This window comes from Ochotona princeps, chromosome 12, assembly GCF_030435755.1.
Source record: "Ochotona princeps isolate mOchPri1 chromosome 12, mOchPri1.hap1, whole genome shotgun sequence".
In the NCBI taxonomy this organism is placed as follows: domain Eukaryota; kingdom Metazoa; phylum Chordata; class Mammalia; order Lagomorpha; family Ochotonidae; genus Ochotona; species Ochotona princeps.
Genome location: NC_080843.1, coordinates 49623707 through 49695795, shown reverse-complemented (window position 1 = coordinate 49695795; position 72089 = coordinate 49623707). Strand labels below are relative to the sequence as shown.

General features: G+C 41.2%; 1 protein-coding gene across 1 annotated transcript; it reads left to right on the top strand.

Moving 5' to 3' along the window:
* The first annotated feature begins 19406 nt into the window (after positions 1-19406).
* Positions 19407-71870, top strand: LOC131481596 (uncharacterized). The gene is made up of 5 exons (XM_058670974.1): positions 19407-19478; positions 66807-67048; positions 67615-67788; positions 67968-68077; positions 71418-71870. The coding sequence occupies exons 1-5, from the start codon at positions 19407-19409 to the stop codon at positions 71654-71656; spliced, it is 837 nt and encodes a 278-aa protein (XP_058526957.1). The 3' UTR covers positions 71657-71870.
* Positions 71871-72089: the final 219 nt, after the last annotated feature.

Here is a 72089-nt window from a genome sequence, read left to right as displayed (position 1 = left end):
AATGGCACTGGGACTGGAAACCTCAGCATCCCTAGGTACCTGAGCTGGGGAGAGGAAAACTGTCAGCCTGGAGTGCCAAAATAATCCTATTACCCAGCGAAAGAGACAATTAGTTGCACTTCCCCTTTGACAAATTAGCAATAAACAATCTGGAAAGAAAGGAATGAAAGGCCCCTGATACACAGGATTTACATCCTGTGTTCTGCACTTGTTCCTTGTGCCATTCTCTCTGTCTGCTCCTTGATAATAAACAATCCTGAGGTCCTTCAAACAAAGCTACTATTTGCTGAATCAGAGAGACAGGCAGTCCAATTGTGGCTGGGGACAGAAGGAAGGGACAGTCAGTGTTTAACGGGTATAGAGTTTTGTTTTGCAAGATGAAAAAAGTTCACAAGGTGGATGGTGGTGACAGTTGCCTAACAGTGTGAATGCACTTAATTGGACTACAAATCTAAAATGGATTAAGATGATATTTACGATACATGTATTTTAGCACAATAAATAAAATGCAATGATATTTTTCTGATCTTCATGTCAATAAAAAATAGGAAAGGATAACAATATGAATGTGTGATACTCTGCGGCTTATTTTAAGACTAGAAATGTAAAGGGAGGAAGAAGTATTAAGAATTATTAAAAGGAAAGGAAAGCAGGCTTTAGCCCAGGAGTCACTGGAGAAGTAGGTTGAGCATCTGAGCTGGCTGGAGGTTTGGCAGCAGACAGCCCTGTGAGTGACAGGAGGGACAGAGTGAATACATCCCTCCAGTTCCTCCTCAGCACAAGACCACCCCTCACTCCTCACTGCTTTGTCCAAAGATTGCTGTTCCAGCTTCCCTCAGAATCCTGTTCCCTTGTAGCATGGGCTCTACTCCAACTCCACCCCATTTCTGTCCTCTCACCCACCGAGCCTCAAGGCTTTGACTCTGGTTTTCTTGCTGTTGGAATTCTACCAGCTAACTGTACAGAGCCAGTTCATCTTGGTGACTTTGCAGCTCTTATTTCCTCCATTCCCAGTAGTCATCATCTACAGCAACCCCTTCCCAAGGCCACACTCCATGTAGTAACCATAGTCAGGACCTTGTTAAGAGTCTCAGAACTCACCAAATGGCAGGCACAGTGCCAGTCAGTATCTGCATCACTTTCTGCAGCTCTCACAGGTAAAGTCAGGCTGAGGCACCCCTGCATAAATACTGCCCTGCTAACATTGATAATGATTAGACATCAGGGTCTGGGATTCTAAATCTTGCTGGTCAGATTCCCAAGTTCATGTTCCTGTCTCCTTACAGCTTGGACTTAGAAAGTATTTGAAACATAAACCTGAAATCTCGCTCTCTGACATAGACCCCGACCTTCCAGCTCTTCCATCAAATCCTCTCCTCAATCTCATCAAAGGTCTGACTTCTGAGTTCCTGCCTTTACTCCCACTTTATCAGTCCCTCCTGAAGCCCTTCCCTCTATACCTGTGCCCAGAAAATTCCAGAAAAATCCCCCAGGAGGCTGTTTCTTTGGATCAAAGCCCACACAAAGAATTTTCTCCCTTTGATCACCAGAATAATGATTAAATTAGCAAAAATCCTCTAGGCCTCAGATTGCTAAGCAATGTTACAATGGTGATGTAAGGACTGGTTTGAGCTTTTAGTAAGTGTCTTAGATTGGTCAGAACCAAGTACAAAAAACAGCTGTTGACAGGTGGCACCTGATAAGAAGCAAGGTTACTCGCAGTTAGCTTCGTAAAATTAAGGCTCCACGTTTTCTGTTCGTGCTGCCTGACCAGGCAGGAACACACTGCCTGATCATAACATCACTGCTGACATTTACTGAACCACACGCGTCTCCTAGGGTCTTACAGTTGGTGACTCAGCTCCCTAGGGACCCCACAGATGGCTAAGAAAAATGCACTTTCTTTACCTTCTATCAACCTGGGCCCACTGGCTACTGGAGCAGGAGAGCAAAATGCGACCTCCTATGAGGACCTCCTTTCCATCCTTTTCTGCCTCAGAGTTTTCAGAAGAGATGGGCAGTGAAACAAAGTAGATTGCTGTCATTTATCATGAAAGCATACATACATCTGTGCATTCTTTTTCATTAGGTATTAACTAAAAATGCAAAAGATCATGAGATAGACTTGTGTGTGTCAAGTAGAGTCCTTGGTCATCAGTGACACAGAGCTCACGTGGTCAACCACTTCAACAACATTCCTATGCAGCATCTCCATTCCCTTGTCCTTCAGCCCATTCTTCCTCTAAATGCATGACAATTCTGTTTCTCTCAATTATGAATGTTCTGGTACTGCCACGGGAAAAAAAAATCACAAAATCATGTTGATTACCTAAACTATAAATGTAACAGCCCCAAATTCAGTTCTACCCTTAATATTCCTATACTGTACTTCCAAATTCCATGTTCTTAAAATTTCTTATTGCAATTCTATCTCTTTCACCATCACGAAACAACATAACTTCCAAGTACCAAGAAACAAACTGAACTTGCCAGCCATCCTCTACAACTTCTATCCCTTCTACATTATAGATTTTATTACCGTTCATCTTTCCGCATCTTTCTTGTTCAAAAACAAAACAAATAAAAGCCACATTCCTTTCCAGGAACAACTGCTCTGTCTGCATTTGGATTGTAGCCTTTCCTTCTACCACTGGGTTATTTCAACAATTCCTGTCTTCTCCCTCCAAACAACCAACAAAGCAAGCTTCCCCCCATTCTGCATATCCCAGTAACAACCTACTCTAACGCTATCCTTATGTTTGCCAACCGTATTTGTGTTGCTCAGGCCCTCCATTACTCTTCAATTTTGTCATAACTGAGCCTCAGTCCTACTGCTATAATAAAGCTTCCCTGGAAAAGTCAGTGATTTCCAATTGTCAAACACAGCCTTCAGTTCTCATCTAAAGTTTCTTGTCTTTCTTTACAACTGGTGCAAGAGGCTATTAAGCATAGACACTGGTCAGTTGCTTGGATACAATCCAGCTTTTACCAGTTGCTAATTATTTGATCCTAAGACAAACTACTCAACCTAACTGCAGCTCAGTTGCCTTGCCTTTAAATGGAGATGATGTTATTAGTGCTCAAGATTTATGAGCTAGTTTAGTGGAGAAAGAGATACAATATAAAGCAGTGGATGCTAATGTGGAGTAAGAGTAAAGAGGATTTAATCACAACTGTAGAATAATTGTAAGACCTCTGGGTCTCATTGTATAGATTGGTTGCTATGACTTGAATGTCTGTGTCCCTTCAAAACCTCTACTTAAACTTAATCCCAAATGCAATGAACTTAAAAGGGAGGGCCATCAAGGATCTGCCCTTATCCAAGGGTTTGAAGGAATAAGTTGAATCCTTTGCCCCTCCGCCACATGAGAATACAACAAGGCACAAGCTTCTACAAGACACTGTATGCACTAGCACCTTGATCTTAGATTTTCTAGCCTCCAAAACTGAGGGAGATGAATTCGTAGTGTGCATCAATTTTTCAGACTATGATTTTTTTTATCATTTTCTTTTTATTGGAAAATCAGATATAGAGAGAGGAGGAAAGACAGAGGGGAAGATTTTCCATCCACTGATTTACTCCCCAAGTGGCCACAACAGCCGGAGTTGAGTTGATATGAAGCCAGGATCCTGGAGCTTCTTCCAAATGGGTGCAGGGTCCCAAAGCCTTGGGCTGTCCTCAACTGCTTTCCCAGGCCACAGCAGGGAGCTGGATGGGAAGCAGGGCCACCGGGATACCAGGCCAGATTATGATGTTTTTATAACAGCAGGAATGAACTAAGACAATGTGGGATCCACAAAATTCTGTCTTGATTCAAACACTTCTTTGATACATTAAACTATTTGGCAATGATACAGAAACAAACTGTGTAAATGTGCACTAAATGAGCAATGTACAAATCCATAATCAGAGATGAAATCCAAGACTGCAGAGAGCAGGAAGAATTTTGATAGGCACAATCAAAGACAAATGTTTAAGTTTTTGTGTTTTGTTTTGTTTTGTTTTGTTTCGTTTTGTTTTACTTGAAAGGCAGAGTTCCAAAGAGAGCACAGACACAAAGAGATCTTTCACCTACTGGTTCCCTCCCCCAATGACCTCAACGACCAGGGCTAGATCATCCCAAAGCCAGGGGTCAGGAGCTTCCTCCACATCTCTCGTGTAGGTGACAGAGTACCAAGTTCTTGGACCATCCTCCACTGCTTCCCCAGGCACACTAGTGGGGAGCTATATGGGAAGTAGAACAGCTAGAACACAAATCAGCTCCTGTAAGGGATATTGGCTTTATACAATACTGGCCCTGAGAAAGGAATTTCTAAATTTTAGAAGCAAAACAAGGGTGTAAAGTGAATGGAGGTGTACCAGAAAGAACTTTTTGACAAAAACATCCTCCCCCCATTAGTTGTCAATAGGTCACAAAGGTTGATTAATGGCTTCAAAGCTACTGTTGAACCACATATGATGAGCTTTTGCTACTTAACCACTCTCTGGATGTTGAAGTTGCTATTCTTATTCTAAACCACAGATATCCAAAGCATTTTAGAGCAATCAGGATCCAGCCCAAGTTAGGCTCCTTGTTGCCAATAAATGACCAAAATCTGGGTTCTTTCAACATGGAAGGAGTAGGTAACAGAGAATGGGCAAGTTGGCAGCAGAGTCTGGTACACCTTAAATAATATTTCTAGCCCCAACTCACACCACAGACAAAATAGAAAAACTATTTTAAATAAAAGAAAGACTCAGGATTGGTACTTGTGTGCCAGAGCTTGAGATGGAAATGTGAGAAGAGCTCCTATCTGAGACTGTGGAAGGTGCACTCCAGGGAGAGGTCTCCGCTTGCTGGATCCCCATGAACCAGCATGCTTATTGAGCAGTCATTGGAAATTCAGCTTACGGGGTACAGATAATGAGATCTAATGTTAAAGAGGTTTTCCTATCAGGAAAAATTAGGGAGCAATAGGCTCTTATTGCTTAAAAGTCAGACTACCCTCAGTTTACGATAGTTCCACGCACCATTTTTTTTACTACAGTGGTGGGAACATGATAGGCATTCAGTAAAAACTGAATTTTGAAACTCTAAATCTGAGTATTTTCCTGAGCTAGGAATATGTGGTATGATTCTCTCTCATGATGCTGTGCAATAGTAGCTGCACCTTCCCATCAGCTCAGTCATCGCCATGGGTATTAAGCCACACAAGTCACACAACAATTGAAATGCCACAGTGTGCAGTGTAACTAAGCTGTGATGTGCATTTTCCACTCATGATTTTTTTAAACTACTATGGGTTTATGGGGACATAACTTCCCCCTAAGTCAGCAACATCCGTATTTAGGTTGTTCAAAGCTTTTCTTGCTCTGATTTATAAAAATTTAACTATGTGAGAGACAGAGTGAAAAACAGATACTTAAAAAAGAAAAACAGAGCTCCCATCTGTTTTACTCCTCCGAACTATTGGCTGCCTAGGCCAAAGCCAGGAGCCAAGAACTCAAGCAGTGTCTCCAGTGTGGGTGGCAAAGACTCAAGTGTTAAAGCCATTACCTACTATCTCTCAGGGTACATGTTAGTAGGATTTTAGAATCAGACACACAACCAGGACTCAAATCTAGCCACTCCAATTTGGGATGTGAGTATCACAAGTAGTGTCCTTCTAGGTCAAATGCTTGTGCCCTCTCTTTATTTATTTATCTGTTTATTTACTTATTTATTCACTCATTCATTCGAGAGAGACAGAGAGAGAAAGAGAGTCTGGGACTCAGAGCCTTTGGAGGATCTGAGGCCCACTTGTTGTTTCCTTAGTGCTCACTTCAGATATCACTCCTAGCTGGTGAGGGCAGCAAGACTGAGAAGCAAAGTGCAAAGATGGCTCATTCTCTGCTCCTGATGAGCCGCTGGATGAACAAAGCTTAATGTCTTGATGATGGAGCTTGAGCCTTGGGAAAGCAACTGCAAGACTAAACATTTGTGGGCCCTGAGTCACACAGTTCATCAGCAAATGGAGCCTTGCCCTGCTTTAGCCAGGCTTGTGAATGTCATTTGACCTATAATCTATTGTGGAAGTCACACTAGCTCCCAGAAAGAACTAAGTCAGAGATGCCCGGAATGCCAGTGGATCTGAAGATGAAAAAATAACTACTAGAAAGAATCACATACTGAATTAAAAGCTCCATGTTAGCTTTTCTGAGATAAAATGAAAGTTCCTTCATTAAAGAAGTTCAATAAATACAAGTAATATCAAGCCAAACAGATCCAAAATTTATCTATTCTACACTACAAACATTACATCTCTGAATTTATCTTTCCTCCAGTAAAAAACATTCCCATTCTGTGTAGTACAACTTATTTAAAGAATATCTACAAAGAAACATTTAGTTTGTTTTCTGTTTCTCAACCAAAGCTGTCTCCTTGAAACCTTTATTTTTGAAAAAATACAACTGCTGCATCTTTAAACAAGTATTCAGACTTGAAAATGTTTAACTAATTTCATTTTCTTGATAAAGTTTATCTGTGATCAGAACTGAGTCATATCAAAAATACTTCTGTAAGATTTGACCTTTTATTGAAATCCACATTGAGATAACACATTAAATGGCTATCGATTAGACCTTTGTATTTTAAAAAGCACATTTAAAATAAATCACTTATTAAAAGCAGAAAACTGTTTTCAATTAAGTCCCTTACAAGCCATCAGCATGAACGTTACACTTGCTCTTTTATTTTCTCTCTATATAAATTATGCCCCAGAGTGCTGTGATAGCAATGCTATACAAACCATGGCTTGCCTTTGTGTTTACTTTTTGTCAAAATAAGCTTTACAAATGAGTTTGTTTTCCGAGTGCTTTATGACTAATAATGACTGCACTGTATTGATCTCCAGGTCAAAACAATGCAAGCACCAACCATGTTTCATTATTAGTAAGAAAAACCTTGCTCAATTATATGAAGAAAATATATAGTTTTTAATTCCTTCTGGTGAAGGGTTTTCTTGCAATAGAACAATTTCACTTAATTCCAACAAAGTTTTATCACTTACTTTTAAAGAGAAATCTTTTGTTTAAGTTCCTGACCAAAGTGATCCAATGGTTTCTACAGGATTAACTACAAAGCATTATGTTTTAATTGCAGAATCAAATTTTTGTCACAAATTCTGATTTGCTCTTAAGATAGTAAGATCTTGATAGATAGGTGATCTAAAAGTTTATGTTCAACAGCAAGTGTTCCTCTTAATTTCAAAGTTTCTATTTTCCCTTCTTTGATTTGTCCCTCTACACAACATGTTAGGAACTATTTTTACTACTGGTCAGTGTTGTGTTTGCCTTAAGAGATTACTATGAATATCCATGAGGAGCAAAATGCTTAACTGAATGAGAAGTTTGAAAGTAACATAATCTGAGAATTAAACAGATAGCTACATATATACATAAAGACGAGTTATAAAGCCATAACTATGTATGCATACATATGAAATAATTATATATACATACATAATTATATATATTTATGGAAACATCACAAATTACACATAATTGTAAATAATTTTTAAATCTATGTCACTATAAAATGAGCTTGCTGCTTTTCAAGTTAGCAGTGATGACAGAGTTTTTAAAAACTGGACTGAGGTTGGAAAGGGCATTTACCTGAAAGATCTAGAAAGCAGAAGTCAGAGAACGGATTGTGAAAGACTGAAAAATTTCACCAGCTCAAAGCAGTAAGAACAAGCCTAGGGAAAAAAAACATTAATTTTGAGAAGTTGAATGAAAAGGAGCAAAGAACAGTCCAGACTTCGTCTGGAACAACCAGAAAACAGTGCATCGGTCTCTGAAGCATTATCTTAACCATTGTATCAAATCATTGTTCCCATTTATGACAGAAAGTTATTAAATTTGTATACAATATATAAACAAAATATTCATCAGGAAAATTAAGGAAAAGAAGCTCATGAATATACATGACTGTATTTGAAATAAACAGTATGTTAGAAAAACAACACAAAAAACAGTGCATCAGCCACCAACCACGCAGAAGAAAGGGAGTGGATGGACAGTGACCCAGCAGGAATTACCACTTGGAGGCAGAAAGAATGACCACATATTTCAAGTAAAGTCAATCCTTCCCCAAGTCCTTTCAGATCACTCACTTTTACAAAATACTGACACGGGCCAAAGAAAACACCTATATAGCCTGTTTGACTTCCTAGTCAACTGGATCAAGAAATTCTGGAGCTATATATCCACTTTTCTTGTGTAAGTTACCTCCAACAGAAAAAGTCATGTCCAGAATTTGCTTTTCACACAAAAAAGTATATTCCGGTGTTGCAGCCCAAAAACACTCTACTAAGTGGACCCAGCTATAATTTGTTGGTAGCTTTCTCTCAGTCAGACTGTCAGACAAAGAAAGATGATCAAACAAAATCTAAAAGGCATTCCACTGAGGTGAGTCAGCTCTAGCAAGCTCCTCTGAAACAAGCCAAGTCTATTGGCTAGTGCCAATAGACAAGAAAAAAGAAAGCAAGAAAAAGAAACCCACAAGATTTATTTAAGTTATCATTCAAGCAAAAGTTCTGGCCCATTTCTTCCTTTCAAAGTAGGTAGATCTTTTTAGAGATTTTATTGAGTAGATTAACTTCTACAGAGAAAAAAGGACATCACCTTTTCATAGAACAGAAAAAGAGCTGCCACATCATTTTCTAATGCCAAGGACAGCAACATAAAGTGTGTACCCTAGCAGTTAAATGAATCAGAGGCAAGGAGATCAAGAGATGGATGCAAATTCTAGGAACACCACCAAATAAATAATTTTGTTATAATTTTCTCATGCCTTACCTTTCACTGAACTCTAGAAGCATGAACATGTATCTATGAGTAATACCCACACATACACATGAAAAATTAACTGTAACTTACCAGTTCTATGTCAGTTGGCCTTTTGTCAGTATAGAGAATATTTAAGAGAACCTAATGAAGTAAGAAAGTTTATTTCAGCTCTGGATCCTGAGGACTCACAACCCAATACCAGGAAGTTCACTGTCTGGTATCTGTTGTAGGTGATGTTTATATGTCTCTATAAAACCATCATGATTTAATCACACAAGTTCCAGCTTAATAATGCAATCTAATGCCTTTCAGCATGTTCCACTTTCAAACACTGTAACTGGATAACCTTCCACCCTACAAGAACCATCAGTCCACAACTTTGGGACTTTAATGCCTGGATGAATTGGGAAGTCAGATCTTGTTGAAACTATAGCTGGTTCTTACACTCTTTACAGTTGCACTCAACTGGACCATGGGGGATCAGCTATTTGTTCAAATATCATTCTTGATGTGATTATGAGGATGTTTCTGGTTGAGATTAACACTTACATTGGTGCACTGAGTAAAGCAGATGAGCTAGTGCTCCCTAATGTGAATGGGCCTCAGTCTACTAATGGCCTGAAAGGGGGAGGAAAATGGGGGGAAGCAATGGGGCAAGTATTGTGGCACAGCAGATGAAGCTGCCAGTGTGATGCCTGCATATCATACTGGAATGTCTAGGATTGAGTGATGCCTCCAGTTCCAATCCAGCTTCGTGTTAATGTGCCTGGGAGGTATCAGATGATGGCCCAAGTACTTGAATTCCTAACACCCACATGGAATACCCAGCTGGTGTTCCTGGCTTCTGTATGCAGCCTGGCTCAGCCTCAGCTGCTGCTAGAATTTGGAAAATGAACAAGTAGATATCTCTTCCTGACTCTCCTTTGTCTTTGTCACTATTCCTTTCAAACAAAGAACTTTTTTTTTTGCTTTTCTTTATAAGATTTGTATTTATTTATTTGAAAGGCAAAGAAACAGAGAGGAAAAGTAAATGGACAGATCTTCCATCCACTGATTTGTTCTTCAAAGGATCACAATGACCAGGGCTGGATCAAGACAAACCCAGGATCCAGAAACTCCATCCAGGTCTCCCATGAGAGTGGCCAGGGCCTGAATCAGTGCTTATGTGTGATGGTAAAAAGTAACAAGTAAAATATAAAATGACCTTTGGTCTTTCTTTTCTTCTGGCATTAGATCAGCTTTGATCTCACACCACTGAAACTAATTTCTCATCTTGCCTTCTATGGAAAGTCTCAGTAAGATTGGCAGCTTTTTTTTTCCTTAAATGTAAGACAGAAGCCACTAATACAGCCAAGATTGGCCTAGAAAGTTCTCTGTGGGACTACTTCAAATGAAAGCTTCCATTTATTTTACCTCTAACACTATTCATATTTTTTACTTCTTCTTTCATCATTTACTCATTGCTGCTAAATTACATTTTCCCAGGAATTTTCCCAATTACACATCAGCATTCTAAGGTTCTGGCACCAACTTGCAGTTTGTGTGCTCAGAGTCAGACCACCCCTCATACTGTGCTGAAGCTCTCTGCCCTCTCTTTTATTCTTGAATATTCTTTGGCAGTATCTGAGTTTCTCAGATGTCCAGTGACTACCTATCCCCTCCCTCCTTTTCTCTCCCCACTAAATTTCTCCCAGGAGTTTAACTGGAATGGTGCTGTCCTCTGTCAAAAGTGAGTTTCTGCATTCTTGGCTCCTGGCTTCAGCCCAGCCTAGCTCTGGCTGTTGCAGGCATCTGGAGAGTGAACCAGTTGATGGGGCATTAAATTCAAAATTACCCCTGGTAATCCCTAAGGAATGCATGACCTTACATCTCGGTTATTTCCACCATACCCGTTTTCCCCTAAAGTTGTGACAGGTATCTGTGGATTTGGTTGCAACAGAGATTCAGCTTCTGTTTAGAGAAAATCTAGTAACAACAATATTTTGAACCAATGAATATTAAAATCACACTCAACATTGTAAAAAATTCACACAATACAAGGGAACAAAAATAATGAGGAAATTGCTTTCCATCATGTCCTGCACACTCTAAGGCAAACACTCATTGGTTGGAGTGTGAAGCAAAATGAACTATGTGTTTAGTTATTGATGCAATTCTATTTTAAAGAAGAAAAAAAAAAAACATGGGACAGAGGAGTCATCAAAGTAGGGACTTGACCCTAGAACTGAACACCCAGTGTCACTCAACCCACATCTCTTTGGATGCTTAGCTTCATTAACAAATACATCAAAGTACTTCAAAGAATTTCTCAGAGGCAGAATTAAATGATAAATTTGTTGAGATGACCAAAATTTTCAAATTCATGAATAATTTTTTCATGGCACATATTTTCTATGAGCTTTTAAAAGTCCCTTTCATATGTGTGCATATATTTCAAGGGTTTTGTGCACCAAAATAAATATCCCTTTAATTCCATTTCCCATAAACTTTCTAAGTACCCCCCCTATACACTTGGCTGAAAAGTCAAAAAGAGACAATCTTTCTCCTCAGAGTCTCAGAGTTCTCTAGCAGTGGAGAAAGGAGAAGCTGTCTCCGAGGAGATATTGCCCCAGAGGAGGTTAATTTAAGAAAACATCTAAGAAAAGCCACAGTCTATTTTCCACTGACTTAACAGATAGTTGTGGCCATATGAGGGCCAGAAATGACAATAGTAAGAGACACAAACCATGTTTTTAAACAGTTGAGAACTTAGAGAATTTTAGGTCCAGGGCCAAAAGAATACAAATGCATCCACAGTTAACTTTTCACACCTTGGCTTGTCAAGCATTGGAAACCCAACTAAAACACAGAGCAGCCATGTCCTAAAAGAGCCTTGAGCATCTATGCCCTTCATCTCCATCTTAACTCCAGAGCAGTCAGAGGTAGATTTGAGAGTAACTCCGTAGGGATGTGGCTCAGCAGCATCCTCCTGAATCCTTTCCCCATTGTCCAACTGCCATCAACCCAGCATATGCTGTCAGGCCAGGCTTGTTATATCCCAACCAGCCCTTGTCTTCTCACCTGGCTTGAGAAAAGGCAGAGTAAAGGTTGGACAGTGACACTCAGAGGCAACAAGAAACTGAGATGTAAGGAAGTGAACAGAAGTAGAGGCTGCCATCAGGGCTCCTGGGTAGGGACAGCTGACTGCTCCCCTGCGATTCACACGAATTCATTAAACAAACATGGATGTTCTCTAACAGTAGCAAACATTCTGCTGAGCACTTCTCATCTTAGCCTTCTTTTTTATGATTTATTTATTTTTTACTGGAAAGTCAAATTTACAGAGAGAGGAAAAGAGAGAAAAAGATCTTCCATCCACTGATTCACTCCCTAAGTGGTCACAACGGCCAGAGCTGAGCTGATCGGAAGCCAGGAGGCAAGAGCCTCTTCCTGGTCTCCCATACGAGTGCAGAGTTCCAAGGCTTTGGGCTATCCTCAACTGCTTTCCCAGGCCACAACCAAGGAGCTGGATGAGAAGTGCAGCAGCCAGGATGCAAACCGACACCCATATGGGATCCCAGCACAAGCAAAGTGAGAACTTTAGCCACTAGGCTACCACACCAGGCCCTCATATTAGTCTTAACGGAGACTGTTTCTGATACTGTTTGTATTCAAGCCCACTGGTGGAGTAAACATAGGCTTTTCCTTACAGAGGTCACACTTCTTACCACACTGTGCAGCACAGTTACAGGCTCCTGACCCTGGAGGCAATGAAACAGCGAATTCGACCTCAACCATAAGTCAGGAGAATTGCCTCTGGTATGGTGATTTCCAAAATCAAAGCAGGGACTGGGTTCAAGCAGTGTTCAATGGTAAAATAAGGCTTCGTTTTCACTGCAAATCCCCGGAGGGACATTTTTAGAGCAGAAATTTGAGAAGACTTGGGTAGTTCACTAGAGCTTTAAAAATAAACAAATAAAAGGAAGCCAAAGAGGGTCATCTATAGTATTCCCAGAGATTTTTGAGTTCAGAGATGGACCGTCTATAACACGAGCAAACATAAAGCAAGGGTTGTATGTGACGAGGCTAATGGAGGATTTGTTTCATTTTCTAATGGAAGAAACAGGCCTGCAGTCCAGATTCCATTTTTCAAGAAGACTTTACTCTGCCTGTGAATGAGGAAAAGGTTTTTCTAAGCTGTAAAACTCATCTTTCCCTTGATCAAGCAAAAATTGTGCCCATCTTTGCCACTGAAGAGTTAGACTGATAGAATCAGGTTGTAGGAAATCCAGTCACTATTTTCTGAAGTCTATTCTCAAAAAAGACTACGGTCTTGACTTGCCTGGACATTGTTTATCACCTGAACTTTCTCTTCTGTCAAAGTTGTATCTATTTTTTCAGAAAAGTAACAGTGAGCTCCCACACTGTCCTGAGAGACAGGAAATGATCAAACAGCACCTAGAACAGGACTCTAAGCCGGAAGTCCTGCTGAAACCTGCCATAACTCAGTTCTCATCTCAGCCATGCTTTGTTCCCAAAACACCTCACTCCATCTGGTTATTTATCTCATTAAACAAAACAATAAAGCATGGCACAAAATAACTTACTATTATTATCCTGTTACCTTGAATATGAGAAGAAAAATAACTTCCAAGGATACACTGAGAAATAAAGAGGTGCTGACTGCCTGACTTTGTCCCATGATGTGTTCAGTCATCTGCCTACAGCAGAAGGAAAAAAGTGTTGCACAAACTAGTAGACCCTAATGCCTAATGTGCCGAGGTGAAAAAGCAAAGAGGCGTTGGGATAAAGATTATCAGTTTTCTGTTAGATGCGGATTTCCAAGGAGACAACAAATGGAGTAAAAATAGGGAAAAGCCTGCCTCAGTCCTAGAAACTAAGAAGGGTGCATCCTCTTTCCCATCTCCCACCTCCACCACCATCTACCCTCTCACCTCTGCACCATTACATACACAAGGTAGGTAGAGACCCTGAGAGAATGCACCACACATGGAAGGCAAGGGCAAGCCAAGGGGTAGGCAACCACCTAAAGCACACCACCCTGATGCAGGGGAAGCTGCAGCCCTGCATGGGGCATACTATGGCCACACAGGCAGAGCAGTGGAGTTTCTGGCAGCAATGCTCCACTTGCTCAGAGAGAAAGTCAGCCACTGTGACAGTCTCAGGCCCTCCATCACTTTCTCAGACCACCTTCCCACAGGTGCTGGCTCTCTGAAACCACAAGGCACCATTATACCAAACATGAATGTTTCCTGGTGCTGTTATTTGAAAGATCTGGGCAATTCTATACACCAACTTCAGATGAGTCCCACCTTAAATCCTACTTCATTATGATATAGCAAGCAAGACCACAATGTTGCCTGTGAGGAAAAACAAATACATCACAATCCTGTCTAACCAGCCTGCAATATGTATTTATTTAATTAGAGTTCCCTTGGGACTCAGGAAAACACACTGACTGATACCTCAGCATTCTCGGGGTTTATAGCTGGTGGCCTTCTGCCTCATGGCACTGTAGGCCTCTGGAACCTACCTGCTAGTTGTATGGCAGGCTTAACAAGAGTCAATCAGTAGTAAACCTCTTCCACTAGCATTTATTGTACTAATACTATAATTTAATCAAACTATATGAGATCTAAATAAATGTGACAAAAGTTACAGTCCTTCAAAACATGTATATCTAGAACTGGCACTGTGGTACTGCGGGGTAGGCCACTGCCTATGACACCACATCTCATATTAGAGTGCTGGTTTAAATCCCAACTGCACTGCCTAGGATCCAGTTTCCTGCTGAAGCACTTAGGAAACCATCAGATGGTAGCCCCAGAACCTGGACCCCTGCTGCTGGGGTGGGAAAGCTGGATGGAGTTCCTGTCTACTGGCTTCAACCTGTCCCAGCCCTGACTGTTATAACCATTGGGGGACTGAGTCAGCAGATGAGGTTTGCTCCCTGTCTCTTCCTCCTTCTGTATCATTCTGACTTTCAGACAAATAAGTATTTTTTAAATATAACCAAATTATTTTAAAAGATAAAGATTAATTGCTAAGAAAATATACCATCAATTGGGTATGATAATTGTTAATGAAGGGAAAATAATAACACAAAGATTCTGTATTCATTGTATCACAAGTATTTTTAAGATCTTGTTTCTGTCTATAGAAATTAAAACTGCAAATTACAGATGATTCATGATTAGTATGGTGTATAAAAGAAACATGACATGAATAATCAGCAGTCTCGTTTAAGAAGATACCTAATCCTGCATTATGTTATTTTACTTCAATTTTTTTTATTTACTTACTTAAGAAGCAAAGAAATGGAGAAAGCACCAACCCAGTGGCTCACAAATGCCTGCAACAAGTAAGGCTGGGGCCAAGAACCAGAAACTCTGACCTGATCTCCCACAAACAAGGAAGGGACCCAAATGTTGGCTCCATCACCACTGCCTCTAAAGGAAGACAGGAAGATGAAATCAAGAATGGAGCCAGCATCCAAGCCGGACATTCTGATACAGGAATGCAGGGATTCCATCTTGCATCCCAACCACCAGACCAAATGCCCATCTCTTGTGTATTTCATTTTAAACAATATGTCTGTATCACTAGCTAAGATTTCCTACCTTGACCACTTATTTTGATTAATACAGTAATTCTTAGTTTTGATCACAAGATTGAAAAGGAAGGTTATGGCTAAAAGCAAACAGAATTATTAAACACTATTATGGGCTTTTCTTCCTGTTGCATAAAGGTCAATCGCACCATAAATGACACAATAACTATCAGGAAGTTCATGATCAACAAACTACTTTAGGAGAAACCAATGGCCATTATGGTACTCCACCATGGAAAGCAGCAGTGCCTAAGAAATCTGGGAAAACAAGCCAAAATGTACAAGAACAGAAGGTTTGGAATTGGATTCAGAGCTCATTTTGGTGATGACAAGACAATAGGCTTTGCATAATTCCTCAGATTATGCAAAGGAAAATGAAACCAAACATATACTTGTAAGACGTGGTTTCTATGACAGGAAAAGGACTGAAAGCTAACAGTAAAAGGAGCATTGAACAGGACGAAAAAAGTTAGAGAGGAAGGCCAACAAGGGTGTTAGCCAGTGCAGCAGGAGTCAAGTTTCTGCAGCGACTTTATCTAAGGTGACTGTACAAACATTTCATGGGGACTAATATACTAAAAACTTCATAAAAACAGAAGATATTATGATTCAAACAGAGTCAACAGATCTGAAAAATTAGAAGGAAATGCTTCCGTTTCATTTACTATGTGAGAAAAGACATTTTCTAAATTTTGGGAAATTAGCTTGATAAACGGTCATCTCCTTAATGAACATAACTCAATGATCAATAAGCTGGGCAACTGTCTGACAAACACCTTACACAGGATCTAGAGCAATATCTCACTGCCATGGCAGCGCCATGGACCACAGCAAAAGCAACAGGAATAGGACAGAGTAATGTTGCTTCAAAATAAACAAAAACACTTGAATATTCATAGGAGATATTGAACATTCTAGGAACTCCGGGCTCTGATTGTGAAACATAGAAAGTTTTGTATTAAATAGCACATGACCAATGCACAGCCAGAGGAAGAACTAGTATAACAAAAGAGGCAAAACAAAGGGAAAAAGACGCTTATCAGCAAACTCAGAATTTGATCAAATGATTTTAAGAAATAACTTTGGTAAGCTGGTAACTCCCCAAAATATTTTTTAATATTTATTTGTTTATTTGAAAGACACAGAGAATGAATCTGTTCTGCTGGTTTGCTCCCTAAAGGGATGAAACAGCCAGGGCTACGCCAGGCCAAAGCCAGGAGCCTCATGTGGATCTTCAATGCGGATGGCAAGGACCAACTATTTGGACTATCACCAAATGTCTCCCAAGGTGTATTATTAGGAATGTGAAGCAGGAATGAACCAGCTGGGACTTGAACCAGCACTGACACTCCTACAAAGGATGCCAATGATACATACTGCAGCTTAGCCCACTGTGGCACCAACCTAGTCATCACCAACTGGTTTTTGACATATTAATGCTAGGTGAAGAAGCCATCTCTCAAGCTGAGAGGGAGCGCATCGCCTTGAACAAAGAAATCATTTAACTCTAAAGCCGGTTCCATGAAGTAAGAGATCATATCTATTGAGTGCACTGCCTTATCTTTAGTAGTTAACTCAGAGCCCAAAATATATTAGGTACTCTAAAAATATTTGCTTCACAGTAAATATTGCAAGTTACTAATAGACTATATGAAATTGTCAAATATATCTTGACAATACAATGCTGGACTCTACCATTGTTCATGCCTACAATATCATGATTCACTTAAACAGCAGAATGACAGACTTATGACTGTTTGTGAAGGGTTATACTACTGTAATAATATTGGGGAATCAGTGTGGGAGAGGATATTTTTGGAGTGGAGAAGGAAAATCCCAGAGCCTGTGGAACGGAACCATAAAATAATAATAATAATAATAATAATAATAATAATAATAATAATAATGACTATGAAAATTTTGGACAAAGGTTAGAGCCCAGATAGGTGAGAGCCTTGGGTTTTAGCTATGGATGCTGAAGCTGAGCCTGTGTGTAAAGGACTCATCAAAGACTTCCAAGCAGCAAAGTTACATAAAAAAAGATGTAGGAAGATTCATGTGCTTGCAACTGTTAGGGCATTTCAAAACAGGACATAGAAGAAACAACAACACAAATGTCTCTTAATGTGTGAATGTAAAAATGTAACATACCCTACACATACACAAGGAATATTAGGAAATGCTGACTCATATTACAACATGGAAAAAACCTTTAAGATATTACGCTCAATAAAACAAGCCAGAGGCCCCAACGGCTAAAGTCCTCGCCTTGCATGTGCCAGGATCACATATGAGCACCGGTTCTAATCCCTGCAGCCCCAGTTCACATCCAGCTCCCTGCTTGTGGCCTGGGAGGGCAATAAAGGATGACCCAAAGCCTTAGAACCTTGCACTGGCATGGAGACCCGGAAGAAGTCTTCAGATCAGCTTCAGATCAGCTCAGCTCTGACCTATACGGCCACTTAGGGAGTGAATCAGTGGGCGGAGGATCTTCCTCTCTGTCTCTTCTTTCTGTATATTTGACTCTCTAATAAAAAAATAATAATAGATCTTTAAAAAACAAAAAAAACAAGCCAGACACAAAATACATATTGGGCCTGGTGCAGTGGCCTAGCAGCTAAAGTCCTTGTCTTGAACACACCAGGTGCCGCTTCCCATCCAACTCCCAGCAGCTGAGAATGGCCCAAGGCCTTGGGATCCTGCACCCACATGGGAGACCTAGAGGAAGTTCCTGGCTCCTGGTTTCAGATCGGCGCAGCACTGGCTGTTGCGGTCACTTGGAGAGTGAATCATCGGATGGAAGATCTTTCTCTCTGTCTTTCCTGCTCTCTGTACATCTGATGTTCCAATAAAAATAAATAAACCTTAAAAAAAAGACACGTATGATTCCACTTGTATGAGGTTCCTGGAGTAGCCATGGAAAATGGAAGTTGACAGGAGATGGGAAAATGAAGAATATATACTAGTGTTTAATGGATAGATTTTTAGTTTGTAAAGATAAAAATATCTCAGAAATAGATAGAGGTGTTCGTTACAAAGCAACAATGATGAATTTCTCACTGGTTACAAAGGTAAATTGTATCTTACGTGTATTTTACCAGTTTTTTTTTTAAAGATTTATTTTTAATACAAAGTCAGATATACAGAGAGGAGGAGAGACAGAGAGGAAGATCCTCCGTCTGATGATTCACTCCCCAAGTGAGCCGCAACGGCCGGTGCCGAAGCCGGGAACCAGGAACCTCTTCCGGGTTTTCCCACGTGGGTGCAGGGTCCCAATGCATTGGGCCGTCCCCGACCGCTTTTCCAGGCCACAAGCAGGGAGCTGGATGGGAAGTGGAGCTGCCGGGATTAGAACCAGCGCCCATATGGGATCCCGTGGCGCGTCCAAGGCGAGGACTTTAGCCGCTAGGCCACGCCGCTGGGCCCGTATTTTACCAGTTTTAAAAACCTAGAAATCAAAGAAAGCATGGCTATATTTGGAAATTGTGTTTTTCCATATAACTGGAGCAAATGGCTTGAAGCATACAAGAAATGAACTACAGTGATGATCAGATAGTGTGCCATTAAGGGCCAAAGCAACTTCAATGAGGAGTTTGGACTTGTTTTTAATATCTGAATGATTCTAACTAAAACAGTTATACTCATTAACGGGGGAGCTGTTGACAGAGAAAAGAGACTAGTAGCATGATGACTCAGGTAGCTTTTTCATCCATGCCTGGTCTAGCCCATGGTCTTGGGTATGGGAATGAAAATGAAGGCAAGAATTTTGATCACGAACATCACAAAAAAGATACAGATGGCCTTTTGTGGGTTAGGAAAAGGATTAAGAAAAATAAAACATCATAATTTTTAGCCTGGTGGACAAAAAAATGGTGATTCCAAAAAGAGAAAAGAAATACCCACAAGAAGGAGGTGGTTTACAGCAAAAATCATGACTTCCCCTTTTGACATGTTAAGTTGGAGGGGATGATAGAAAATCAAAACAACATGTCCAGTAAGCAACTGGAGATGTATGAGAGTTACGAACAACAGGTAGCCACTCCAATCACTGATGGGAGAGTAAGGATATAACGTCATCGTGCAACAGCTGGAAAATTCATTACAATCTTCAAATAAGAAATCAGTATGAGTGCAGTAAACTGTCTTCACTGAAAGAGACTGATTGTTGACAGAAAAAACTTGTTGAGAGGGTAGAAAAATAAAGAACGTTATATACAAGCTTTCTGCACAAAATGAAGCACTATTCTATTCAGATGAAGTATAATGTCTTTTAGATATGGTGGACAATATTCTAGAATCACATAGCTTGCTAAAATAATGTTTGAGATTTCCTTCCATGGACAAGTAGAATCAAAAGATAAAACTTCAGAATCAATATTAACAACTTTTAAAGCTGGTTCTCCAAACTATTCAGCCTGAGGTTGCTTAGTCTGATAACAACACATATTATGTTTTAACAACATAACATAGGAAGGACTGCAACGGCCCATCCTTATCATTTATTTAGTCACTCAACAAACACATACTTAGAGCTCACTGAAGATCCGGATCCGGAATTATAGTATCAGGAATGAAACGAGGAATGCCACCTGTTCCATGCCTTGGAAAACCTCAGGATCTAGAGGGGGCGGATAGTATGGGAAGCATTTCCTCTGATCCAGCACACTAACTCTCACAGGTTCCTGATGCAAATCTCCTAGCACAAATGCCAACTTGTCATGACCACTTGATACATCTATACCAGGGTAGACCAAGGGCCATGTGGGTATTTAAAATATCTGTGGACCATAAAAATGATTAAGTAAGCATTAGCCTGCTTCAGATTTATAAAATTTCAACTTCTGCCTGCAGTAGCCTTGACAGCAGCAAGCTAAATAATTCATGGTGCTTGTACAGCCTGAAGGCCAGGTATTCCCCACCCCTGGTCTATACCTTTTAATATCATATTAGTTGATCACACCAAAGTACCATATCTAATTGTTAGATCCTTGCCTATATATGTAACATGTGATTGCTATAATTATTACTTTGGGATGTATGGAGAGAGATATGTGATGGCAGTTAACAGAAAAAAATTAGCTGTCAAGTTATCAAATAATCCTGAAGCTCCTCTTTCCCTGGCTAAGCAAAAATTATTCTTTAACTAATAATGTACTGTTTTACTAAGCCCCTTCCATCTGGAATTTCTGCAACATTCACTGTGGATGCTTTTTCATTTCATGTATTACAAAGATTGGTTTATCTCATGAGCTGATTATCGTATCAGCTCCTCAAGGTTAAGAGGCAGGACTTGCTTTTCAAATGTGACTCTCCAGGAGCCTACAACGGTCTTAGTAAATATTTGCTTAATTTAATTCAGATAAATTTAACATGTGCCTTGAAATTCTGTCAGTCACATCATATTGTATCACCTTGCCAAATTAGTAATTTAAAAATGCCATCCTTGCTTAGCATAAAGTAATTTCCTCACTAACAGTTTTTTAATACCCAAAGTGTAACTTCTCTTTCTCATAGCCAGTTCTTACAACTTTGGATTTTACAGTATTTTCATATTTCCATAATGACACCTGCTGGTAGGAAAAGAATGGATGAAACTGCAGGAATTTTGTTCAACTAGCTACAGCCAGATATGGCCCAGGCTAAAGCAAGTAATGTTCCTGAATATACAAAGAGTAAATCTCAATGATTCCAAATACTATTTCAATACTATTTTCTAACCAGAATTAAAACTCCTTCCAATCTCTAGCCAAAACAAAATTGCTAGAGGTAAGGTTAACTATTATTAAGGGCCTCAAAATTATCAACTCACTTCTTTTGAATATTTTTATTCCACTTGCAAGTTGGCATTTGAAACATGGTTATTTAAGAGATTATCATTCCCTTAACCTTTTTTCTGTGCTTTGATATAATTGGCTACTCGATTAAAACTTAAGTGTCGGGCCCGGCAGGACAGCCTAGCAGCTAAAATTCTTGCCTTGCATGCTCTGGGATCCCATATGGGCAGTGGTTTGTCTCGAGGCTGCTCTGCTTTCCATCCATCTCCCTGCTTGTGGCCTGGGAAAGCAGTAAAGGATATCCCAAAGCCTTGGGACCCTGCACCCACATGAGAGACCAGGAAGAAGCTCCTGGTTTTGGGTTGGCTCAGCTCTGGCCATTGTGGCCACTTGGGGAGTGAACCAGCACACGAAAGAACTGTCTCTCCTTCTCTCTGTAAAATCTGACTTTATAATAAAATAAATGAATTTTTTTTTAAATGTAAGTGTCCCAAAAGATAACAAATGAAGCATTTCTTTGTCTCCCTGGTAACCTACCCAGGGTCTTGCCCTTGAGAAGCAAATCAAGAGAAACAGCAAGGCCAGCCACCTGGGCAAAACTGCAAGAAACTTACCACAGCTTCGGGAGGACAAGATTATGCCTGCCATACAACTTCAATTATATAGGCACACTACCTGACTCACAGCAAGCACTGATTCACACTTTTAAATAAGTGTGTGTGTGTTCAAATAGACGTGACACTGCATATACCTTGTCCAGACTCTAAAATGTTAACCAAATCAGGTAGATTCACTTTAGCTGTCCAGACTCTAAAATGTTAACTAAATTAGGTAGATTCACTTTAGCCGAATGAGTTTCGATAGTTTCAACAGTTTAGAAAACAGGAAAATTAACCGACCACATCTCATGTATCCAAGCAAAATTAACTATTACATCTGCAGGTTGCTTAAATGGTTAATACTGAAGTATATAACTTATCTTGGCATGTTCTGCATATGTTTAAGCCACAAACCTTCTTCATTATAAATCCCTCATGTGTGCTGATGACAGGGGAACAGAATCAGTCTCAGAACAATTCTTCCCAACTGTCTACAGTTAGAGTCCTCTCAGTTCTTCACCCAACTGACAGTTATGTTAGGTCATAAGCATGCTAACTTCTTTGACTTTCCTGTACTCATTTAAACTTCATTTCTTTCACACACAGAAGGAACTGCTTCTAGGTAAAGTGTGTAAGGTACAATTCCAGGTCAAAAATACGCTCCATCCTCCAAAACAGCGGGGCCAAGGACATAAGTAGCATGCTTATTAATCAAGGACTTCATTTGCTTTCAAAAGAGAAAACCCTGTGGGCACTTTCCAAGCCTTTCTTTTTACTCCTGAGTGTGGATTATGGATCAATTCAACAAATACAAAATAGTATTAGGTACTGGCCCTGATATACACTGAGAAATGGAGTTTTGAGTCTCGGCCTTAAGGAAAGAGATCATAGATCACTATGATAGGCATTGATTCACCTAGTGCACTGTGAGGGCTAAGTCATTCACTGGCAGCTGGTCAGTCGTCAGCTGGCCGAGGGTTCCAGCTGCCTACATCACAGAGGCTGCCTCTGAGTGCATGTGGCGAAGGCCATGCTCATGCAGGGTTCCAGGGCTTGGAACCAATGGCAGATCCTAGCTCTCAGACTCCTGAATTCCATGATCCTAGTTCTCCTGTATTCCATGAGACCTTGGCAGTTGACCTAAGGTTTTGATGATCAACATTTTCAATTAAAAGATAAAGCTTGTGCAGAAAACCTGCCATGATTGAAAATCATATAATTCTAGGCCCAATCATATGAACGTGGGTGAGTGAGCAGATACATGAAACTGGAGTATTTTTAGCCCTCTACTCTACAATGCTGATGAAAGCACTTCATGCTTTACTTAATACCCAGAGAAAATATTTTTGTGATTCACTCTTTCTAGGACTTTCAAAAGATGCAGGGAAAACCTTTACTCTCTTCCTAGTACCTTATATCAAAATTCATTTTGAAAAGACAAAATATTTCCTTACCGGGGTCCCTGACCTTAAAGTTGTGGGCTATCACAAAGAAATCAAGAATAAAAAGGGAAACAACAGTTACTCAGGGCTTATCACATGCCAAGCACTATGCTAGCCAAGCATTTCTTTATATATCACAAGAATCCTGCGAAGGGTTATCATCCAAACCTGACAGGTGAGGAAGCTCAAGTAAGTCATCAAAACCATACAGCTTATACATAGCAGAGGGAAAGTTTCTCCTCCCTTTACAACATGCTACTCTTCACGATACATCACACTGCTACTGAGTTTGGACAGGTGAAAATGCAGGCATGGGATAGACAGGCCAAATCTAGATTTCATGGGGCCAAAAATTTATACCAAGTTTGTATTCTTCTTTGAGGAAAAAATTCAAAATTGGATACCCCAAAAAAATCTATTATAAATGAAAATGAGTATACAAGTTACAAAAAAAAAAAAGTTAGTAAGCACTTTTTTTTCAATATATCCTTTTGGCTTTCAATCAGGATATTGACATAAATTCCTTGTCCTATCTGAATTTTGATATAAACAACAATTAAAGAAAAAATACAAGATTAAGCGGAAATCAAGGTATATGAGAGAGTTATTCAAATGTTCCTACACAGCTCTGGGCTATGTAATTGGAGAACTGTTTTCTGAGACTTTGTGTTACGATATATTGATAAACACGTATGAGAGTTTTGTCACAAACCACTCATTTCTCAGGCATCTCTCTTGCTTGGTGACAGATCTGCACATCCTCTCCACAGAAATCACCAGGCTTTATTAGGACAAGAGGCGACACATACATCAAAACCCAGAAAGAGATGTAGAAAATTCTCACATAGACATTACTGCTGGACTGCCTCAGGTCTGAGTCCTCCAAACACAAGACCTCCAAGAAAATCTGGTCCACACCATTCTCATGAAAAAAGTACATGTGCAATAATAGGCTCAGCATTATCAGTTACAGTCTAGGACGGAGAGACTCTATTTGGCTAAGCATCAGTTCTACTCAAAATCTGACACTTGCTAAAGGTAAGAATTTTCTACAGTTAGCATTTCAAACTTCGTTTCCTGCCATGTTTTTCTCTACTGCCCCAGTATTTCCAGTGACGGGTGACACAGGACTTGCTGATATCCTTAGCACCTCTGGCCCTCACTTCTTTCTACCCCATTCATGCTTCATGAGTCAACCAGCGGCTGGCAGTCTTCCTGGAGGGCACTCATCACCCAGATGATTATGCAAGAGACTGCTAACACCACCACAATATCTCCCTCAATTACATGGGTCTCTGATTCAATTACCTTTAGCCAGATCCAAAACGTTTGTTCCCCCAAATTCCTTCAACAGCCAGAGCTGGGCTGAAACCTGCAGTTTAGAATGCAATCCAGATTCTCCCACGTGGGTGGCAGGGATGCAAATTCTGGAATCAATACCACTGCTAGACAAGGTACTCATGAGCAGGAAGCTGGAACTGAAAGTAGTGTTGGGATTCGAACCCAGGCACTCTGAAATGGGATGAGGGCCTCCCAGGCAGCGTCCTAACTTTGACCCCTCACACCTACCCAGAGTTGTGTTTCTCATGCAGACTCCATTAGATAACCAAAGATTGGCTGCTGCTGGGGAATACGTCTTATTCTGGGGAAACAGAGTTGGAGGAAAAGCAATCTAAGAACATTTGATTATTTGAATGAGATATCTGTGTACACCCATGTATCAGTCGAGACTTGTTTAAAGCAGACACTGTAAGTGCAAGAGTTAAGAGCAGTCATCCAGGTGTCAGTGTTTTAACAGTCAGCCAAGCACTTGGCTGAGGCTCTCCCCCAAAATGCCATCTCCATAAGCCTCTCTAAAGGAACTTCAGTGGCCAATGCAGCACAGCTCAATAATTAACATTTGGGGCCCAGTGGCGTGGCCTAGCGGCTAAAGTCCTCACCTTGAACGCCCCGGGATCCCATATGGGCGCCGGTTCTAATCCCAGCAGCTCCACTTCCCATCCAGCTCCCTGTTTGTGGGACCCTGCACCAGAAGAGGTTCCTGGTTCCTGGCTTCGGATTGGCGAAGCACCAGCCGTTGCGCTCACTTGGGGAGTGAACCATCGGATGGAAGATCTTCCTCTGCTCTGTATATCTGACTTTGTAATGAAAATAAATAAATCTTTAAAAAAAATTAACATTTGCCCACTTTTTCTCCTTAGAACAATAGGTTCATATTTTCACACAATACTTATAACGAGCCATTTTATAGAAAACAAGTAGCAGTAGTTTCACCCCTTACACTATTGTTAACAAACTGATACAGACTCAAAGGTTAGTTTTTCCCCCATCTACTTACCTTCATCAGCTCATCAAAGCTTAAATGTTCAGCTTCAAGGAAGGCAAACTGGTTTTGATCAAGGACTGAAAAAATAAATACGATCCCTCACAAAAAGACAGTGTGAGGTCCCTTTGTTCTACTGGATATTGCCTGTAGAGCTGATCCTTCAAAGGGAAATATCCATTAATTTCAGCTCCAAAGGACACACAAAATTGACCCCACGGGATTTTCAACCTTCATTTATATGCCTTTTATAAACAATTGCCTCTTTTCCCTCCTGTTGCTACCTGAATTGGGTGGGATGAGAGAGGGAGTTTGGGAATACACAGGTACTTTTCAAACAAATTCAAGTCGCATAGCCCCAGAAAGAATCCATCTCTTCCTGCCTAACCCTATATGACAGTTGTGAAGTTGAAAAACAATGAACAATTTAAAAGGCCTTGCCAACTCACATCATAAATTCTCTTGCCCTACTGTTAATTCACAAGAGAAACTGAGAAAAAAAAACTTAGCTCTTGACTATCAAGTATCAAGAATTTGCATTCACACACAACAGTAAATACTATTATCTGCTTTTCATACACAAGGAAAGTAGGCCTCAGAAAATGATGACATTTTCCCTAAAATCTTGAAACCATGAAGCAGCAGGGTTGTTTAGGTACTAAAATAGAAGATAACTCGTGAAGCAGTACCCACAGCAAGATGGGGAGAGACCATGGACTCTGAGGTTAGCCTCTGGCTATGCACATAACAGCAATGTGACCTGAGACAGACAATTGTGCCCCTTTCCTCCTAAAAAGCTGGGTAAACGTTAACAGTATCTACCCCAGCAGTGTTCTGCTCTCCTCCGCCCTCTGGGCCTGAGATGACTCACCTAAGGACTGAGTGAGACAGTGATTGGTTAGCAAACAACAAGGGAACTGGTCCTCAGGTAGGTCAAGTCCACCTCATACCTGAGTTTCCAGATGAATAAAAGCTGCCAGGACAGGCACTGAGGTACTCCTCTCTCTCAAGAAGAGGTTCCTCTCTTTCATCAGGAGAGCTTCCTTCTGGCCTGGACCTTAAAAAACTACTTGCGTCTGTCTGTCTAATTGTGAGTCATCTCCCTCTTCCTCCTGGTCTAAGCTGGGCTGGACACGGCATGGGACCACCTTATAGGACACCCACTTAAACACATGAATACTGAAGTTAGCCCCCATTCTTACATGAAGGCAACACACATGTGAGAATCAGGACTCAGCACATATGCATTTTGGTAAGAATGTGATTCATTTCTCTCCAATTCCATGTCCACCACCTTACTCTAAACCACTATGCTCCCTAGCCTGGAATTCTGCAATAGTTTCTCTAATCAGTATCTTGCTTCTACCCTAGACATCTTTCATTTATTCATTCTCACAGTGTAACCAGGGAGATCTCTTCTTTTAGGTTTATTTATCTGTTTGTTTATTTTCATCTACTTGGAGGAGAGAGTCACTTACTGACTGCAACACCAGCATCCCACACCCACAAGGGGACCAGTTAAAGTCCTAACTCCTCTACTTCCTATCCAGCTTCCTGCTAATGCTCCTTGGAAAAGCAATGAACATGGCCCCAAGTTCTTTGGCCTCTGTTCCCAGGTCTGGGTGAAGTTCCTGTCTCTTCTTGTTTAGCCTGGCCCAGTCCTGGCAAGGTAACCATTTGGGGAGTGAACCTATAGATAGAATACCTGTGTATGTTTAAATACAAATTCTCTATAATTCTGCCTTTCGAACAACTAAATAAACCCCGAGGGGAAAAGCAAAAAGAAAAAAGAAACCAGATCCAATCTACCCTTCTTTCCTATGTATTGCTCACCGGGTTCAGTACAGTATGAGAAACCTAATAAGCATTCAGCAAAATCTCCCTGCTCTCCATGCAACCCAATGCTCTTTATTGGATTGGTGATTTATTTTTATACTATAATTTATCTCTAGTTCCCCTCCAAAAACTCCTCTCCCAAGGATATGAGAATTTATAGGCTGATATTACGAAAGAAGCTGAGAAAGAATCATAGCAATTTCCATAAGTCAGTGCCATCTACTTCCTCATCTGGATAGCTGGTCTGCACACCGAAAACATCCTGACACTCCACGGGAGTGAGGAGTACTAACATGAACTCATCCCAATGCCATGTAAGCACTGAGGAGCTGGCACATCAACTCACTGGAAATACTGATCCAGTTCCAAAAATATCACTTCTTTTTCTCTTCAAGAAGCAATTTTCCAGGATAACACAAGGATGCAAGAAGCAATATTGAAACTCATCAAGGCCATCTGGAATGCTCATGGTCATTAGCTGGATGTTCCAAGGAGTTTCCAAATTTGTGAGGATTGTACTAAAGTGTTACTGCCTTTGCTGTCTGACTAAATCCTCAAAAATGCAGCAGACTCTAAACTTGTAATGACCACTCCTTCTTCTTGGACCCAAGGTAGGAATCACTGAATAAGGGAATTCTTTCCCCTGAGCCTAGACATGGCCTCAAAACTTCTCTTGACCTCCAGCTGCAATCAAAAAGAAAATAAATAAGTATTTTCCCTATACCTGGGTTAACGTATAGGCACCAACAGCCACTGTGAAAGCCAAGCTCCAAACCTAGCTGTGAAGTAGGCAGCATTTGTGACTTTAAACCCCCTTGTTAGGTGTTCCCAACTGCTTCCATCATCCTTGTCCTCCATAAACTCATCCTTCTAGGACATTTATGCTAAGTCAAACTGCCAGAGCTCTATACTGTGTGCCTGCCCCTGACTACCTTCCACAGGTATTAAACATTCACGGGCACTCTCTTCACTCAACTCTAGGATCCTTCTTTCCTAGTGCCAGAGATGACCTGTCAGCCAGTCAAATTGACCTAAGTAAGTGTGTTAATGCTACACAGGAACGTATCTGCATTTTAGGAAGTCCCTTCTAGATGCAGTGGCATGAATGAGACTAGTAGGGTGAAATTTCAGACCACAATGTTAATTGTCTAAGAGAGATTTGGGAGCCTGAGAGATCAAAACTGCTCCCAATCACACTTTTTTGCTTTTCTCTCAGTCACTCCCTCAGTAACTCTTTCCCAACCCCTTTCTAGTCTTTTCTAGATCCATTTAAACAAATAAGCCAACTTAACCACCATGAAACATCTAAAAAATTGCAAGAAAAATTAGGTTAATTAAAAAATTAGATGCCTGAGCATAGGCTGACTGGAAATTTTGCTAGAACACCCCGTAATCCTGGCTCTGCAAGCATCAACCTGGCACCTTCCAAAAGCTGAATTAATTAGCTATCCAATACCACTCACTGTAAGTGGCTTAATGTTTTCCCCAGATCTGAATAGGCCCAGACAACAAGAAGTGGGTGGAGATGAGTGTGTATTTCATTTCTTTCATGATTCCTATCCTCAATGGACTGGTTGTTTCTAAAACTACATACCAAAAAAAGCTTTAACTGCACGGGCAATCTTTATTTTGTGGTACATTATTATTCAGTTTCAATAATGCAGCTAAAAATGACTTACAGGATTACAAGAGTGTAGCATAAAATTTCTAATACAATTCTATAGCCCTTAAGTAAAAACATGAACACAATCAACTCCAGTTATCCTATACAATGGAAGGAAAATGTCAAGCCCAATTATGTGAAAATGCAAGAGAACTGTTTAGACAAGCTCCTCACCATGACTTTCCATTGCTCACACAATAGAAGATGCTTAATACCAAAACCATAATATTAAGTCAGTTTTCTGATTATAAAATACATTTTTATGTTACACATAGCAGTCTCTGTCCTACTTCATATGTGAGGATATGATGACAACAGTTACCAACCAGCACATAAATCACAGAAGTCATCTAATAATCAAAATTTGAATGTTTCAGGTAAAGCCAGAGAAAATTCTTCATAAAAAATAAACTCCAGAGGAGTTATTTGACAATGTAAAGCACTCCAGACACAATGCCCCACTCCCACTTGATGGGTTCTGTTTTACTAAATACAATCCACCTCCTTTGACACTGATTCCACAGAAGGGTTGAAAAATTATTAGATTCAAATTCAGCACAAGATAAATGCATAAAAAATGTTTGAAGGAAAAAAATGAATTCAGTAATCACTATGGGATACTAACATCTCCAACAAATACAGAAAATTCACATATCACTTTCCCCACTTTCTTGGGCCTGGTGCAATGGCCCAGTAGCTAAATCCTTCCCGTGCACGCACCAGGATCCCATAAAGGTGCTGTTTCACATTCTGGCTGCTCCACTTCCCATCAGTTCCCTGCTCGTGGCCTGGGTGAGCAGTGGAGAATTGCCTAAAGTGTTGGAACCCTGCACCCATGTGAGAGACCCCTAAGAAGCTCCTGGCTCCTGGCTTCAGATTGGCTCAGCTCTAGCCACTTTGGCCTTTGGGGAATGAATCAGTGGGCAGAAGATCTTTCTCTCTCTACTTTGCTATGTAAATCTGCCTTTCCAATTAAAAAAAAAACTAAATTAAACAAATCTTTAAAAAATCATCTCTGTGCTGTTTGTCAATTAATTTCCTTAAGATAACTGCTCTTGATACAATGTTTAGAAAGGCATGAATTTCCCCAGTAATGAACTGTTAGTGCTTAACATACCTATTCTATCTACATATGCTATATCTTTTTCTTAGTTCACCCTTTTTATAAAACGCAAAAATTGTACAAGCCTACCAGTGTAAATCACTAGCAAACATTTAAAAATCATAAGCTCTGAGCTCTTGTTTTGGTTTATCTCATAATTCACTTAGAAGATGGACCGAGTTTTGTAATAAAAATTTATCTCAGCTGGTGCTTCCCATCCTTTTAATTTTTCAAACACAACTGGTTTAACCAAGACCACTCTGGTTTGGAAATGCTTCCCTTCCTATTGGTTTTTGCCATTAGCTCTGGATAGCGTTCAATTAAACACTTTCTCACTTTTTCACAAGTAGCCTATTTTTGTAAAAGTTTGAAAAAACTTTGAGAAAGAACTAGAAAACATTTTCACTGTCAATAGCAAAAAAAAAAAGAAAAAGAAAAAGAAAAAAAAGAAAAAGGATTGCCTGAGCAAGCCAGAGCCCCCCGTAGAGCTAACCTTTTCATCCTCCAATCCTTTCATGCACTTAAGTCTTCACCAGAGTCAATGGAAGTGTTGTGTATGCAAGGGCAGCAGGATCAAGTTCAGTCTCTTCTTTAGTACCAGGCAGCCAAGTGGGGTAGCCAGCTGAATCTGGTTTAGTTTAAAAAAAAGAAAAGAAAAGAAAAGAAAGAGAAAACTGATGCTTTGAAGTTTTGGGGAGGTAATGTAATCATATCAGAATTTGTAGGTGGTTATTTTGCATAATCCTTAGTAAGATGGTCTTACTGCTCCAAAACGTTAGTAAGATGAGAGAGACAAGATCCTCCAGTACTTCCTTCCAGGAAGTATTAAAATTCTGTGTAGAAATGGCACAAAACACATCACAGGATAATGTTGAATGCTAAGACTGTCCAACTGTGTATCCAGACAAAAAAGTATCTTAAATGATTCCTGATAGATGTTTATCTACCCTATTTTTAAAAGAAAAAGAGATAATAAAGCATCCCTCAAAAACAATTCCACAGAGAATAGAGTGACAGTTGTCAGGGTCCAGGGGAAGGGAAACTGGGAGCTCCTCTTTAATGGATACAGAGTTTCAGATTTGCATGATGAAAACAGTCCTGGAGATGGAAGGTGGCCATGACTGAATCAACAATTTTAATGTACTTAATGCCGCTGAATTGTACATTTAAAGATGGTTAAGATGGAGGGAAAAAAAGATGGTTAAGATGATAAAGTTTTACATGTGTTTCATCACAATTTTGCAAATAAAAAAAAATTAATTTTTAAGCCTCCAAAGACTTACACTTTTCAGAATTGAGAAAATTAAAATTCTGTTGACAGGAAGATCCACACATTCACTTGTCAATTTTTCTCTTTAAAGAGGACAAAACGCTCTGATGAAAACAAAGGCACTAGCCGAAGAATTCTACTGTGTGTGGATTAAGTATCCCTGTGACTAATCCAACTATTTGAATGGAAACAAGGCACTCTCCTTTAGAATCTCCATCACTGTGACCCCATAGCTTCTGCTGATGAGGACTTTTTTTCCAGGCAAGGCCAAATGGCTGACCAAGGTGATTCTACACCGCCAAGTGGAAAAAGGGCTGGAGAAGGCAGAAGTACAGTGGCGTGACACAGAAGCCACAAAATCTCCACTGGAGGCCAGTTCACATTATTATTACCAAGAAACTGAGGTTCGTTTTCTGGCATTTTTACATGGACATTTAAAACTTATACTAACACCACTAGATACAACCTACTGTTCTTTTTTTTATTATTATTTATTCCAGAATCAGAGAGATAGAGTTCAAATCTGTTGACACAAACCTCCAGTGCTCCCCACCCCCTGAAGGGCCAGGACTGAGCTGAGCTGGGGTCAACAGAGGCTGAAGCAAGCAGACATGAACTGAGTCCTCGCGAGACTAGAGTCAGAAGCAGGGGTGGAAATGCACAAGAGACATTTCATTGAGAGTTCTGAGTGTATTAACTGGCATCTTGACTGCTAGGCCAAATGTTTGCTTCGCTAAATCTGAGGAAAAGATGAAGACCTTCTACCTGTTAATTCACTCCCTAAATTCCTGCAACAGCCAATACTGGGCCACAGCTGAGGTCAGAAACCCATAATTCAATCTGAAATGAAGCAAAAAGAAAAATCTTACAACTTCTGTATGATTCTTAGGCCAAATGACATTATAATAAGAGGTAAAATCATCAAATCTTTGCTATCTCTCATGAATGAGAACTGTGGTTCCCCGTTATTTGAAGGACGTTACAAAGGAGCAGAGACAGAGAAAGACCTTCCATACACTAGTCCATACTCCAAATGGCCACACCTACCAGGGCTGACACAGGTATAAGCCAGGAGCCAGGAGCGTCTTCTAGGCCTCCCACATGGGTATGAAGGCCCAAGCACCTGGGCCATCCTCCGCTTTCCCAGGCACATTCCACAGCCCTCCCAAGTAAACAGCAGGGAGATATATTAAAAGTGGAGCAACTGGGACTCAAAATGGTACCTGTGGGGGATGTGACACTGCAAGCAACAGATTTACCACAGAGTGGGCCACAAGAAATATTTTCAGGAGACATACTTAGCACAATAGCTGAAAGAATGCTTATGATGCGTGTGTCTTACACGGAATATCTGATCCAAGTCCTAATCCAGATTTCAACTCAAAAGTTACTAATGTATACCATGAGAGGCAGAAGATGATGGTGATTCAAGTTCTTGGGTCCCTGCCACTCGTGTGGGAGATCTGAATGAGGTTCCGATTCCTGGCTTCACCCTGTCCTACCTGTTGTGGTCATTTTGGAGAATGAACCAATGTATGGATGGAATATCAATCTCTTTCACAAATAAAATGAAAATAAATACCTTTTTTAAATGACAAAGAATTCATTTGTTCCTTATTTAGAGCATATTTTAGGAAGGTGAAATTAAGTGATTAACATAAAACTGGTTTGGGGTGTTTCAAGAGAAGAGCACTGGACAAAGAACAAATAATGCACAGAAGAAATACATTATGGCAAATTGATACACAAAGAGATACTCAACCTTGCTTATGGTGTTAATAAGGCAAATAAAACCAAAACAGTACATTTCTATTAGAATGAAAAATTCTAAAAGATTTTTAAAAAGATGCAAGAGAGAACATGTGGAAACACAACTCTGTGTGTTGTTGATTGTGACAGTTTTAATATTTGCCACTTCTCCTAAACTCACTTAGGAATTTAGTACCTGAAGTCCTCTGTTAATGGTAGTAAGAGAGTGGAAATTAAATACACCTATGGGTACTTAGAAGTGGAGCACATGGAAAGTGACTCAATTAAATTAGATGACTGGAGGGAAGGCCCCAGGATAGAATTCTGGTAGCTCCGTAAGCACAAACATTATAGGACAGAGACAGGCAGAGAGAGAGAGAGAGACACAGAGAGAGAGCACGCGCAATACAAAGCTCCTAATACAGTATGACCAAGCCAGGGATGGCAGGGGTGGAAGCTCTCCTCAAAGTCTGAGCAATGCTATTTAGACTTTGAATAAGTAAAACAAAGACAAAATAAACCTCTTTTCCAGGTTTTCTAGCAGCATGCCTACAAGATATTATGACAGTAATGGAAAACTAACAAGTGCCTTGTTAGCTAACAGTGTAAATCTGTTCAGCTTATGCATAAAAACCAAGTTCACAACTGAAGCTTCAACTGTGTATAACTTTAGACATAATTTTAAAATTTCCCTTAGGCAAATAAATACACATGTGAGTCAAAAATGCTGGAGAATATTCGTTGCAGTTTGATTATTATTAATCAGTTTCACTAATAAAAGTTTGATTCATTAATTCAACTACCATCACTTAAAAGTTTATTGACTGACAGGCAGTACTTTATATACAATACACACAATGTAGTAATGAAAATATTGAAATACATTGTGTGTTCAACATTGTATTATGACATATATGAAATTTGTTCTTTCTTTAGATTAAAAAAAATTATTGGAAAATAAGATATACAGAGAAGAGACAAAGAGAAAGATCCATCCATCGATTCACTTCCCAAGTGAACACAACAGCTGGAGCTAAGCCAATCCGAAGGCAGGAACTAGGAGTCTGTTCAGGGTCTCCCATATGGGTGCAGGGTCCCAAAGCTTTGGGCCGTCCTCCACTGCTCTCCCAGGTCACAAGCAGGGAGCTGGATGAGAAGCAGGGATGCTGGGATATGAACCAGCGCTCATATGGGTTCCTGGGAAGGTGAGGACTTTAGCCATTAGGCTACCACGTCAGGCCAAGAAATCTGTTCTTTTTATATAAAATGGACATTTATATAATGTGTACTGACAAAAAAGAAAATGGCTTAGACCTATGGTAATCAGTATGGGAAAAATATTATTTCATGTATGTAAATAAGTCTATATTTGCTGATATATATTTATAATAAGTACATAAGCATTGAGAGATACCTATAAGAATATTCCGCAACATACTATCATATTACCAGTGCTTATTTATGAGATTTTATTGTTATTGTTGTTGTTAATCTTTATACTTTCCCATACTTTCAGAATACAGTAAAGCTATATGATTTTTAAATCTAAGACAATAGCAGCATAATTATTTCGAAGGAAAAGCTGAGAACACTTGGTACAATTTAATATTAACATGCAGAAGAAATTATTACACCGCCATGGAATTCCAGAAATCCAGCTGCAGTTTCAAAAACTAAGATGCAAGAGCAGATGTTTGCCCACAAGGATAAGGTAAATCAGGATGAAGCATAACAGCTCCACAGAATGCAAGCACACAGTGCAGCTGAATGTACTCTACCAAACTAGAAATCCAGGCCAGAAGAGTCCCCAAAGACCACAAAAGCTAAAAACTAATAACAATAAACATATCATAGATAGGGCTCTTCTACAACCTGGATGTCATTTGTGTTGAAACATTGGTCCTTTAACAATTTAAAATGTTGCTTTTTAACTCTACATGTCATTTCTTTTTCCTTTAAAATAACTTCATGCACCCTCTCTATTTTCTTAATCCTCCAAGACAGTTCTCAGTCTGGACAGAAAGGGAGCACATACTTTAAGACTAAAATCTACTTGGCTTTACCTGATTTATGATTATCTTAGCCAGAATATCAAAAGCCTATCAATAGCACTGCTGTAATCCACAGATACTTCCTTATTCTGCCATTACAAAGTAGAATGAACAGGATGTGCACCATAAAGACAGAGAAACCATAACACAGAATCATACAACAAAATCCATGTGAGAAATTTTCCCATGAATTTGGGGGATCTTAACACAGGAACAGCTGGCTCAATGTGAACGACTGGATGGAAACACTAAGCTAAGCTACAACAGATCTTTTACTTGCTAGGAATAAACATTCGCAGATTTTACATTTTAAATGCATGAAGAAATTACTTAAAAGAGTTTCCACTGATGTGTGCGGGCTCTGCTACTGGAAGCTGCTCTGATAGAGGAGCTTGGGGAACTCCCCTGTTAAGACACAGACCCAGCTAGTGAGCACAATAACTGAGGCTAGGGGCAGGCCAAGGTAGGCCAGGCTACAACACCCATTGGCACAAATGTGGGTAATGTCTGACAGCAGGCCAGACTGGGCCAATCTGTAACACCTGCTGGCATGTGCGAGAGTCAGGACTGGGTGCGGGCCAGGTTGCGTTGGGACAAAACACTCTACAGTTCACATTAGGGCCAGGACTGGGAGCTGGACGGGCTAGGCTAGGCTGCAGCAACACCCAGCATGAGCTGGCACTGGGAGCAGGTTGGGCCAAAACAGGCTGCATCACACACTGGCAAATGCATATACTGGCACATGCCAAGACCCCAGGCCAGAAGTGAACCTGGTGGGTGGGCTGTAGAGTCTTCCCTGCTGGGCAACTGTTCCCACTGGTGAGCGTGAGAGCTGGAACTGGGGACAGACCAGGCTGGATAGGGATACAATAACCTTCAGTCTGCTGGGTTTTGAAGAAGGCCAAAAGCCACTGCATCCACTAACACATGCACAAGCCAGTATAAGTGCTAACTGGCTGGGTTTTGCCACAGTATCTACTGGCAAGTGCCAGGACAGGAGGCAAGTTGTGTCAAACAGGATAGCAAAACTCCCTGGAAACTGTAAGGTCTAGGACTGGAAGTGGGCCTAGTAGAGAAACTGTGGGCACGTCTCTGCTGATTTGCAGCTGCTGCTGCTGGAGTGCATAACAGCCAGGGCTGGTGGCAGACAAGGCTGTATAAAGCAGCAGCACACGTTGACATATGTGCGCACTGGGTCATAGGCTGGGTGGGATGAGCTAAGCTGCAACACCTGTAGTTGTATATGAGAGCCCAATTGGAATGTGGCATGAACTGGACTAGCGTGCTTTCCATACTGGCATGTGCAAGAACTGGGGCTGGGGTGGGCTTGGTGGGGGATTCTGAGGGTCACCCCAACTAGGCTGCAATTCCCATTGGTGTGCATAAGGACCAGATCTACAACTGGCTGGGCTGTGCTAAACCACAGCACCCATTAGTTTGCACAGGACAGGGGGCTGGGGATGGAACTGATCAAGCAACAATCACCAGTGTGTGTGTAGGCTGATGTGGATGATGGACTGAACCAGATCACGTACTGGCTGGCAGATGCAAGATTTAGGTCTGGAATCACCCCAAGTGAGGTTTCTTGGGGGATTCCCTCACTGGACCACTGGACTCAAGGCTCTGGCCACAGGGAAGATCACAGGATTTGTGGTCCAACCTTGGACCACATGTATTTGTTGGGCCTGGGCCCCCTTGGTTGCTGATGCCTGTGCTGTAGATAGCATGCCCAAGTACATGTGGGGGACAAGAAGGCAAACTCATTTAGGCCTGCAGAGGATGTTGGGGGCTATGTCAGAATATGGAGAACAGAATAGGTTGAACAACTCTCCTGGCTGAGCTTTTGGCAGCAAGTGTCTGTGTGAGTGCATGCACTGGGGTAGACCGTCAGCGAATGGACCCTGGAAGGATTTTCTCCATGGTGGGGCAGCAAGACCAACAGCATTTCAGAACTATTAAGATCTCTCAAGTAACACTCTCAAAACATTATTCTCCACTTTGGAGTTTCTAAGATGAAGTCAAGTGGATGTCCTCCACAGCCTGGTACTGATGTAGTTGGGCAGCTGAGAGCGGTTCCCTCCCTCTTACTCCCTACAGCAGAAAAGAGAAGAAATGGAAAATTGGAAGCAGTTGTCCCACTCGCCTTCCCCCACACGTCAACCTTCCCCTCCCTAATCAGTTATCCTCACAGGCATACTTGTCAATAGGTAAACATCAAAAATAATTTTTTTTAAAAAGTCAAGGTTTCTATTGTGAGAATCCATGCTAAGTTCTCAACCTTGACTTTTAAAGTTTTTATGCTGTTGTTTACTCTCACTGAATTACTTAACAATTTTCTACCTTTTTCTACGAATACATCATAAAACAGCTGCTTTCTGAAACCCAAAAAAACTTGTGCTTCACAGTGGAAGGCATACCAAGATGCACATGGAAAATATGGCAGTCCATTGGAACGTGCAGAGGACACTGTTATCACAGCAGAGGAAGGAGGACAGAACAAATTGTTCAACTACCCCAGCCAAGCATTGACAGCAAATATCTAGGTGAACAGAAGCTCTACGGTGGACTATGTCAGCCAATGGAGATCAATAGCATTTCAGAACTATTGAAACCATCTGAGCAGAACCCTCAGAGCATGCTCCACATTGGGGATCCTGGGATGATGTTAGGTGGCCGTTCCCTATTCCAGGGTACGGATGTGGTTGGGAGCTTCTCTTTTATTTTCCCCCTTCCCTGGAAACAGGAAGAAGAAAAAGAAAATATGGAAATAATGGTATCACTCACTTTCCCCTAATCCTCAACCCTTCCCACCCTATTGAACTATGCAAACATCATCAAAAATAAAATTCGTAAAAACAAAAGCAACTTTTGCTCCAGGCCTTTAAGATGGAATTAAATCCCAGTAATAAGTAAACGCCTTACTTTCATAGTTTTTACAATAAAAATTGAAAATGAAACTTGAAGACGTTAGGTTGAGTCAAACAGAGCAAACAAAGTAAGCATTGTAGTCTGGTGTCTTATATTAGTCCAACGTTGAGTTCTGAACACACAAACTCTCGGGGCTACACTATCATCTTAGAACAAGTGTGCATGCATACATCCATCTAACTGCACCCCAGGATCACAAGAAGAATCAAAAAGTCTAGCATTCAGACATAGGCGCATGGCCCAAGTGGATGTGAGAGTTCCACATCTTTTAAATACACTTTATTAACAACAGCAAAAAAAAAAAAATGAGGTTTGATTCTTCCAAAAATTGTTCTAAAGAAGCAGGACAGTCTTCCAGCATATTTTTAAAAGCTTGAAGAAGTATTCTGAAACATACATAAGCTTTCAAATTACGAATAGGACATACAAGGACTGTCAACGAAACTAGGCTTCTTGATGAAACACCAAGCTTTCTCTGGTTTCTCACTTGTTTCCCCATTTGTTATCTGCTTTAGATGACAAAACTCAACCTCCAGAAATCTGCTGGTGTTCCTAAGGATAAATCAAATTGTGTAGACTTATTTCTTAAGAAGAAAGAAAATTTAGGAAAGCCTTAGGATATCAGACTGACTACTAAATTAATTTTGATATTCAAGTTATATGAAGAGATCTGGTTACCCTCTATGTTTGAAAGGTAATAGTTCACATTTCTAGGTTTTGCATCAATAGTTCAAAGTTAGACAGTGTGGTGGGAGATTGAGCACATGTCCCCTCCTTGCCTGCCAAAGCACATCCTCACTGCAGCTGCTTCTTTATGAATCTTTGTGAATGGAACATTAAAGGAAATGATAAAAAGGGAACGAATACAGTGGGTTCGTTAGTCTGACGCTGCATGGAGGAAGGCTACTTTCATTTTCTTTGCTGACATTTTTCTAGAATGATGCCAAAAGCAACGTTTGAAACAGTTTTAATCTCAAAGCTTCTTAAAATAGATAAAAGGGGAAAATCACCAGATTAAAAACTGAAGTAGTGTAATCTTTTGTCTTAACAATTCAGAAACAAAGCATTGTCATGTCGGTTAGTGGGTGCGTGTTTTCTGTGATCCACAATGAGCATGGAATCGATCTCTTTTTGTGGTTTTATTGAAATTCTCAGTTTAAGATAACCAAGAATATTTTATTGCCCATTATTCAAACTTTGGTACTTAAAAGTGAACAAAAAATTTTTATTTCTGCACATCAAAAGAAATAATGTGAGTGAAAAGTCAGCCTGTAAAATGGAAGAAAATATTCACAACCCTGATAACAGATTAATCTCCACGATATATAAGGAACTTGTACAATGCAAGAACAACAAAAACAATCAAAAAACTCTCAATTAAAAAAACGTACAAAGGGAGCCAGCATTGTGGCACCGCAACATGAAGTCACCACCTGTGACAGCAGCATTCCATATCAGAGCACCGGTTCCACTCCCGAATGCCCCATTTTAGAGCCAGCTCCCTGCTAATACAACTGGTGAGGCAGCAGAAGATGCTCCTACCACTTGAGCACCTGTCATCCATACTGGAGACCCAGATAGAATTCCTGGTTTGGGCCTGGCCCACTACTGCCTGTTATGGCAAATGGAGAATCAGAAGGTAAAAGACCTCATTCTCTCGCTCCCTCTGACATTCTGCCTTTCCAAATACAATAATTTTTTAATGGTCAAGGACTTAATTAGATATTTGTTTAAAAAGGTATGCAACAACCAACAAGGATGTGAAAATACATTCAATATCATTAATCATCAGAGAAATGCAAGTGAAGCCCACAATGAGATATCACTTTAAACTCATTAGAATGGTCAGTAATGAAATAGGAAATAATAAGTGCTTGAAATGATGGAGAGAAATGTTAACTCTTGTACACTATTCATGGAAATGTAAAATAGGTATAGCTATTATTGGGCCCGGCTCCATGGCCTAGCAGCTAAAGTCCTTGCCTTGAACACCCCGGGATCCCATATGGGTGCCAGTTCTAATCCCGGCAGCTCCACTTCCCATCCAGCTCCCTGCTTGTGGCCTGGGAAAGCAGTTGAGGACGGCCCAATGCATTGGGACCCTGCACCCGCGTGGGAGACCTGGAAGAGGTTCCAGGTTCCCGGCTTCATATAGGCGCGCACCGGCCCGTTGCGGCTCACTTGGGGAGTGAATCATCAGACAGAAGATCTTCCTCTCTCTCTCTCCTCTCTGTATATCTGACTTTGTAATAAAAATAAATAAATCTTAAAAAAAAATTACAGAGGTAGCCCTGTGGCAGCAGGCGGGAGGTTGTTGTGGGGCGCCGCCATAGCCACATTGCTGGTTGTGCTGGTGGAGAGGCGCAGGTGGCTGAGGCTGCCCTGTGAGCTCCCTCCCCGCAGGAGCCTCTGCAGGACCCCCGACTCGTGAGAAGCTGGGAGGGAACGCCAGGGTCGTAGGCCCCCAAGGGAATGCTTCTAGCAGCTGTACCCTACTGCGCCTCACGACCTGACTTGTGGAGCACTACAACACTAGGCTTGCTTCGAAATTCTACCTCAGGCGTCAGAGTGCGGACCTTCGCCTGACCCACGGACCTTCGTCTGACTCCTGGACCTCCGCCTGACCCCCGGACCTTCCCAGACCCCCAGACCTTCGCCCGACCCCCGGACCTTCGCCGTGCCCACGTTGCCGGCTCTGCTGCCCGCGACAGACGCTCATGCCACCCTCATCTTATTTGTGGGTTGCTACAACAAAACATTTTAGACTGATAACATAAAGAATGGAATTTTAAGACTCGGAGTCCCTGCGCTGGGCGGTGGTAGCAGGCGAACACCTGGCTTTCCTGGCACAAAGAGCTCTCGTGACTGACCTTGCGGCCGGCTGGGGACTCGCCAGCCTTTGGGGCCGTGGGCTCCAGTGGTCCGGACTCCAGCGATTCATTTCCAGTGCCGGCTGGACATCCGCCGGTGGCCTCCGCATGGACGTTGTGACTGCCAGGTTGGAGCCTGGGTCTGTGTGGGGGGTTGGGAGGGCGAGTGTGGTCCGGGACCTGACAGTTTGAGCTCGGTGATTGGGAACAGCTGCACGTGGAGGGAGTCGGGGACTCGGAGGGCCGCCTTGTGTGGAGAGGCGCAGGGTGGAGTTGACGGAACGGCACACGGGCCCCTTTCTGATTGTTTGTGCGGATCTGGTCTGGGGGTGGAGGGGGCACTGGCTCTGTTCCCTGTGAGGTCGGTGTGGTACCTGGAGCTGAAAGCTAGCAGCTGCGGTTCTCCACCTGGAGCCATATCGGGTGGCAGGATAGCAGGTGTGAGCCCTGAGTGGAGATCCAGAGTGGGTGTGTTGTTGGTTGATTGCGCAGAGCTGAGCCCACGGCAATAGTCTTGTAGCCTGGGGGGTCTGTGTAGTCCCTGGAGCTGACTGCGACAGCCCCCGGATCTTTCTGGCCACCAAGTTTGCCCAGGACGACCTCAGGAGGTACTTAGACGTGTTGGCTAGCAGGGGGTAATAAGCTCAGTCCTGCCTATAAAATCAGTGCCACGCAAAGCAATTATTTAGGACAGTTGTGTTTCCTAAACCCAGGGTACTGATTGAGTATTAAAGTTAATTTATATACCTGAGGTAACAGACCAGAGAGATGTCGTCAAACAGATTGACAATTTCAAAAGGAAAAAGACAAGAAAAAAACACTATGAATGTTACTGAAGTCTCTCCAACAAAGAAGCAAAAGCTTCGCCCATTCTCAGAGTTAACTGAGGAAGACATTGAGAAAATGGAGGACAAAGAACTCAGAAAACTCATTGCAAAGCTCCTGGTCAACAATGAGAAGTACAAACAAGAGTTCAAAGAAGAAATAGCAGTAATACATCAAATTAAGGCTGATATATCAGAAATGAAGAACACAGTAGAGCAAATTAAAACTACAGTGGAGAGTCTCAAAAACAGAATGAATGAGGCAGAAGAAAGAATTTCAGAATTAGAAGATATTTCCTGCCATCACGAAGAAACAAACAAAAAGTTGGAAGCAGAGCTAGGTCAAGCTAAAAATAATATCCAAAAATTAAAAGATATGATTAAAAGGTCTAACATAAGAGTTATGGGTGTTCCAGAAGGTGCAGAAAGAGAAGCTGGGATTAGAGGTGTATTCAATGAAATAATACAGGAAAACTTCCCTAAACTCAGCAAAGAATTAGAAAATAATATACAGGAGGGCTACAGAATTCCCAACAGAGTTGATCAAAAACGAACTTCATCACGACACATGATAATCAAGCTCTCCTCAGTTGAACAAAAAGAAAAAATCCTTAAATGTGCACGAGAAAAAAATCAAGTGTCATATAGGGGAACCCCAATTAAACTTACAGCTGACTTTTCAGAGGAAACGTTACAGGCCAGAAGAGACTGGAATGACATATTCCAGATTCTAAAAGAGAAAAATTTTCAGCCCAGAATAACTTACCCTGTAAAGCTCTCCTTTGTCTTTGAAAATGAAATAAAATTCTTTCACAATAAAGAAAAACTTCAAGATTTTGTCTCATCTAAACCTGCCCTACAAATGATATTCAAGGAAGTTCCTATGAAAGAAAAAAGAAATAGTAACCATCAGAAACAAAGGCAAATGTGGAGAACATCCAACTAAAATGCTAACACAAGACCTAATTTAGAACAACACATCGCCAAAATGACAGGACCAAATTGTCCTTTATCTATAATAACGCTGAATGTAAATGGCTTAAACTCATCAATTAAACGCCATAAATTGGAGGATTGGATCAAAAAACAAAATCCATCTATCTGCTGCTTACAGGAGATGCATCTCACCAATAAAGATCAGAAAAAATTGAAAGTAAAAGGATGGAAAAAGATATTTCAAGCAAATGGTAAGGTAAGACAAGCAGGAGTAGCCATTCTTATATCAGATGACATAGACTTTGATGTGAAAAGCATCAAAAGAGATAAAGAAGGATACCATATAATGATCAAAGGATGCATCCAGCAAGAAGAGATCAGCATAATAAATGTTTATGCTCCAAATGCCAAAGCATCTAGTTACGTGAAACAAATATTAATGGGATTAAAGAGAGAAATAGACTCCAATACGATCATAGTGGGGGACCTTAATACCCCATTAACACAAATGGACAGATCAAAAAACCAGAAACTCAGCAAAGAAACAATAGAACTCATTCAAACTCTAGAGCAAATGGACTTAGTTGACATCTATCGAAGCTTTCATCCTACTGACAGAGAATACACGTTTTTTTCATCAGCACATGGAACTTTCTCCAGAATTGATCATATCATAGGCCATAAATCAAGCCTTAGCAAATTTAAAAAAGTGGAAATCATATCATGCACGTTCTCAGACCACCAAGGAGTGAAGCTTGAGACCAAGAATTCGAAACACCAAGAAGACCTACAAACATATGGAGGCTGAACAATATATTACTTAATGAGCAATGGGTTAGAGAGGAAATCAAAGGGGAAATTAAAAAATTGCTTGAAACAAATGAAGGCATCGGCACAACTTATCAGAACTTATGGGATACAATCAAGGCGGTGCTGAGAGGAAAGTTCATTTCAATTAATGCTTATCTCAAGAAACAAGAAAAGCACCAAGTAAATCAGCTAACCTTACAGTTGAAAGAACTAGAAACACAACAACAAAGCAACCCTAAGACTAGTAGGAAAAAAGAAATCAATCAAAATAAGGGAGGAAATAAACCAAATAGAGACCAAGAGGACTATACACAAGATTAATCAATCAAAGAGTTGGTTCTTTGAGAAAATCAACAAAATAGACTCCCCAATAGCTCGACTAATTAAAAAAAGGAGAGAGAAAATACACATTAATAGTATCAGAAATGAAAATGGAGATGTAACAACAGATACCTTAGAAATACAAAGAATTATCAGGAACTACTATAAGCAACTATATGCGAACAAATTAGAAAGCCTAGAGGAAATGGACAGATTTTTGCACTTATACAATCCACCAAAATTGAATCAAGAAGCAATTAACAATCTAAATATAAATAGCCCAATAACATGCACTGAGATTTAATCAACAAGTAAAGCCCTCCCAACCAAGAAAAGCCCGGGACCAGATGGCTTCACTGCTGAATTCTACCAAACGTTTAAGGAAGAACTAACCCCAATCTTACACAAGCTTTTTCAAACAATAGAAAAAGAGGCAATTCTTCCAAACTCGTTCTATGAAGCTAATATCACTTTAATACCAAAGCCAGAGAGAGAAACAACAGAAAAAGAGAACTACAGACCGATATCCTTGATGAACATAGATGCAAAGATCTTCAATAAAATATTAGCCAACAGGATCCAACAATACATTAGGCAGATTATTCACCTGGACCAGGTGGGATTCATCCCAGGTATGCAAGGATGGTTCAACATTCGCAAAACAATAAATGTGATACATCACATCAACAAGTTGACTCATAAAAACCATATGATCCTCTCAATAGATGCAGAGAAGGCATTTGATAAAATCCAACACCACTTCATGTTAAAGACCCTAAACAAGATAGGCATAGAAGGAACATTCTACAACATAATCAAAGCAATTTATGATAAACCCAATGCCAATATCATACTAAATGGGGAAAGACTAGATGCCTTCCCGTTAAAATCTGGAACTAGACAGGGATGTCCACTCTCACCGCTACTCTTCAATATAGTTTTGGAAGTTCTGCCAGAGATATTAGACAAGAAAAAGCAATTAAAGGAATACAAATTGGAAATGAGGAATTGAAATTATCGCTACTCGCAGATGACATGATTCTCTATATAGGAGAACCAAAAGACTCAGTCAAAAGACTATTGGAACTCATAAGAGACTTTGGCAAAGTAGCAGGATACAAAATTAATGAACACAAATCAATGGCATTCGAGTATACAAATAATTCCGCCACTGAGGAAGAAATTGTAAGTACAGTTCCCTTTAAAATAGAGGAAAAGAATCTTAAATACCTAGGAATTAAGTTAACTAAAGATGTGAAAGACCTCTACGATGAAAACTATAAATCACTTAAAAAAGAAACAGAAGAAGATCTTGAAAAATGGAGAACCTTACCATGTTCTTGGATTGGCAGGACCAACATCATCAAAATGGCCATATTACCGAAAGCAATATATAGATTCAACGCAATCCCAATCAAAATCCCAGCAATATTCTTCTCAGAAATAGAAAAGATGATACAGAAGTTCATCTGGAACCACAAAAGACCACGAATAGCTAAAGCTGTCTTGAAAAATAGAAATCAAACCGGAGGAATCACAATTCCAGACCTCAAGACATACTATAGAGCAGTGGTTATCAAAACAGTCTGGTACAGAAACAGAGAAGAAGATCAGTGGAACAGAATAGAAATACCAGAAGGGGATCCACACATGTACAGTCAACTAATCTTTGACAAGAAAACAGAAAACAATCCAGGTAAAAAACCTGGTCTATTCAATAAAAACTGTTGGGACAACTGGATAGCAGCTTGCAGAATAAAGAAGCAGGACCCGTACCTGTCGCACTATACAAAAATCAGCTCTAATTGGCTCAAGGACTTAAATCTACCCCCAGAAACTATTAAACTACTAAAGGAAAACATAGGAAGCACATTCCAAGATATAGGAACAGGGAAAGACTTTTTAGAAAAGACGCCTAAAGCAACGGCGATCAAATCCAAAATGAACAAATGGGACTATATCAAACTAAAAAGTTTCTTTACAGCAAAAGAAACAATTAAAAAAGTGAAGAAACAACCCACAGAATGGGAAAAAATTTTTGCATTCTACACAAGTGACAGGGGACTAATATCTAGGATCTACAAAGAGCTTCAGAAACCCAAGGATAGTGAAAAAATAAACCCTGTAGCAAAATGGGCAAAGGAAATGAACAGACGTTTCTCAAAAGAACAGATACAAATAGCTAATAAATATATGAAAAGATGCTCAGGCTCTCTAGCCATCAGAGAGATACAAATGAAAACCACCTTGAGGTACCACCTAACTCCTGTGAGACTGGCCTACATTCAGAATTCGAAAAACAACACATGCTGGCGTGGATGTGGGGAAAAAGGTACCCTCCTTAACTGCTGGTGGGAGTGTAGGCTAGTACAATCATTGTGGAAATCCATATGGAGAGTGCTTGGAAAATTGCAAATAAACCTGCCATATGACCCAGCAATCCTGCTCTTAGGAATATACCCAACAGAAGTGAAATCTGCATACGAGAAGGGGATCTGTAATCCTATATTCACAGCAGCACAATCCACAGTAGCAATGTCATGGAAACAAACCAGATGTGTGTCTAAGGAAGAATGGTTAAAAAAACTGTGGTACATCTATTCAATGGAATATTATTCAGCTGTCAAGAAGAACGATATTATTCTATTCAAAACCAGGTGGTCCCAACTAGAAACTATTATGCTCAGCGAAATGAGTCAATCACAAAAGAATAAATACCATATATTCTCTCTCATATAAGAAAGCCAACATGGAAAGGTAGAGTTCATCAAGTGCCCATGGAGTTCTGATCTAAATATAGATTGCTGCAATTCAGGTCCCACGGCAAGAGATGGTGAAAATTCTCTGTTCTAGGCATGTTGGCATTTCATGGATGAAGGAACAGCAGAGTATATTTAGCATGTTGTGAACATGAATATGGCAAATTGGCAGTTTCCGTCAGTTGCTGGCAATAGTTTAGAGTGATGACAAATATTATTTTGATTTTTTTGTGTGTTATTTAGTTATGAAGAAAGTGTACTGTAAGCAGTCCATTTGATGGTTTACTAATTTCCTTGTTGTTGAGAAGTCCGAGTTGATTATGTATTTAATATGATAACAATTTGTGTGCTGTGAATTGCACTAAGAGTTATGTAGGGCAGAGATGATCCTTACTAAATGTACAAAATGGATTGATGAGATTAGCCAGTTAAATCTTTTCACCAGTAAGGCACTCAACAGTCCATGAGATATTTATTAAAAATGTCAAGTAAATCCTCTTATTTTTGTATCATAGTGTCAAATAGCAGTAAATAAACATGTTAAGATCCTTAATCTACTGCTATGTTTCACTGTAAAATTTACCTTTGTTAAAATTTGCTTCTGTTCAAATTTGTTGAGATCGCATGTAAAAGTATCCTAATATTACTTTGGCTGGTATTTTCTAATTACTGTATAATATTTTGGGAATGTAAATTTTATTTGAATGTCAACTACAGTTAAGCATGTGCCGTTTGTTTTTCTTGCTCAGGTTTTGTAATTTGATCGAATGCTTTTATTATAGTTTAATAAATGTTTGCTTTATTTAAAAAAAAAATTACAAACTAAACTACTAGGAAATCTAATAATCCCACTAGTAGGTACTTGTCCAAAGAAAACAGAATCAGTATGCCAAAGAGAATCTGTACCTGCACTCCCACGGGGACTGCAGCACTGCTCACCTTAGTCAAGAGGTAGACGCAACTTAAATATTTCATAGAAAAACAGATCAAGAAAATGTGATATAAACATACAACAGACTATTATACAGCTTTATAGAAGAAAAGCATTGTTGGGGCCTGCATTTTGCCGTAACAGATAAAGCTGCCAGTTACAGTCACAGTATTCCATATGAGCACCTATTCAAATTCCAGCAACTCTACTTCTGATCCTGCTCTCTCTGCTAATATGCCTGGGAAGCAGTAGATGATGGCCCAAGTGCTTGGGTCCCTGCACCTACACAGCAAGCTCCAGGCTTCTGGCTTTGGCCTGGCCCAGTCAGAGAGAGAATATCTCCTTATCTCTTACTCTCTCACAGTAACTTTGCCTTTCAGATGAATAAAACAAACCAGTCAAAAAAAAAAAAAAGAAAAAAAAAACCCTCATATGCTACCACATGGATAAACCCCAAAGACATTTTGCTAAGAGAAGTGAATCAGTCATGAAAGTTCGAACACTATATTTACTACAGTCATATAAAGTATACGACGAAACAGAGATGAGAAAGGCAATTGCTAAGGGCTGAAAGGAGGAGGAAAAGAGAATTACCATCTAATGAAAACTGAATTTCAGTACTGCCTAATGAAAAAGTCCCAGAAATCTATTGTACAGTAACATGGATATACGTAACATTATTGAACTATAACTTCAGAAACAGTAAATCCAACAGTGCATTTTCATAATGAAAATTTCTAGCATAAAAAAAAAACCGCTGTCAAAATCCCTTATGTTGATTCTAAATGACAAGCTAAACTGGAGAAGGCAAACGAGAGTTTAAATCATTAAAAATATTGTACTAATGCATTACTTTAAATAATAAATAATAAATTTATTAATAATAATTACTTAAAATATTGTACTAACGTATTACTTAAAAATAACACACTATTTTTGTTAACAAGATTACAATTAAATTCTGTGGTAGTATTTACAATAATACATGTCACTCCTTTAGCAATATAATTTTGGGATTGCTATGGCTAGAAAACCTTACCTAATGTTAAACAAAATGACCTTTCCAAGATTCTATGCCATAATTCAGACAAAAGTCTAAAATCCCATAAATCTGATTAATTTATTAATTAGACCTAAATCTGATGCTTTTTCCATTTTTCAGAGACACACACTTCTATTTCTAAAAAGCTTGAAAGAGCAGTTTTCATGACAACACAGTAGGTACGTTATTGAGGAAAAAGTTTGAGAACTCACTAAGATTAGAAAAAAATATTACAAGGCCCTTAGCACTGCACACACCTCACTCTTATTTCCTTAGAATTCTTTGGAGAAAAACACCTTACTCTACTTTGTGTTTCTAAAACAAAAGACCAGAGATTGAGTAAATTATACAGAAAGCAGGTCTATTTTCTGCAGATCTAGTGGTGACCAAGCACATGTGGTGACCAGTGGGTGAGAACCTTCATTCTGTGTTACCCTATGGCAGAAGCCAGAAAGATGAGAGGGAGTGAGAGAGGGGGAGCTGAATTTGGTTTTCTAAAATTCTACTCTGGTTCTAACTATATGACTCCAGTGATGACCGAGTCACCCCTTAGAAAGTGTTGTGCCATTGCATATAGGATTAGGTTTTTAATAACCCAATGTTGGAGGATATACTCAAACCACAACAAAGTTTAATCTGACAAAGTTACACTTCATAGTGCCGTCCTTCCCCTCCCCAACCACTACTTACCAAGAAAACAGAAATATCAAGAAAATCAAGCCTGTGGATAGTTGAACACTGGCTTAGTCTCTGCTGAAACAATCAAGGCCATGAACTAGCCTATCACTTCTCCAGATCCTGTAGGCTGAAGTCCAGCTGATCTAAACTCACAGGATTAGCAATGGGCTTCCATGGGTCACCTACTTAATTCTACAAAGCCTTAGACAAGGCTCCAACTATCTAAATCATGCCTCCCCCACCAGTTTGTGATTTACTGTCCAAGATTTCGATTACAAGTGATTCCACAATAATCCATTATAATGTTTCACAAGCTTAACAGTCAAGAAATTCTTCTCCCTGTCCAATCTAGCTCCCCTCTGCTGAAATTAAGTCATTTCCTTTTGTTCTCTTCTCACCAGCAAGAAGAAAAGCTGGTTACCAGTCTCCATTCCATAAACCGTCATAGTCTTGACCAATTTCTCTTTTCCAAGCTAAATAATCCTTGCACCTTTAACATTTCTAAGTCCTATTTAACCAACCTATGGATTGATTTTACTCCTCCCTGGGTATCGTCTCTTTGTTCTAATCTGTGTAATAGCCCAAAACTACTGAAAACGAAATCTGAGCTATTAAGGTATTAACTTGGGTCTATGGCTGGAGGGGGGGAGGGCTCAGGAGTGTTAGAGTCTAGGAATGGCCAAACGATATAAGAGAGTTTAAAAATGGAAAAAGACACACTGAAACTTAATCCACACAAAGTAAGTCTTGGGATTGGGAAGTCTTGATAGTCATTCTCAGTGTTTCACAATTTCTTACAGTCATTTCATTTTCAAGAATGTCACTAGATAAGCTTACATTCAGCTGCAAGTCTTTTAAACATCAGTCTTGCACAACCATTTGGAAAACCTGCATCCAAGACACCTTCAGTACACACTGCACTAGAAAGTGTAGTAATTCTGCTTGTCTTGGAAGAATGCAAATCTCTGCTAACTTGTCCACCACTAAATGCTAAACACAAACATGAATGTCACACACCAGGATTCGTGCTTTGACCCTATCTCAATCTTCCATCAAAACACAGAACATGGACAATGCAATGGAGTAAAACGTTAAGCCTCTGACTCTGGGCCCAGCATCTTATCTGGGCAGCAGTTCAAGCACTGGCTGCTCCACTTCTGATCCAGCTCTCTGCTAATGCACCTGGCAAAGCAGTAGAGGATGGCCAAAGTGCTTCGAGTGCTTGGGACTCTGCACCCACATGGGAGACCCAGAAGAAGCTTCATACAATTGCAGCTCTGATCATTAGAGAAGACCATAGATGGAAGATCTTTATTTCTGTAACTCTGCCTTTCAAATCCATCCCCTCTCCTTCTTTTCAAGGTTTATTTGTTTTTATTTGAAAGGCAAATGTACAGAAAGAGAACTGTCACTCAAGTGGGTTTTTTTCAACTGTATGACATAAGAATTAAAAAATAAATGCACTCAAATGTACAGTTAAGCTTTTTACTTTATTATGACAGGAGATGAGAGAGAAAAGGAGGAAGGGAAGGAGGAAGTGAGAAAAGGAAGAAGGGACAGAGAAGTGAAAAAGTATGGAAGAGAGGAATGATTTGTACAAAAAAGATAAAACTTTCCCTACTTTGTGACCTCAATCATGTAGATGCTAATTAGATGTACTTTGGCAAGATACTATTTGTATATGTTCATTTTGACAAAATGGGTTGTTTTACAAATTCCCATTTCTCAAATATGACTATTCTACCTGACAGTATATTTTCCCAAATATATGTGGTTCAGTTTGTATTTCTCAATTGCAGGCCAAATTCTATTCTCAAGGATCAAGGCAGGATACCTTTAACAGTTACATGTGTGCTGTTCTTGCATGCATTTGGGAATTGTGTGTGTATCTGTAATGTGTTTTTAATTTATCATCCCGTTTTGTAGACAAGTTAGCCTTAGCCTCTGATTGAAAAGGTACTGAGCCACTTATCAAAAGCAAATTGCTGCCATCTGTAATAAAAGACTGAAGGTATTAGTAGCGTAATGAAATTCAGGAATCAGGATTAATGAAGAGAGGGGTGCATTTAATACTCAGATTTTGCATCCCCACTCACCCCTACCATTCCGAGCATTCGAGTATTCAAAAAAGGTTCAGGCACAATGACTGCAGAAATGACTCCCTACCTCCCAGCGTGGAGCTGGGGTGAAGGTCTTGACGAGGCCATCCCCATTGCAATGTAGGATCCAAAGATGCCAGATGTAGGCTGGGCTCCTTTTATATGTCTTCCAGTTTGACTTCACTGATTCCTCCACTGTAAACTCAAGTGGCTAACACAGGACTTGGCACTTAGTCATGAGCAATAAATATGTGCTGAACAACTGAAGACAAAAGGTCACCAAGTCTGAACCACATTACATGGGAACGTTATCTACAGCTGAACAAATTTAGACAAACAGAAATAAAAGTCCTATCTATACAGCACAAACTGAACACAGTGGTCAGCTGTATTGTGCTCACCTGATTTAATGAAGATATAAAGTGCAAGGACCCTACATTGAACTCCTCAGATTTACTGCTATTTATTAGGTGTATGTATCATCCTAGCCTGCCCAGAGTAATTTAGGATATTAATTAGTACAGGGTTGGGAGTCAAATGCAAGCATTTTAGCTTAGGTTATACCTGCTCCCCATTAAACTATGTTCTCAATTCCTTTGTGACTAGTTATTGCTGCATTCCATTGTCAGAAACTGAACCCCTACAGTGAAGTGTTATATTAAAATGGTGTTGGCTGTATTTCAAAACATTGCCTATTTGTGAGCTGTCTTTCATAAAGAAGCAAAAAAGTGCTACAATAACTGCAATGCATCTTTAGAGACAGAAAATCTAAAAATCAGGAAAACATGCAGATGAATACGACATAGGACTTTTCTTTAATGGGGTGAATGATTGACTTTACTGTTCGTATACTAGTAATGGTCACAGTTCACTAACATTAAAATAATACAGTTTGTTGTTTAATGCACATAAAACATCGGTGCCTGCATTCTCATGTGCTTAATGAAAGGTCTTACATCTTGGGATTTGAAACAACACTGTTTCAATTACCCTTGACACTGAGTATCCATTCAGTAATAATCCTTCCCCTTCTGTAAGAAATTCTAATCATTGGTCTTTACGGCTCTTTTCCTCCCTCACTTACAAGCATTTTCAGAAGCTCAATCAAACCAGAATGTAAATGACAATACCTTTTAATAGATTGTCTTTCCTACAGGAGAGGAAAACTAAATGAACCATTCTGAACTTAAAAGCAGGTACATTATTAGTCTATGAGTTCATCACACTAAATAAAAGTCAAAATAGAATATAGTGGTACTTATAATTTCCCAGGGTTCTTTGCAAAGTATTACCAAAGGAATCAGTGATCAAAGCATCAGAGAATCTGAATCACTTCTTGCTTCTCTGCTGTGAAAGAAATGCCCTGGACTAAAGCTGAACTTTAAAATTGGTGTCAGGGGCCCGGTGGCATGGCCTAGCGGCTAAAGTCCTCGCCTCAAACGCCCCGGGATCCCATATGGGCACCGGTTCTAATCCCAGCAGCTCCACTTCCCATCCAGCTCCATGCTTGTGGCCTGGGAAAGCAGTTGAGGACGGCCCAATGCATTGGGACCCTGCACCCGCGTGGGAGACCTGGAAGAGGTTCCAGGTTCCCGGCTTTGGATCGGCGTGCACCGGCCTGTTGCAGCTCACTTGGGGAGTGAATCATCGGATGGAAGATCTTCCTCTCTGTCTCTCCTCCTCTCTGTATATCTGACTGTAATAAAATGAATAAATCTTTAAAAAAAGAAATAAAAAATTAAAATTGGTGTCAGAATGACTTTTTAAAATTGCCTTAATCTTCAACTGGGTGAGAACTGGAAAAGGATAGGAAGTTTCTCTCATACACAATTTGCAGGAATATAAACACAGATGACTACTCTCTTTTTTTTAAGCTTTATTTTGTTTATGAGAGAGAGAGAGAAAGAGAGAGATCTTCCTTATACTGGTTCACACCCCAATTTCACTAATGGCTGGGGCAGGACCTAGAAATACCATTCAGTTCTCCCACATGGATGATGGAAACCTAATTACTTGAACCAGTATTACTGTTTTTCAGGCACAATGAATTGTCAGGAAGCTGGAGTCAGAAGCCAGAGCCAGATGCTGAACCCAAGTATTCCAACTGCAGATGTGAACATCTTGTGTGGCATCTTCACTGCTGGGCTAATTATCCACCAAAAGATTGCTTTCTATAGGGAAAGGTAATATTACCAAAAGCCACACATACATATTTTATTCAAGCCTTTACTTCTTAGAGAAATAATCAGTGATGCACCCCAAATTTGGATATAACTATGCCACACACTTAAAAGTAAAGTAACGTAATTTTATCAACCACATAATTTAATCAGCTGCAACATCCAGCTACTAGAGATGAATAAAACAAACATAGGCATTTACAGATGCAATGATAGGCATCATTCCATCACCTCTGTTACAAAAAAGCAGAGTAGCTTCCCCAGTAATATTGCTTGAAAAATCACATATACATTTACATGCCTAACATTGTTTTAAGGACTCTAAGAATATAACCAAAGCTATAAATGGGGTCACCTACAGAACATCTGACTAACAAAGAGTAAGGTGACAAGGGGTAGGGAAAGAGAAAATGTAACATTCTGCTTTATAGAATGAGTTATTGCTTCCATATTCATATCCTGCAAATATTTATTTTCTGACTCAAAAAATTTTTTAAGATTTATTTATTTTCATTGCAAAGTCAGATATACAGAGGGGAGGAGAGACAGAGAGGAAGATCTTCCGTCCGATGATTCACTCCCCAAGAGACCACAACGGCCGGTGTTGAGCCGATCCGAAGCCAGGAGCCAGGAACCTCTTCCAGGTCTCCCATGTAGATGCAGAGTCCCAAGGCTTTGGGCCGTCCTTCACTGCTTTCCCAGGCCACAAGCAGGGAGCTGGATGGGAAGTGGAACTGCCGGGATTAGAACCAGTGCCCATATGGGATCCCGGGGCATTCAAGGCGAGGACTTTAGCCACTAGGCCACCATGCTGGGCCTCCAAAAAAAAAAAAATTAAAGCCTTTTTGAAAACACATCTCAGAATAAGAATGGGAGAGCCAGTACAATGACTCAATTGGTTAATCCTTCACCTGCAAGTGTCAGCATCCCATATGGGTGGTGGTTCATGTCCCAGCTACTCTACTTCCCACCCAGCTCCTGCTGTGCTTGTGGCCTGGGAAAATAGTGGAAGATGGCCAAAAGCTTTGGGACCCTGCACCCATGTGGGAGACCCAGAAGAGAATCCCGATTTCAGGTCTGCTCAGCTCTAACCATTGCAGTCATTTGGAGAGTGAAGCTGCAGATAAAAGATCTTTGTCTCTCTGTAAAATCTGCTTTTCCAATACAAATAATTACATTTTTTAAAAAATTGATTCTGAAAAAGAACAAGCACATAGGAAGTAACTCACAATGTTACTTAAGTTACAGAGTATACTATAATGCAAACACTATAATCCCAATTTTGTAAAAAAAACAAATAAATCATATGGCCTAGAGAATCTTACAGGTTCAATATTTTAATGATGTTTGATTTACTAATATTTGCCAAGACTTAAATCTCCCGCAATTAACATTCACTTTTAAATGCTAGTATAACACTGAAACTTGCTGTAAATGAGTAATGCATTTAACTTCACCATGATGTGTATGCTCTAATAAATGTTTCAAATGTTCAGTGAAGGCAGAGGCCTTCTGTAGCAGGCTGACACAGCTGACACTACTGAGGTTCAGAGAGTTCATGTGGATTTCCAAAAGCACAAATCTTTTCATTTAATGAGAGAGCTGAGATGGAAAATGATTCTGACTCCCAGTTCAATGTTTTCCTATGAGATGATCTGCTATGTTTTGAATGAGAATCACTGAAACCACAACAGAAATAGCACTTTAAGAAATGTACAGCAGGGAAGACACAGATGAAGCTCACGGCCCCTGGTTTTAACATGGCTGGTAAAGGTCCTATGGCCACTGTGGAGTAAATCAGTGGCTAGAAGGTCTTTTTCTTTTCTTTCTTCCTCTCTTTCCTTACTTCTTTTTTCTTTCTCTCTTTCTTTCTTCTCTTTCTCTCTTCATTTTTCTCTCTTTCTCTGGAACACTGCCTTTCAAATAAGTAACTACATCTTTACAATAAGGCAAAACAGTATCATGGAAAACAGTAACAATAAAAAATACAAAATAAAGAAAAATAAATAAACACCAAGAAAAGAAACATATAGCAAAATGGCAAATGGACAAAAGTTTGTACACAGCTTCATGGAGAATTATTAAATCCAGCCAAATACTAAAATCTATTATTAAAATGCGTTCGACTTTTCTGAGGATTCTATCTAAAGAAATGACTAGACTAAACCTAGAAAGATAGTTCAGAAAATTTATTTTCATTTCAATAACAACACAATTCACAGCTTAAATAAAAACATCTGGTTTCATTTTTGTTATTGATTAGCATAGCTAGAGTCTGAGACATCAAGCAAAACTGTAATATATTTGATATGCAAATAAAGTTTTTGGCATGAGTGTAAATCTTACACTTTCAACTGTGCCCCTTGTAGCTAATTATTTTTTGTTTTCCTCTTGGATCCAAAAAAAAAAAACTTGACGTATAGTTATTCATTAAAATGCATCCTTCCCATAAAATGCCTACAGGCACAATTCTCCCCCCCAAAAAAAGTAGAAAAAAAAAGGCCTTAATTAATTAGCACTCAGATCACTGGGATAATTGCCAGTTCTGTTAGTTTTTTTTTTCCTACTTTCCTCAAAGGTTCTGACTTAACCCAAAGAAGAAAAGCTAAATGGTAGGAGGGATGGGGACTCCAAAGCAGAATAGCAGAGATCAACTTGTACTACAGCTATGAAACAGACCCATGTATTAAATAACTGATACTGTCCTAATCATATGCCAAGGCTTTCAAAGTTAAAGGAAAAACTTGGGGTTGTCTGCAATGGAATCACACCCCCAAAAACTGTTCACATTGCATGGTTCCTACAAAATTTTCTTGCTCTTACTCCTTCTCTCTTTTTTCTCTCTCTCACACACATGCACATACACACACACAACAACAAAACTAAAACATCCATCACTCTCATCTCTTTCATTAATCAAGCCAGTCTGCTGTAACAGATTATTAGATACATTCCCCCTGACTAATGAAAACCTTGCCTTGGCTCCCATATCCAGAGAGCTTCTGTGACCTCATACTAAAGGGGGTCTAATGTCTATCTTCCCCCCACATGACACCCTATCTCTGGTGCTGCACACAGAATCCCTGTCAGATGCAGGCTACCAAAGCATGGCCATGCAGTCACTCACACTGGGCAACATGGCCGTTCAGAAAACGGTACCTGACGGGACCCTCTTCCTCAGTTTTATCTCATGAAACCTAGATATAAACTCAATAACATTGTGTGAACTAGCGAGAGAGGCAACAAAGAGAGAATCCAGGTAACAGAGTATACACATGGACCTTTCCACCTTCAGGTATCATCCATGGTCTTGTCTGACAATTTGAAGTGAATGAGGCAAAATCCAGAATACACTTTTACGTACTTAAGCAAGCAGAGATGACGACAATGCAAAAAAAATAGCAATCAATTACTGTTTAACCTTTAAAATAAATGAATAAGGGAGCTCACCAGCTTATGTTGCCAGAATTTGTATAGTATTTCCTGTAGCCTTCCTTTATGAGTACAAATGAACAGTATTCAGCATGACAGTATGATTATATCCAAGTAGAAAAATGACAGGTTATACCATTAAATGTTAATGAAGCTCAGTCTCTATGCTATCAGTCATTAAAGTTCACAGTAATTACTGTGATATCCAAAAACATCTGCTAAACACACCAAGTAGATCAAACTATATCTACTATAATCATGAAAATCATATCTTGTTTTTGTCATATTCTATAAAGTACAAAAATCAAGTTTGTTTTTCTTACCTGGCTCCTGGAGTGTTTTGATCACTGCCCTACCATCAGCTCCTTCTATTACTTATACTATTTGAGACAAAGAAGGATGAGAAAAGGCAGTAAGAGGTGTCTTATGATTTATGATTTTGAAAAGAGAAGTTAAGCAGTGAAAACAAGCGAGTAGCAGTTTTGCCTAATTCAAGTATTGAGTAAATCTTGTTGCTTAAACATTTTGTTTTACAGAGTCTTGAGTGGCTATTTTTTAGACATTTGTTCTTTCTTCACTTAATTTATAAGGGTGAAACTATAACATAATGGAATTTGTTCCACACACAAAAGTCACTTTGTGCCCCACACCTGACAAAGTCCTAGCCCTTGCATCATAACCTCCATGATACGGCCTTTGTCTATGAACTTAAAGAAAAAAGCACCTATATGTTGAACTGGGAAAAACACAGAGTAGAAACTCATCATGCTTGGGAGGAAAAAAACAACTAAAATTTCTATGAAGGAAATGGGTAATTCAGGGAACCTGGGGTTTGTGCCACTTCTTAACGTTTTTGAAAGGAAACAGCTTTTCATTACTCCATGAATCCTCCCTCATTCTGAAGGCCAGATCAAAGACTCCAGCATTCAAAAGAGAAAGCTTGAACTTCAGAGAATCAAGATGGAGAAACAGGGTAAGGACACGTTTAAACAGAGAAACATGAGCCACCGTGAGCAGAGAGAGCACATTTCAGGAAATAGGAGAGGACAGAACTACTGCAGAGGAGCACCTGGAGACTGACAGACACAAGAAAGCAGCGAACACAACAGTGTGGTGTTACAGTGACCTAAGTCCCAGTGGCATTCAGCGAGCAGTGACCTGAACTGCACCAGCAGGTGGAACTCCACCAGCAACAAGCTGGGAAGGGGTGTTCATCAGGAGCTCAGCAGGTGAACTCAAAGAATTGCCTGTCCTACTAGCCTGTTTGATTTGATCAGGAGCAAAGACAGAGCGGCAGGTCCCAGACAGGCAGTGTGGGAACAAGATGGATTTCACAGCCCAGTCCGCCCCCTAGAGATGAATCAGGTGCCATTTTGTGTAAAAAGGAGGCAAAGGCTATGGGACAGGACTATGCATATACTAAGCTGGGAGTGAACTCATTTCTGGCTCCGTGAACTGCAACAACGTGGCATCCTACAGGTCCCACGCAAAATAGGTCCAAGTAGCCCTCAGACCTGATGGCCAGCAGATCAAGAACTCCAGCAGTGGCACATCAGGCACCATTTTGTACAGTGTGGTAAAGGCTTTAACACTGCAGGGACAATAGTGAACTGCTCAAGTGCTGAGCTGGGAGCATTGCACTAGTCCCACATGGAAAATAATGCTGACTTTGGCATCGTACGGATCAAAACAGGTTCATGTGGCATTCAGAACTAATGGCAAGCAGGTTCTGGCAAGATCAGCACCACCAATAACCTAGCTATACAGGACACCTGGTGTCTCCCTAATCCTGTGAACTGCTTGAACTGGAAGTGGGAAAAAGGTTGTACAGATAACAGTGCAGCCTCAGCACAGTATCACAGGAGGTGGAAAGTGATGAGCCAGGAGCTGGGGCTACGGAGACCATGGTGGAAGTCTAACATAAGAACCCAGAACATAAACTTGCTGGAGGGAGTGGTACAAGTGACTGCAAACAAAGAGCCGAGTACCAACTGCAATAAGTAAAATCATACTGTAGACCTGTGAGTGACACAGCTTAGAAACCTACCCCAAGAAGAAGAATCTGGTAACCAAGGTACAATGACCAAAAACAAAAGAAGAAACAATGAATATTACTGAAGACTCCCCTGCAAAAGGAGCAAAACCCTTTCCCAACCTCAGAGTTAACTGAGGAAGACATCAAGAAAATGGGGGATACAGAATTCAAACCCTTGTTATAAGGCTTCTTATCAATGAGAAGTACATAATACAGGAGTTTAAGCAATTTAATATGTCACACTAAAATGAATCAAATGAAAGTTGACATATCAGAAATTAATACAGTGGAGCAAATTAAAAGTGCAGTGGAAAGTCTCCAAAACAGAATGAAGGAGGCAGAAGAAAGAATCTCAGAATTAGAAGATATTTCCTGTCACCACAGCGAAACAAACAAAAAGCTGGAAGCAGAGCTGAGTCAAGCTAAAAAAAAGTATTCAAGAATTGAAGGACACTATTAAAAGGCCACATGTAACAGCTATGAGCGTCCCAGAAGGTGCAGAAAGAGAAGCTGGGTTTACAAATGTATTTAATGAAATAATAAGGGAATTTTTTCCTAATCTAGAGAAAGAATTGGAAAACAACATCCAGGAGAGACAGAACTCCCAACAGTGTTGGGCACAGAACTTGCAACAGAGTTGATCAAAAATGATCTTCACCACAACACATGATAATCAAGCTCTCTTCAATAGAACATCAGGATAAGATCCTTAAATGTGCACGTGAAAAAATCAATTGACATACGAAGAAATGCAAATTAAACTCACAGGAGACCTCTCACAGGAAACTCTACAGGCCAGAAGAGAATGGAGCAACATATTCCAGATTCTTAAAGCAAAAAATTGTCAGCCCAGAATATTATATCCAGCAAAGCTTTTCTTTGTCTTTGAAAATGAAGTAAAATGCTTCCACAATACAGAAAAGTTAAGTGCCTTTTCCAAACATGCCCTACAAATAATACTTCTTGACAGAGAAGAGGAATAGTACCCACCAAAACCAAACGCAAATGTGAAGAACTTAGAATAAAATAACAACAGAAGACTAAATCAATGAACAACCCATTGCTAAAATGACAGGACCAAATTACCACCCATTCATATTAACCCTGAACGTAAATGGCTTCAACTCATCAATCAAACATCATAGATTAGTAGACTGGATGGAAAAAACAAAACCCATTTATCTGTTTCCTACAAGAGAAACATCTCACCAACAAAGATCAGTGAAAACTGCATCTCATGCATTTTGATGGTTTTTCGTTTTTTTTTAGTTTCATCTCTTTAAAATACCTTCTTTCGCATTAAATTCTTCACTTACTCACAAATCATACAGTAGCATCATTTTCTTCAAGAAGCTTTTGATTTTCTTTTTTTTTTTGTATACCTGATGCTTTCCCCAAGTGGATTTATTTTCTTATACGTTACATGCTTCCTTCTTCAAATATAGTCTTTTTTTTAATCTTTTTTTTATTAACTATTATGCATTATGTGACAGTTTCATAGGCTCTGGGAATTCCCCCACCCCTCCCCACGTCCCTCCCCCCTGGTGGATTCCTCCACCTTGGTGCAGTATTACAGTTCAACTTCAATCAAGATTCTTTCCTTGCAAACATATACCAAACATAGAGTCCAGCTACTTATTGTCCAGATGGGTTGAACAGTTTCTTGGGGAGACCATTTCTGGTCCAAAGTTAGAGCTGGTAGAATATCATCCCAGTCAATTAAGAGTCCCAATATAACATTAACAGCAATTTGTAACATCACCTTAATTGTTGACAAATGTCTTGTTAGAGTTACAAGCCAGTCTAGATTATCCTAAAATCTGCCAAGATCAGTAAAATTATACTTCAACACAACAAATGGCTAAATACTAAAATGAAATAGACACGAGACAGCTGAATGGTACCTTATAGCCATTTTAAGGTATATAGCAGCCGGTCCTGTATACAAACTGAAATTGAAATGTCAATGAGCAAATCATAGGTTGTGGTTAAGAACTTGTTTTTTGTTTTTTTTTAACATACTGATTTTCTTTTTTATTAGTTATTCAGTAGCATGTTATTTAACTTTACAACATTTTTAATTTCTTTTTTTCTTCCTGTTGTCAATTTTGTTTTGTGGCTTTTCATTCAAATGGATGTGCAATAACTGTATAATGGAGATTATCATATCCAGTAACATACATATTATTTCACTTCATGATGTTATAAATTTCTATTTTTCTTCCTGTTGTTTTATTTAATGGGATGTATAGTAACTATGTAACGGAGACTACCATGTCCAGATGTGAGGATGCAGTGCAGTGTGCATCTCTGTTTCTGAATAAAAGATGGACTTCCGATGAAACTGTTAACTATGTCTTGACAATAGGATACTGGACTCTCTGCCTTTGTCCATTGCCACTTGATGGACATATGACTGCTTATGAAGAACTATGCTATAGTAATAATTTAGGGGAACTCAGTTGGAGGGATGGGATAGGACTTTGGGAGGGGGCAAGGGAAATCCCAGGGCCTATGGAGATGTGTCATAAAATAATAATAATAACAATACAAAAGAGAAAACTGGTTCTTAGAGTTGTAGGTCGGGTACCGGAATGTTTCGGGAATGCCTGGAAAGAGCTCAGGCCTGTTAACATGTCTGGTTCTGAGCTCAGGGGACTTCATCTAGTTAGCAAACTGCTGATGCAAACAGATATACGAAGCTTAGATATTATGTCACTTCATATTTCTCTCATCAATACTTTGAAGCAATTAAACTAGTCGAAGTAGCATTAACATTCCGGAGAGGACAGCTACAAATCCCCGTGCCCTCTGCCTGGCCACTACCTGTCTTCAGCAGGCAGCTTTGATTACCTCTGGCAGTGCCAACTGCAGTGGTTAAAAATCAAGCAAAAAAATGGTTGAATATGCATGCCCAGCTACACAATTTTCACTGTCTAAAACTGAAGGAAAAAAAATCTCAATTTTCACCCAATTTGGCTCACTTTTCTCGCCTGTAACTTGCAATGTTGCCAAGCTACAAGTTAAAGATTCTGCCAATTTTTCAGTTTTGTGAGCAAAAAAAGAAAAGTTAGCATACTTCTAAATTTGTGTGTGTGTGTGTGTTTACACTTGATTAAGTCAACAACATATGGGACACTTGTTAAAAACGTCTAAAGACACACATACACTTTATGTTAGATTATGAAAAGTAAAATGTCAAGTCCAAGTTGAGCTGAGTGGCACATAGCTATAAATGCTAATATTCATAGCCATTTACATAACACTTCTTACTATGGTACAATTAGGAAAAAACTACATACCACCATTCTATATATATATTCTAATGTGACTCCCATCATAAATGTGTTTAAGGAACTAGTTTCAGCTGCTACAAAACTAAGCCTAAACTCTAGAAAAGGTCTCCAAAGCAGACAGACAGTCCAAAAAACCCTCCACTCAGAGGTGGTATATGTGTAAGAGGTTCATGATGATGTCTCATTTGAGCCCTAGGGTGAGGCTTTGAACCCTGGGAAGGAACTATTTCAACTTCAGTCACCAAAGCTTACTCAGACTTTACTTTCAAAGAAAAATGAAATGCTAAGAGTATTAACTACACATCCTGGAAAATAGCTACATCTCGAACTTTACTGTTTGCTCACAAAGCTGGGAAAAAGTGGTATACTCAGTGTCTAACAACCAATGCTAATCCCAAATAGCTAGAACGCCATTGCTGATACAAACGGAATGTTTGGTGGAAGGAACAAGGATGCAAATGCATTGCCTGTGACTGTCTGACTTAGTGGACCATTTCAGAACACAATCTGGCCACATGTGTCAAAAACCACTGTGCCATAGTAAGCTACAGCTTCTGCCTACAGTGCCAGAAACCCATATGGGTGCTAATTCAAATCCTAGCCATTCCATTTCTAATGCAACTCCCTGTTTATGACCTGGGAAAGTAGCAGAGGAGGCCCAAGTCCTTGGCTCCCACATGGGAGACCCAGAAGAAGCTCCTGGCTTCAGATCAGTGCAGCACTGGCCATTGTGGTCAGTTGGGGAGTGAACCATTGGATGGAAGATCTTCCTCTCTGTCTGTCCTCCTCTCTGTATATCTGACTTCCCAACAAAAATATTTTTTTTAAAAAAATGGAGAGTCCTTCTACAGAATTGCAGCATAAAATTCAAAATTTTAAATGAAAATTTTAAAAATAGAACTTAAAAAAATGAATAAAATGGAGAGTCCAGGCCCCATCTGTCTTCAGGAGTGAAGTGGATTTCATCTTTGTAACAAGACACTTGGTGTGTTTCAGGTCAAGAAATAGTTGATATGACAGAGTTTGAGTAGCGGAGGCACATAATGTTTTTGGATCAGCAGAAAACACAGGTTCCTGCTACGGCACATTTTTATAATTTGCCTATTTATATTTCTCTCTTATTCACTAAATTTGGAGCCCCTTTTTGAATAAGGAACATATCCTGGTCTCCATACCCACAGGCTCAGGGTAATTCTATTCTGTCCAATAAATGTTGGTGCTAAACTTATTAATAAAATAAAGAGCTGCAATGACAATTCATCAAAATCTGATCCCACTGGATTAGATTTCTTTTTCCATCAATAGACTATTATAATAAACCTGTTAACTAGAATTCCTATACTTCTGCTTCTGTACAGTTAAATTAAACTAAATAAAGGCAGTTATTGTTAGAGTGCCTTTGGATTCTAAGTATGTTCCATGAGCTGAATGGGGTAAGAGTCGTTATCTAACTGTTCTAGTTTAGAAATAAACTGAGAAGCACTTAATCCCAATTTTTCATGTTTTTTCAGTCAAGGATGCAGTGTGGCCTAGTGAAGCACAGCCTGCAGCTGGAGCCCTGCCACGTACTATCTGCGTGATCAAGTACACACAACTCAATGGCCTAAACCTCACATTTTACATGTGTTCTGTACGTGCGTACAGGGACAGAGAACAGGCTAAGAGAGTGTTTGGCATTTGGCAGGAGCTGAGCAAGCCTTGCCTTCCTTCCTTCCTGACACACTTTCTCTTGTAGCAAGGGCTTGTCTTAATCAGTGTGGTATCTCTAACACTCAGCGCAGTCCCTGGCAGGTAGCACAGGCTTCACAGATGCTTATTAAATGGACCGACTGATTAATCAATTAATGTAATCTTAGAACTTAAATTTTTTTTTCCTTCTGCCCATCAAATTTTATAAAATCACACCACGACAATCTCTCCCTTAATTACAAACCTTAGATGATCTACATGCTAATTAGTCACAACTCAGGGAAAGGGACTTGGAAACCACAAGTCAGAAAACAAGAGAATTCTCTTTTTTGGTATTTCTTTGTATAATATAGCAAAACAAATAAGATAATAAATCATCTCTTTATTTTGAGTTTTTCCAGAAAACAATAGTAAATAGAAATTGTTTTAAGTGAAGCCTACTTGTATGAAACATTCCTGGTGATCTTAATTTCTTTAAAGATTTCTTTTTTATTGGAAAGGCAGATGTACAGAGAGAAGGAGATACAGAAAGATCTTCCGTCCACTGGTTCATGCCGGAGCTGAGCCCTCTCTGGCATGGAACTTCTAGCTTATAGTAGTACTGAGCCCCAAAAACATTTGTGAAGGTTTTACTTTTTCCAGACAGGATTCTGAATACTGATGATAGGGACTTCATCAAGCCCCAAAAGATGTGTCCCTCTCATGAATGTGCTCCCAGTCTGCCCTAAGAAACCTCCTCCCATGTCAATCTGAGCTTAACACACACTGAGCTAAACATTCCATTACCTGGCTTCCCCAGACCTCCTTCAGAGATCTTTTTGCTGTCTACCATCCTCTACATTCCAGGGATGTTGAGTGCCTAGTGTTTATTTCATTGTATCTTCTGGTAAACTCCATGGGGACAGGATGACTTCTTGCTTGCTATGTAAGATTTAATCTCAAATACCACTTCCCTAACTACAATATTTTTACATTGCCTGTTAGACCAGATTCTTTTGAAATTAGGTCTTGGTTGACTATGTGTTATAAATGAGAAACGTCGTTCACAGGAACTGGCATTGTTACATAAGGGTTAAACCTTCTGTCACAATGCTGGCATCTCACTTGGGCACTGATTCAAGCCCCTGCTGCTCCACTTCACCCAGCTCCCTGTTAATGGGCCGCTGACCCACACAAGAGACCTAGAAGGAGCTACTGACTCCTACCTTCCTCCTGGCCCAGCCCTGGCTGTTGTGGCCATTTGAGGAGAAGATCAGTAGACAGAAGATTCTGTCTGCCTTTCTTTCTAACTCTGATTTTCAAATAAGTAAAATGAATCTTTTAAACAAGGAGGAGCAGATAAAGGAGGAGAAAAGGGAGAAGAAAAGGGAGGAGAAGGAGAATTATTCGTGTAGCAAGTACAGGGGTGGATGTGGGTCCTGACAAGGAAACACCAGCTTCCTACATAAGATACAAGTGCATCTGCCCAATCTTCACACCAGGAGAGAAACCCAGAGGATGTGAGACCCAGCTTGTGCTGAGCTTCAGTTCTCTGTCCTCATGGGAAGGCCAGAGCATGAACTGCTCACCCCTGACACTCCTCGGGGTCCTGGCTTATCTTCTCAGGAATGTTCCCAGCAGGTCCCCTGCCCTGCGTGTTCTTGTGCCCTATTCTTGTGTCCAGGCCTCCCTCTGCACAGCCTTCTCTGTTTGTTTCCTCTCCCTCGCTGCTGAAATACACTGGAGTGTAAGTTCTGTGAGGACAAGTACTGTTTTGCTCACTATCCCATTCCTATGCCTGATACGCAATTGTCTCTCAATTAAGCAGCTGTCAGCTGAATGACTTTCTTTTGGCAAGACTATCAAAAACACTGACTGTAGAGTAAACGGAAAGCAAATGGGAAAGAAGTTCAAAATGCAAGTTTAGCCAGGAAAACACAGATTTCTGATCCATGCTTGATCTCAGGGGGCTCTCCTGTCCCATGCTGCCTTTAGACAGGCATGTCCATCCAGCCTTTCTTAACGGAGACAACAAAATTGCAATCTCTCTGCCTCCCAGAGGGTAGCATCCTTAATTCCCATCCCTGTCCCACCCCAAGGCACTTAGGCCGAGGCCCTAGCTTCTGTTCATTTTCCTGTCTCTCTGTAGGCCTGAGGCCTGCAGGGGCCTCTCCACCAAAGACCCAGTACCTCTCCTGGTATGTACAGAGTTTGAGGAACACACAATGCCCCCAGAAGGAGGCACATTGGTGAACTGTACAGGAATGAATCCTTCCCAGGCCCTGCTGTGGGCCTTCCTGGAGAGGAGACACTCCAAAATCACTTCTACAGGCCAAAAAAAAAAAAAAAAAGAAGAAGAAGAAGAAACAGTAGAGGAGCCTAAGAAACCCTCCATACCCCCACCCACAAGTTCAGCAATGGCAGATTCAGAAAACCTGTGCAATTCGTTTAGGCCAAAACACTCTGAGACACCCTGGAAACACCTGCCAGGGCTTGTCTGCATGCAGCCCCTGCCCCCCACCCCCGCCTTACCCTGCCTGGCTCTCGTAGAGGCCTAGGCCGCCCAGGCTGGCCAACCTGGAACCGGGCTGTGTCCTGTACCCAAAGGGCCAAGGTCTCGCCACCGCCTTGGATGGGAGCGAACTGCACAGTTTCTGGGATCCTCCTCACTCCCCAACCCCACCCTGAGGGCTTGCGACCCCAGGGAGACCCCTGGCAGATCCACAAGGTGAACCGGGGTCCCTCCCGCCGCCTATCCCTTCTCCTCAGACTTGCCTGCGTTACGAGGTTCCAGAAGCAGTTTCCCCCGCGCGCACCTCGCTCCTGGTCGAGCTGCCTAGACACCTCGGCTTTGCTGCTACGCTCTTTGGCTCGGCCGCAGCTCCTCCGAGGTGCGCCTGCAGCGGCCGCGACTTTGTCCTCACAGCCGAGGGCAGCCGAGTGCGAGGCCCGACAGGGACCCAAGTGTTCCCAAGAGCCGCGACCTGCCGGACCCCCCTCGATATCCAGCTGTGAGAACGCTTGGAGTTGCTCCAGGGCTGCAGGGAGGCTGGGGGCTCCCCTCAAGTCTCAGTTTGCAAAAATAACACGCCCTGGTCGCACCCTCACCAGGACCCTATGAAAAGCAAACGACAGTACGAAGGGCCCTCAGTTTGAGCAAAACACAGAATTCCACGATTTCTGCGCTCGGACGGAGACTTAACGGGTAGGGGCGCCGAGCTGAGTCCGGGACTGCAGCACCGCAACGGACTTGGAATTTTGTTTTATCCAATTTCTGACCGGGTTGTGCGCTTCTGAACTTACTGTGACCTCCGCGCCGCGCGCGCTCAGCTCGGCGCGAGCCGGGACCCAGCGCGGGACTCAAGAGGATTCACACTCGCACTCGGGGCTTGGAGACCCCTCAAGTGCGGGGCGGGGAAGATACGTGTAGATGTCCGCGTCCGTTCCCCCACCCCCCGAACAACCAAAATAAATAGGAAAAGAAGAAAGTCCCAGTTCCCCGTGCCCAGACTGTTCCTCTGAAGCTGCCCACCGAGTTCCTCAGAGCGCTGGTGTGAGGCGTTGTCGGTGTCCCCAGGCGTCGTGCCGCAGGGCACGTTGAGCCGGGACGGAGCGTGCGCCACGTGCGCGCGGTGTCCCGGCCGCCGTGGGACCCGCACCAATCAGGTGCGGCTGTTCTTCCGCACGCCCCCTGGGCAGTGGGGCTCCAGCTCCGAGCTCTGCCGCGCGCCCAGGCCAGGCGCGGCGTTTGGTAGGGGAAAGGGCCAAAAGGCTGCGTGAAACTTTTTTTTTTTTCCAATTACTCTTTACAACGTGAGGCGGAGAAGCCTATCAGTGGAGGCAAACTGCGAGAATTCTTTTCTATTGAGAAAAAGAGCGGTGCAGAGTTAGCAGGAAACTCACTACGTGTCTGTTTATTCCCCGCGACAGGGCCCCAAGGAAAATGAGACAGGACCAGGTAACCGGGCGGGATCTACGAAGCCACTCCAAGCGACTCTTCATCTCCTACTACTCTGCCCCCGGCGCGCGGGAACGGGCAGGTAGGTGTTGTTCACGCGTGGGTGCTGCAGACTTTCCCCATTTTCTTATTTCATTGTTTTGGAGCATCCAGCATGAGTACTGTGTCTCCCCAAAAGGGATAGTTGAACAACTTCAAGTTAAAATTTGCGCAGTGAAAGATAGGAGGTTGAGACAGACCAGTCTGTGGGCGAAGGCGGCTCTAGCAGAAACACTTGAACAGAACAAGAACCCACAGATTTCGTTTTTACTGTAACAATTGGTAAACGAAATCAAATGGTAATAGTTAGCTATTACAGTCACTGAAAAATTCAAATTAATGTTTCGGATTTAGATGTCTGTAATCACCACACGTCTAGCTATTTCCATTAAGTTTTAATAAGCTATTAAAGTTCCCTGGATAAATTTTGTGAGGATTTTTTTTAAGTGAGTGGAGACTGCATGAACCAGAAGCAAAGTTTAAACCTAATTTTCTTAAGCCACTGGGAAAACTGTGTCTCCTGCCAATATTTTCCAAGGTTGGGGAACTGTAGGGAGAGAAAGGAAGAGTACGTACTCACTGAGCACCTACTTGCGGGGGCACTGTGACAGAACCAGCCTTAGGCTTTTTATTTCACATTAATAATTGTCCCTCAATAAGTGCTTTTTCTTTAAAAAGACTGTAGCTTTATCTTTTGCCTCCAGAACTCAGCTGTACAGCTTCCATCATTTTCCTTTATCCACAAGAATTTTGTTTTTACTATTTCTTCCTTTGAAGTAGTGCAATTAGCATTTAGTGAGGAGATTCGTGCATGATGACATTCAAAACACATTAGGTCTAGAATGGATCCTACCTTGTAGCGTTAACCTTTGTCTGGGTTTTTTGGGGGTGAGGGGAAGGGGGCGGATAAAAGGGGCGCCAACACACGCTGAATTTCTCCTAATTCTTTAGGTCCTTATAAAAAAAACACATCCCTAGCACTGTTTGGGAGGAGAGGGAACTTGTAGCTGGGAGGGAGGCACCATCATTGAAGTCGACACACGAAAAAAGAGAACTTGCAAGTAAAAACTTTCCGTCGCCGTGAATCAAAGGAACCGAAAGCAGGACCCGTTTTGTGAGGGCTATGCAAACACTGCGGTTTATATTGACCGTTGATAAAGGCTGGGCAGCGAGAGTGGGTTATCTGTGTTTTGTCCAGCACGAGACAGAGGGGAGGGAGAATGAATGAATGAGAGAGAGAGAGAGAGCGCGAGCGCGAGAGCGAGCGCAACCAGATGAAGTGGGGATGAGAGAAGAGGAGAGTATAGCCAGGAACTGTAGCAGACAGGTAAATCATCAAAAATTCAGTTCCTGCAACTAATGAAAAAAACAAGCTCCCTCTAGTCCGGAGGAAATGGTTTTCTGACGCAAGCCTGGTGGTGATTCTATTTGTCCTGTTTTTTCCGGATTATCAAAAGAAAAAAAATTTTTTTCGAGATCCAGCCAAGTGTTTTGACTGGAACCCGAAAACGGGACGCGCGGAGTTTCCTGCGGTAACTCGGGCCGCGGCGGGGCCCAGCGCCGAGCGCGCTCCGAATCACACGCCGCTAGCCCGGGACTGCTCACCCCGAGGGTGCTCCCCGCGGCCCAGGAGGAAGCGAGCACCGGAGGTCAGCCGGCGGGGCCGCTCGGGTTCCGCCTGGGGCCTGACTTCTTCCTTTGGGAAGAAGGCGACTTGGGTTTTGTTCTGGGATGGGAAATGGGCTCAGCTCAGCACAAGGCTGTACTCGCGGTCGCTTGACTAACTTGGAAGCGCTGGAACGTTCTACACTGAAGTTCCTTGTTCTTCGGGTCCCTTTCTAGCTACTTCAAGAGCGCTGAATGCTGATCGAGGGGTGCGATCTTAGATAATTTTTTTTTCTCCATGTCGATTGGACCGGGGCCGCCCGAAGCGTAGGCGACTCGCCGACCTCAGCCTCCCGGGTCTGCTTGGCACCGCGCCCCGCGCCCGCCCCAAGCCGGAGGGGGAGCATCTCCTCCTCGCGCCAGAGCGGGGTGCCAGGGAGCTCTCCTGACATGACCCTGTCCAGGGGGGCCAAGACTGCAATCGCCACCGTTGGACTCCCCGGCGGCCCGTCGCAGGCTCATTCCCGCTAGTGTCCTCCTTGGAAACAGCGCCCCTTCCTGCCCCCCCCCAAAGCAGCAGAAACTTCCCCTTGCTTCCTAATTTTCCGTCCTTCCCGGGATCCCACCCCCCTCGCACGCACACACGTCGCACGTCCCGCCTGTCGGGCACTAACGCTGGCAAAGCTCCCTTCGCCCACCCCATGCCATTTAACCCGCTGCCTTTCCCGCCGTGGGGCGGAAACGGAGATAGCCCATCTTCCTCTCTTGCGCCCGGCTTCAGGCATCCTGGAGGCAATTATGAAATACTTCGGCATTAGGCGGAGGTAGGGGTGGGATGTAGAGGACACGCTACCTCTGGACGCTGCAAACTTTGGTAAAGTCGTGGGAACACTTGCGCTCCCCCAGGATAGGTTGCTTCGCCTCGCGGCGAGCGCGCGGTGTCCTGAGTTTTCTTGGCACTGACCGCCTAGAGCCTCTCCCTCTCCCCAGTCCCTTTAAGGACATCTGATCTGCAGTCTTCAAAAGTTCTTCTCTGGTCGAAAAGCGACCCCAGGCAGGGCCGAGAAGTGGAGCACGCTGCGTTGGTGTTGTGGGTTTAACCCCAAAGCCTGGCGCCCAGAGGTCGACTGAGGCCCTGCGGGTCGAGGCCCCAAGCGCGGTTTGCACGAGGTAACCCCAGGGGACCCATGCGGGCCGTGTAGCTGTGGCTGAAACAGGCGTTCCCTTTCCCAAATCATATTCCCCACAAAGTCTAAAGCCAGATGCATCGCTTGGGATCGTTCCCATTTCAGCCGCGAAAGGCATTGATTTGTTTCCAAACTGGACTCCAAAGCGAGAATTCTGGTGCGGGATCCAGTGGTGTGCGCAAGACTGTGGCTTTCGAGGGCTCTGGGAACCGCCAGAGGAGATGTTTTCACACTCCGAAGTCCGAAGCTAGCCCAGGCAAAGCATCATTTGAGAATGCGTAGATTTTTTTAAATGGAAATAAACAGCCACTTTGAAAGCCGTGTATGGACCTTCTTTCCAGGATAGGTGGGGAAGGACAGGCATCGTAAATAGACTCAAGCTAACTTGTTTCAGGAAAATATAGTAGAGGGTGCAAAGAACAAAAAGAAAAACTTTCCCTAAAGTGGTCACACACGAAACTGAAGGGTAAACACGGGGAAAGTGGATCTTTGTGTAGTGAGAAGGCTTTTGACGAGTATTTTAAAAAGTAAACAGCAGTCTCTCTCTGAAACGGGCGTTTCACCCATAACACCTGTCTGTTTCACCTGTAGCTCTCTGCCAGTCGCGGAATAAAGCAGCTTGGATGCCACTGGGCTCCTCCTTCGTGCGGTTAGGACTTTCTTGTCTTTGTGGTGAAGAGGTGATGAACAAAAAGCAGCAGAACAAGTCTGGGATTGACTCTTCCTGGATTTGGCAAAACATTAGCAAGAAGCTAGCACTGCCTACTCGAAGTTTGCTGGTGCGAACTCCAGTCTATCCGCGGCTTTTAAAAAAATGTAAACCCTTTTAAAAATTATGTTGGTGAACTGAACAATAGGCAGTGCAGTGACTGGATCAGGCCAACGGGTCCATCATTCCTAATTTTGCTAAAACTAGGAGCGGGCGCAGTGCGGAGCGCGCTCCTGACCCAGGAGTGGTGTCCCGGCTGCCCGCCGCGCCTTGAGGCAAGGCCGGCAATGACGGGCGCAGGTTCCACGGCTGGGGGGCGGCGGGGATATATAAAATCAACCGGTTTTTAAAAATAACTTTCTAAAAGTCACAATTATTGCTAAGATTTATTATATAGAATAAAGTGCGTACTAGGCTCAGATGTAGATTTTCGAGCGTAGGGCCACGTAAATGCTGCCGAGTGTGCCCATCTGCAAGTGTTGGTTCGCTGGGAGAAGCGTGAACAAGGACACTCGCTTAGCTGACCGGACTAGGTGTGGCTGCCAGCACCAACG

Excerpts from the sequence above, each read along its gene's own strand:
- LOC131481596 (XM_058670974.1), top strand. The coding sequence starts at position 19,407 with ATGTCCAGTAAGCAACTGGAGATGTATGAGAGTTACGAACAACAGGTA. Across the intron at positions 67,049-67,614 it reads ACCCCCCTCGATATCCAGCT|GCGTCGTGCCGCAGGGCACG; the intron begins GTGAGAACGCTT and ends CGGTGTCCCCAG. Across the intron at positions 67,789-67,967 it reads CAGGCCAGGCGCGGCGTTTG|GGCCCCAAGGAAAATGAGAC; the intron begins GTAGGGGAAAGG and ends TCCCCGCGACAG.